Source organism: Culex quinquefasciatus, chromosome 2 (assembly GCF_015732765.1).
Source record: "Culex quinquefasciatus strain JHB chromosome 2, VPISU_Cqui_1.0_pri_paternal, whole genome shotgun sequence".
NCBI lineage: Eukaryota > Metazoa > Arthropoda > Insecta > Diptera > Culicidae > Culex > Culex quinquefasciatus.
In genome coordinates, this window is record NC_051862.1 from 165,327,036 (window position 1) to 165,391,956 (window position 64,921).

Below are 64,921 nucleotides of genomic sequence, written 5' to 3' on the forward strand. Positions count from 1 at the left end.
TCTATACAAATAACAATTACTTTTATTCATGCGTGTCAGTGTGTGCGTGCAGTCTATTTCCAAAAGCTCCACACTTCATTCACAACCCGAATGACTGAGTGCGGTGGCGTGCTTTTTCTAAAAGCGGTCCTGCGGCACGATCCACCCGGGCTATCGCGTGTCCCGTCCGCGTCCATTTTAGGAGCAAGTGCTCCAAATTAAATGTCCACAAACAATACCACCAATACAGCAACAGCAGCAGCAGGAGGCAGCCGCAGCAACCTCAGCAACAGTGGCATAACAATGGTAATAACAATAATAATAGCGCTTCAGTCAAGCTTTCAACAAGCGTCAAGCCGCGCCCGCACCACCACAAATTGTCTACTATAGGGCCATGATACTGTGACACACGGACATGCACGCACGCACACACGTGAAAACATGCACGCATACGCCGCGAGAAATGTGCCATGCACTTATTTTATAAAATAAGGTTATTTTATACTGAAATTTTCAATTTTTAAATAGAATGCATCGAAAATGACATAAAATCCACGATTTTTCAACATTAAATATTTTCATAAAAATGGCATAAACCTAAAAAAAAGTTTAAAATAACATGTCTTATGTTTAATTGACTTTTTTTATCTTTAATTTGATAGAAAAAAGTGTATTAAAAAACTTATTTATTTACGTTTCAAATATTGCTTGATGCATCTGTCTCAATATTCAACAAAATGAATGTGTATCATCATTGTGTGACTTTTACAAATGATTCACAGCTATTTATGCTCTATGTTTTTTAATAATATCTGGCAACATTTTTAACTTTTTTTTTATATTCGAACATTCATCGTTTTATGTAATCTTATGCTAAAAAGAATGCTGTTATCATAATCAATCAATAATTCACCAACGATTCAAATTAAATGCAACTACCTTATAAAAATGTATTTTCTAATACTCAATTCAATACTATTGACACCGTAGTGGTGAAATAATGTCACAAGGTCATTTACTATATAATACAACAATCCCTTCCCCAACGATTCCCCTACACACCACACACCATTATAATCTATAAATAACTCGAACCGGTTGGTACGGTATGTCCCCGGCTTCTTCTTCTTAATGTTAATGCAACGCAGTAGGCCAGGCCGCTTTAATGAGTGTAATACACTTCGGAGGTTCTCGAAAGTATTTGCAATGATTAATAATGACAAGAAGGAACTTGAGGCGTAATCTAACCATAAGTTTTTCCCGGAAGCTTTCTTCGGACTGGCTGCGCTTGTGTTCGATTAGATTAGATTAGATTAGATCAATTCAATACTATTGACACATTTGACAGCAAAATGCGAATATTCAAAACACAATTTGTTTACTTAAATTCCTAGTAGAGTTTTGAAGTTCCTCTCTGGTATGTTTTTAAATTTTATATCGAAATTCACGATGAAACTATTACATCAAATAATTTACTAAAAACACAAGCTGAAATTGCTATGAAAAGTGGTTATAAAGTGAAAGTGCTTAAAACTAGAGCAAAGGAAATTTTACAAATGTTGATTCAAAATCTAACATTTCATGTACATTGAATAATACACATACGTTGCCTATAAGTGTACATTAGGGTGACAAGAAAAAATGAAATTTTGGAAAATCGTAAGAGATATCCCCTGGTTTGATTCTTTAGGTAAAAATAAGCAATTGTGTCAATTTTGACCCAAATCGGTTAAGAGCTAAGGGTCGCTATTTATCGTTGAAGTTTGTATGGAAAAAATAAAAAAAAATATGAGGAAAAGCCAAAATTTCAAAATTCCTCAAAAAGTGGCGTCTAATGTGTGGGACCATTGTCAAGTTTGAGAATCTCATGTAAATTTTTTTGACAAATAACTTTGTCCAAGACCGCAAAACCTTCCGAGTTAACTCTGACGAGTTATCAACGATTTAAAGAAGATGTTTTTGTATGAAAAATTTTCACCAACTTCAACGATAAAAAGCGACACTTTACCCTTAACCGATTACGCTTATCATTTTCAAACTTACATTTTTTATGGTTTGGTTGAGCGTTTTAGCAGAATGCATTACTATGAATACAAAGGGACAAGTTCAATCAAATCAAACCATCCACATTAACGACCCCCGAGTCTTTTGTGGTCTCTATTGCAAGTTTCTGCTCGAACCTAGGAGTCCGAAGGCTTGAATGGGGAGAGCACCCAAACCTCTTTCTACTCCAAGGAACTTTCCACCCCAGTGTTTGAACTGACGACCTTTGGATTGCGAGTCCAACCGCCGCCAGCGATTCCACCGGAGTAGGCTTGGTTTGGTGTGTTGTTTGTACTTATGGCATGGAGACGACTCCTACACCTGGAATGACTTAACGGCCTAACAACAACCGAGGCCGGGACCGACATTTTACTTCCTCATCCGATGGAAGGTTGCAGCAGATGGGAATCGAACCCAGAATCATCCGCTTACAAAGCGGACAGCGTAACCATTCGGCCACGCACTGCCACAAAGGGACAAGTTGTTCCTTTTTATTCCGCTATATATAAGGGCCAAACATTCAATATTGCGTCCTTTTCAAATGTTAGTCTTGATTTAAACAAATTAAAAATATTGTTTTCGAAAAGATCGGAAAATTTCACAAATGTTTCATATTTTAACATTAAAAATCGGACCATTAATTGCTGAGACATCGACATTAGAAAATGGTGGGTTGTTTGGGTGAGACTTGGCGGAAAACATCAATTTTCATCTTTTAAATTTTTGCATGGCAATATCTCAGCAACGTTACCTAAGAATGGATGTAACTTGAAAACGGTGCACTTCATTAAAATTTCACTAAAGTTCTTAATTGCAAATTTGATATTTTATCGAAAAAAATAAATTGAAAATTGTTTGCGATCCATATTTCTTTTTTTTTTGTAAAAATCAGTATGGATTCCAAAAATCATAACTCGGTCAATGATTTTTTGCACATTCTGAAAATTTCTAAAAAGTTGACATCAACCCTAAAACATATCAGAAAATAAAAAAAAATCACCCAAAAAATTCACCTTGTATCATTTTTTTTTTTTTTTCAGTGTAGTTATTATCCCTACCTACAACATTGCCGAAGATACAAAATCAATAAAAAATTCTTCATAAGATAAGATCAGAGTTCCCAAATGAACCGGTTAGGCTAGGTTCACCAATATTCGATCTTTTCAAATTAAAAAAAAAAAAAAACACTGTTACGGTGTAACACTGTTACGGTGTACCACTGTTACGGTGTAACACTGTTACGGTGTAACACTGTTACGATGTAACACTGTTACGGTGTAACACTGTTACGCAGTAGTAGATTTAGGGTTGAACAGTATCATGGTGTAACAGAGCTCGCCGTTTAGCCTAGAGGTGGGCAAAAAAAGAGCGAGCCACTCAAAGAGCCGGTTCACTAAAAAGAGCGAATGAACCATTGCTCACAAAAAAAAGAACCGCGGTTCTTTTTTAAACTACGGTCTTTTGAAAGAACCGTTCCAAGATAGAATGATTTTTAAACTTGTTATGAATATAATTTATTGAATTTCGAACAAATTGCATCACAAAATTTGTTTTAAGAATTGAAAATGCAATGCTCAATTGAAAAATAGTTGCTTATAAAAAAAATCCCAAAATATCAAAGTTAAAGTTTTCAAACTTATTTTCAGTTTCCTACTTTTCTTTGAAATTCCAAAAGTAAATGATTTTCTAAACAAAACGAAAAAGCTTTTCTTTATATAACTGATCGTACATTAAAGTATTATCCGAATACAAATTTGGGCATTTTACCTTGTAAAATATTACCATTGCATAGCATAGCTTGTAAAATATTACCAAAAATCTACTAAATAGCTGAAAGATTATGGAAAAAAAATAATTCTCTTGCCTGATTTAACTTCAGTGTTTATAAACTTCATCGATTAAATCACAATTTAGAAAAGAGTTCTTAAAATCACACAATTCTTAAAAAAAACCTTTTTATCAAAATTTTGAAAAAGAGCGAAAGAGCCGTTCAAAAGAGTGGCTCTTTTTAGTGAGCGAACGAAAATGAGCGGCTCCTAAAAAAGAACGGTTTTGCCCACCTCTAGTTTAGCCTAACATTCTTTGATCAGGTTCAAGCCTGGTTCAAGCCAATGGTTCATTTTGGCTAGCCTCGCCTGGTTTGAACCAAATGAACCATGGCTCACGGCGCACGTTGAGCCTGAGCCGACGATGCTTGCCGACGTGTGGAGTGAACCTGAACCAGAAAAATGAACCTAGCCTAGCCGATGGCTTAGGCTAGTGGGAACACTGGATAAGATTTTTGAATTTCATTTATCATTTTTGTTTGGACAGCTGCCAAATTTGTATGGAAAATTATATGGGAGCAATTCTCTACCATAAATTGCGAGGGCCTTCCTTATAACCAAAGAAGCTATTTTGTGTAATTGGTTTACCCATACAAGTCTCCATACAATTTTGGCTGCTGTCCATACAAAAATGGTACGTAAATATTCAAACAGCTGTAACTTTTGAGTGAACTTTCTGATCAATTTGGTGTCTTCGGTAAAGTTGTATGTATGTATTGTGGAGGACTATTGAAAAAAAATACGTACTCGGAAAAAAAATTGCCAATTTTTCAATGTATTTTTTGTCACAAAAACTCAATTTCCCAAAATATGTAATTTTTAATTTACAGATTTTTTAATATGTTTTAGGAGACAAAAATCCGCAACTTTTGAGCCATAGAGAAGTTTGGTCAAAAAATCTGCCACCGAGTTATGATTTTTTGAAAAATAGTGATTTTTGGAAAAAACGAAATCTTTTGCAAAAAAATGGCCTAATTTTTTATGTACAGATTTTTCTATATAGGGTCCAATTTTCAAGATAGATCCACCGAAAGTTTGATTTCAGTGAAATATTGGCAGTATTTCAATGTTTAAAAAGAGTGAGTGACCATTTCAAAAAATATTTTTTTAAAGTTCAGAAAACTAGCTATAAAATTGTCTAAGAGGTAATGAAGATTGGACCTCTGGTTGCTGAGATACAGCGGCCTAAACAAAAAGAAACAGGAAAATTGAAGTTTTCTATGTCTCACCCAAACAATCCTTCATTTTGTAATGTCGATATCTCAGCAACTAATGGTCTGATTTTCAATGTTAAAATATGAAACATTCGTGAAATTTTCCGATCTTTTCGAAAACAATATTTCCAAAAAAATTAATTTAGACTAATATTTCAAAAGGGCGTAATATTGATTGTTTGGCACTTTAAAATGTTAGTCTTGATTCGAAAAAAAATAAAATTAGAGAAATTAACTTAGACCTCTGCAATTAAAAGTGGGTATTTTTTTATTGTTGTTATATCAATATTTTTTTCCTGTGACTTTTGATAACTTGCAACTTTTTAGGTATTTTTAGCTTTTCATCGGTACAAGACAGAGAAAATTAAATGTACGAAAGAGTAATTTTAAAGAAACGTGAAACCTAATGTTCCTAGTCATTTTTGTTTTTGAATAATAATACAAATATATTTGTTTTTTTTTTTTCGGGATAAAACCCATCAACTTCAGGTTTAGAAGCAGCAACCATACAACTCTGCAGCGTCTATCCAAACGCATAAACGGTCACTCGTATACAACAGGCGTCACGACAGGATATCGCGTTGCTGGTTCATGAGCTTAATTCATAGTGCCGTATCAGAATACATTTGTTAAAGGAAGATGAGTGCTATCTTGATGTGAGTATTTTCATTTCAAATCGAGTTCTACCAAATTAAATATCACTTTTTTAGAAATTTCTCCCATGAACTAAAATAGAACTCACCAAGCATAGTACAACAATCGCAAAGGGGCTGTTGCTGCTACTGCTACAATCAGTGTTCAATGAGTGACCGTGGCCATGCAGCAGTGCTCAAAGCATGAAAATAAAGTATAACACGCTCTTATGCATAAATTACAATTTAAACATCGAGAATGTATTATTAATATCCACCGGAGCATTTATGAATTGCGTATGCTTGCACAATTATATGAAAATTGAATTTTATGCCACTTTCCCGACACGCCATTTTCGGCTGCAGCCTGGAAAACGTCAGTCGAATTCCGGCTTTCATTTCATTTCGTTTCGTTTCACCGCCAGTTGAATTGAGCGGATAAGTGAGTGCAATCGCCGGAATTGAGAACTCGGCCAATTAATCAGTCGAGTAAATTTCATTAAACAGCTCAATTCACACACACACACACGAAATGGAGCCCACCGAGAAGGCCGTCGTCGTTGCCCGGAAGCGCCCTGCCGAGAGAAAGACCAACAAGTTTGTGCTGTTGCTGCGTCCGGTCGAAACGTTCATGAAAAATTTCCTAGCCCACGGTGCCCTGCACGGGATCACGTACCTGGGAATGTCCCTGCTGCACGGGATCGAGAAGCTGATGTGGCTGGCACTGATCATGATCGCGGTTTACTTTTGCGGACTGTTGAGCCTGGAGTCGTGGGAGCGGTTCCAAACCAAGAGTACCGTGGTGACGATCGAGAAGGATCACTACTACTGGAACATTTCGATGCCCAGCTTGACGATCTGTCCGATGAACCGGATTGATGAGAAGCTGTTTCATCAGTTTTGTGAGTAAGTATAAAAACGTAGTGGTGAGAAATTCACCAAAGTAACTACTTCTACGGACATTTATTTGAGTTAATTTTATAAACTCAAAAAACTGTATGGGTAATTCTCTACCAACTCACACGAAATCGAGAAAGGTTGCCCCGACCCCTCTTCGATTTGCGTGAAACTTTGTCCTAAGGGGTAACTTTTGTCCCTGATCACGAATCCGAGGTCCGTTTTTTGATATCTCGTGACGGAGGGGCGGTTCGACCCCTTCAATTTTTGAACATGCGAAAAAAGAGGTGTTTTTTCAATAACTTGCAGCTTGAAACGGTGATGAGATAGAAATTTGGTGTCAAAGAGACTTTTATGTAAAATTAGACGCCCGATTTGATGGCGTCCTCAGATTTCCGAAAAAAACGTATTTTTCATCGAAAAAAAAACATGAAAAAGGTTTTAAAAATTCTCCTATTGTCCGTTACTCGACTGTAAATTTTTTTGGAACATATCATTTTAAGAGAAATTTAATGTACTTTTCGAATCAAAATTTTTCATTTTAAAATTTCGTGTTTTTCTTAACTTTGCAGGGATATTTTTTAGAGTGTAACAATGTTGTACAAAGCTGTAAAGCAGACAATAACAAAAATTTTGATATAAAAGCATAAGGGGTTTGCTTACAAACATCACGAGTCATCGCGATTTTACAAAAAAAATTGTAAAAAATACTTTTTGTGTTTCTCTTTGTTTCGTCGTCCGTGTCTGTCGCTGGTGACGATGAACGGCCATGATTGACGACAACCAACTTTTTCAAAACTTTTTTTTCGTAAAATCGCGATAACTCGTGATGTTCATAAGCAAGCCCCTTATGTACAGACATCAAATTTTGTTATTGTCTACTCTACAACTTTGTAGAACATTATTACACTCTAAAAAATAAATCTGCAAAGTTAGAAAAAACACGACATTTTAAAATGAAAATTTTTGTTATAAATGAAAAAATGACCCTTCTGGGTCAATGTAGATTCGAGAAGTACATTAAATTTCCCTTAAAATGGCATGTATCAAAAAAAAAATTACAGTCGAGTAACGGAAAATGGGAGGATTTTTAAAACTTTTTTTAGTGTTTTTCGATAAAAAAAAAATACGTTTTTTCAGAATTCTGAGTACGCCATCAAATCGGGCGTCTAATTTTACATAAAAGTCCCTTTGACACGAAATTTCTATCTCATCACCGTTTCAGGCTGCAAATTATTGAAAACACCTCTTTTTTCGCATGTTCAAGAATGGAAGGAGACGTACCGCCCCTCCGTCACGTGATATCAAAAAACGGACTTCAGATTCGTGATCAGGGACAAAGGTTACCCCTTAGGACAAAGTTTCACGCAAATCTAAGAAATGTCGGGGCAACTGCTGTGTGAGTTGACGGAGAATTACCCGTATATTATTGAATGTTCAAAAATTAAAGGAGAACCTCGTCACGAGATATCAAAAAATGGAAATGGTAGATATTGACCCAATACATTAATAACAAAAATTATAAAAAGCATATTATGCAAATCATGCTGCAAAAAAATATACAGCAATTTCCTACGAAAACAGCATGTATTTTAGTATTTTTTTGTTTGGCCATTAGGGTGACCTACGCCGTGTTAGGGTGGTCCGAAAAATTGCAATTTTCGTCGAATTTCGCAAAAACCACTTTTTTCAAAAAATCATATCTCCGCGCCATTTTATCCGATTTTAGCTGTCTTAGACGCAAAAGAAAGGTGATTAGTTTGGCTATTTAGAAAAAAATAGTAAGAAGTTTCAAAAATCTAGCTTGACATTTGAAAAGGTCGTATGAAAACTTAGAATACTGTTTTGAAGGTCTCGGGACCAAAGAGCCTATATCTGAAAATATATTGATCGGGTTCCTCGAAAAATTTCACATAACATATCAAAAAATGGTGCAATGGAAGAGCCTCGTGGATCTCGTGGCGCAGGGGTAGCGGCTTCGGCTGCCGATCCCGATGATGCTATGAGACGCGGGTTTGATTCCCGCCTTATCCACTGAGCTTCTATCGGATGGTGAAGTAAAACGTCGGTCCCGGTTTCTCCTGTCTCGTCAGAGGCGCTGGAGCAGAAATCCCACGTTAGAGGAAGGCCATGCCCCGGGGGGCGTAGTGCCAATAGTTTCGTTTCGTATCAAAAAATGGTGAAGTTATGTTTTCGATACTCTGAGATATGATTTTTTGAAAATAAAAACTGGGTTTTTTGACGCGCCACGCACAAAAATGGGAAAATGACGAAAACGGGAAAAAATCGTATAATTGCGTATTTCAATTACGAAAATATTGATACCCTAACATGTATAGGTCATCGCTGAAATTTTCAAGTTATCGCAGTTTTAGTGGAAAAAGTCGATTTTTCCCGTTTTCGTCATTTTCCCATTTTTGCGCGTGGCGCGTCAAAAAACCCAGTTTTTATTTTCAAAAAATCGTATCTCAGAGTATCAAAAAAATTACTTCACCTTTTTTTGATATATAATGTGAAATTTTCCGAGGAATCCGATAAAAATATTTTCAGATATAGGCTCTTTGGTCCCGAGACCTTCAAAACAGCATTTTAATTTTTCATATGACCTTTTCAAATGTTAAGTTAGATTGTTGAAACTTCTTACTATTTTTCCCAAATAGCCGAACTAATCTCCTTTCTTTTGCGCCTAAGACAGCTAAAGTCGGATAAAATGGCGCGGAGATATGATTTTTTGAAAAAAAAAATTTGCGAAAATCGACGAAAATTGCCATTTTTTGAACCACCCTAACACGGCGTAGGTCGCTCTAACGGCCAAACAAAAAATACGGGTCTAATTATTTCGGCCAAGAAACCCCCAGAAAAATTTTGAGCCCAATCGGAGAGCTTTTTTTTCGAATCATGCTGTTTTCGTGAGGAATTGCTGTATAAATAGGCAAAAAATCGGAAAAAGTTCAAGCAAGCAAACATACATTGAAATTTCTTACATTTAAAGTATTTGTTTGATTGATAACCATAAGCTTCTCCAACAAATAAACAAATATTGCTCAATTCAAATAACCTATAGGGCCTTTCTTAGGCAACATTAATTTATTAAAAAAGCTTTCTAAACGATATTGCACACGGGTGAAAAGCTTTCCAATTTATGAGCCCTTGTGTTGCATCCCAAAAGCTGCCTCATCCCAGTGAGCAGCTTTTCCCTCCTTATCTCAATTTTAATCATGACCCAGAACGCTCATCGTAAATTCTTTTTCATAAGTAAAAAGCTGCATTTGTTTGCTCCGGAAAATATTTCATACAACTCTGCACCAGTGCATTGCATCGCATTGTACTGCCAGCCCTCCTGGAAAAGTGCAATCAGGTTCCGTCTCCAAGAACACTGCAATTCATGTTGCACTTCACTTATTTATATGTATCCCTGCTCAGTGGAGTATATTGTAAAAAACAACAAAATCACTCCTTAAAAAGCTGCATCAAATTTCCAAATTGCCCCCCTTCTCTCTTTTCGAATGCTGTCGCATTACTGAAAGCTGCCATAAAACGATGACTGTGCTTTTGGACTCCTCAATCATGGAAATAGATGAAGATGTATCTCAATTGAAAATATAGAAAAGTGCACCCCGTTATGAAAAGCAGTTTTCTTTAGAACGATGCACTTTGCCAAATCTCAATAGGGGAGAATAATAATTTTTATGATCGGTAAAAAGCTGCACTCAGCGATATCGAGTCGTTCTGCACATAAAACATCAGATTTCATTTTATGAAGATTAAAAGGCATCCTGATTTCCGCTTCCTTCAAAAAATTCCCCAAGACACAAGCTCGAAAAAATGCAACCAGAGAAAAACTTCCCCTCTCTCGGAAAATGACCATAAACGAGAAGCCACACAGCACAAACGACGTAATGCAATAAAACAAAAGTTTATGACATTAATTTAACTGCTTTCTGATGCTTTCCGCATTTAATCCCACTCTTGTTTGGTCCGTATTCCCTTTCAGAAAGCTCAAATGTGTGTGGTTTGTTAGTGTAGGTTAGTGGTGTGCACTTTTTGGGGGACTTTCCGAAACTCAACCAAGGAGAGTAGCAGATTTGCTCCAAGATTTACGACATGGCCCGGCGAAAGTTATGAACACGACATTTAACAAAATGGGCGGAAAATCGAGCAATTCAACGCGTTTGTGGGGGGAAAAACAATTGAGGGAAAGTTTTCTTTTACTGTTGTTGTTTTGTTTTGTACATACTTTTTGATGCCTTGGAAAATTAACAAGCACAAAAGGGGAAAAGTTTCAAGGATTATTGTTTTTCTTGGAAGTGGCTGTTTGGACAGCAAAAAGCACTTTGAGAATCTAAACATTTTTGGAACAGAAATTGTTTCTAGAAAACAAATTACTTCATCAAAGTAGCTCATGGAAAAAATAACGTGTTCATTTGCCAGTCAAACTTCAACGCATCAAGATGTTTCTGATCGGCAAATTTTCACCATTTCTTTGTCTCTTCCTGGTTGGTGCCACCTTGGCCGAGCCTGATTCCCTGCCGGATCCCCCAGGAAATTTGCTCTGCATAATGTTCAATCAAGATTTTATCGAATGTAGCCCGTAAGTTGAACCCATCACCTCGATTGCAACATCTCGATAACCTCTATTTCTCTAGGCTATCAATCGAACGCATTAAACGACAAGACGCACCAACTCCTGACGCCACCGAGAAAGTTCCCGAAAACCCCACCGCTGAGAGTGTTCCCCTCCCACCCCCCGTTCAGCAGCTTCCGGCGTTGCCAGCCAACTTTCCGTACACCGGCATTTTTCCCGTGAAAGAAGCTCCGGTGCCAACGAAGCCTCGGAAGAATCCAACCGCTTGATTGACTTGTCTTCATGATAAATAAATAATAAAAAAACATTTAAAAAATCTATGTTCTTGAATCAGCTGGAAAAAACATTGTTAAAAAAAATAATTTTGTCGACTTTACTGTGCAAATTAAAAGCAAACCATGCGGCCAAGCCTAAATATTAAAAAAAAAAACAAAAGGGTATGTGTTTTTGGGGACCCCAAAATTCATGCTTTGTCTCGAATTGGGAATGCACAGAAATTTTGTTGGTCGGTGTTATCAAACTGACTAGCCCATACATCCGTATGTTAGATAAATGGTCAAATCTTGTCAAGTATTGTCATTTGATAGGAGAGGAATTCTTCACCAAAATTTATAATTTTTTATTTGGTTCAAACTTCATGTGGTTCTTCTCTAAGACCGAAGAAACCATTAAGGACTATTCAAAAAAAATCGAAAAGTTCAGAAATTCAAATAAAATTGCCAGACAGAGACCAGAGCCAGAGACATTCGAGATGGATGGATAAAATACAGCAAATAAAAGAAACTAAATTTAAAATTTGTCAAAAAATCCGTAAAGGTAGAAGACCTAGTTTACGCCCACCTACTGGATTTAATCTGTATTTAGCTAACTTGTACAAATTTTTGGTTGAATTTATTATGCAAGTATGCATATTCATTCAAGTCGAGCTCTAATTGAAACTTTACTATTGAATTTCTATTGTTGATCAAGTTTTTGTAAGCTTTTCAATAAAAGCCTTTTTACAGCCGCCATATTTTTTGTCAATTTCGACTACAGCGGGTAATAATGTTAATGAGGGAAAACAACTTATTTTGTACGAAATTAATGTAAATGAATAATCAATTGCTTCACTGCATTTCTGAATTTCATAAAAATCTAATCTAAAAATTCATAAAAATTTACCTGTTTTAAAGGTTTACCAAAGGTTATTTCAATAAAACCGAAAACCATAAATTTTCATTGAATTCTCGTCAAATTTCTTAGATTCCCACTATAAAGTGGGCGATTTCTGGGTCCTCTACCCTACCTATTTTTTCTGAATAGTCTTCATCAATACCTACAACTTTGTCGACACACAAGTTGTCAATTGTTTCCGGGTCTTTTGGGTACAGTCATCCCACATATTCGGAACACCCACAAATTCGGAACACTTTTGTGATAATTTGTCAATAGCATGCCAAATGCAGCTTTTCTCTCGACCCAACTATTTTTAGTACCTTTATTTGGACATTTTCTTGCAATTTCACTAGTAAAAATAGTACTTTTTGAACAAAAAACTTCACTTCAACACTATTTTATCCATAGCAGCAAAACACTGCCTCCAAATTGCCTGTTCCATGATTGTGGGATGTTATTGTGCCTCTCACAATTGTGGAACACCTGAATTTAACTGATATTTTCACAAAAAAGTTATCATACCATGGATAAAACATCACTAAGCTTGAGTTTCACTGGTTGCATAGTGTGAAGTCATTATTTTGTTACAAATGTGTACTCCTGGAGAGATCCAAAGTTTGTTTACATTCGTAAGAAAAAAGTGTTCCAAATTTGTGGATTTCAAGGGTCAAACTTTTTCTTCAAAAACTTGATTTAAAAGTAAAAATTTGCAGTTGTTCGATATAGCATTCGAAAGATCGCATGAAAAGCTTTCAAATAAAGGTAAAAGCGAATCATTAAGTTCAATTACCGATTTGCTATGATTTTTTGAACATTGGCCGATCTGTAAACTGTTCCGAATATGAGGGATGACTGTAATCCATTTTCAGAAAAGAGTGAGAAAGCGCCAACCACACAGGTGGATTAAGCTAGTTTTAAGAAGTAATATACATATTTTTCCTAAAACAAAATCCGTCAACATTACTACTTACCAAGCCTTTGTTTTACAATATGTATGACTTCTTCCCCGGCTTCCCCGTGTGCTTGTTATTATAAAATAAAATTTTTGGGTTTGGAATTTGACACACTTCAATGAAATAAAAAAAGTTGAATTGAGATTCTTAAAAGTCCAAATCTACCTGAATAAAAAAAAAATGTGTGCCTTTGACAAAAATAATACATTTTTATTATAAGAAATTCAATTTGTCTCGCAAAATTGGTGGATCAACTGGAAAAACAATGTAAGATATTTGTTAAATATTCTAAATTTTTCAGCAAAAACTACATCCATGACTCTGAAGAAAAAGAGGAACTGTTTGCGTTCATCGAATCGCTAGCAAATTCAACCTACATGAACTTTGGCAACATCAAGGGATCACAAAACGTAGATGTAAGCTTCCATTGTTTGATGTAATTAATACACGTGTTCATCAACTAGCCCCCTATCATCCCTTCTTCGCTCCAACCACAGCGCATTCTCTCGATGCTACGGATTCAACCGAAGGACTACATGTCCCTAATCGCAAACCTGACGGAGGACCTGACGCGTCGGGATGACCAGGAGCTGCGAGTGCGCAGCCAAAACAACCTCGAGTACATCCGGACGATGCAAACGCTGACCGAGTACGGCATCTGCTACACCACCAACAACCTGATTGCACCGAACCTAACGACCAGGTAATTTGTACACTGTTGCCTTCCCGTAAATTCCTCGCCAATCCTTGTTGGTCCATCTTTGCACCTCATAAAACTATAAAGACGCGTTGAACGATATCGTTAGCTGCTCTGTTGAAATTCCAAAACCCTTAACAATTTACATTGGAAATTTATTTTGAAATATATTTTGTATTTCAATTATTTTCTTAACATGATTCAGAATCAAAAGTTATCAGCCAAAATACTGATGAGCATAAAAACACAATTTGGATTAATTTTAAAAAAAACAGTTGAGGGTTCCACTCGTTACAGTTTGTTCGAGGAGAGGATAAAATTAATTGCTTGCCACTAAAGCTTAGCTTCCCGACGTAAATTCACATAGAGCGAGCGTAACGTAAACTTTTACACTTTATGAAGTGTAAACCGAGAGAAGGATAATTAAAATTTGAAGAAGGGATGGATGCATCATTGTCTCGTCGTCTCGAATTCTTCCACCCCATCCCTGATGGACAATCGAGAAGATGCTGAAGCCGTTCAGCAAAATCCTTTCAACCATCATCAGCATCAACAAAACACCACCACGGCACCAGTACTGCAGCCAAATAGCAGGGTTTCAGTGAGTCTATTACTACAAAGAGAGATAGAGTTGTTGGTTGGGAAAACGACGCAAAGTACTTAATCTGGGCTGACTAATAGCTTGGCTGATGTTTCTTGCTGTTTTGGAATTAGTGGTGCTATCATCGTGTCTGCGCCGTCTGATAAGGTGGTACCACAAACCAGCTGACAGCGAAAATCCGATGAAATTGTTTACCTCAAAGTCGGTGGCTTTTGGGACAGAAAGAATCGGGGATAGTTGACGACCAGCTTTTTATTAGCTTTAGAAACTACAAAAACCATCCCTCAAAAAATAACATTTGAGCTACTCTCTACGATATCGGCCGATTTCAACCATTTTTATTTTTTGTATTTTTTGATTTGACTTAAACTTTGTGGGGGCCTTCCCTATGACCAAATAAGCTATTTTGCGTCATTGGTTCACCCATATGGGTAATTCTCCGCCAACTCACACAGCAGTTGCCCCGACCCCTCTTCGATTTGCGTGAAACTTTGTCCTAAGGGGTAACTTTTGTCCCTGATCACGAATCCGAGGTCCGTTTTTTGATATCTCGTGACGGAGGGGCGGTACGACCCCTTCCATTTTTGAACATGTGAAAAAAGAGGTGTTTTTCAATAATTTGCAGCCTGAAACGGCGATGAGATAGAAATTTGATGTCAAAGGGACTTTTGTGTAAAATTAGACGCCCGATTTGATGGCGTACTCAGAATTCCGAATAAACGTATTTTTCATCGAAAAAAACACTAAAAAAGTTTTTAAAATTCTCCCATTTTCCGTTACTCGACTGTAAAAATTTTTGGAACATGTCATTTTATGGGAAATTTAATGTACTTTTCGAATCTACATTGTCCCAGAAGGGTCATTTTTTCATTTAGAACAAAATTTTTCATTTTAAAATTTCGTGTTTTTTCTAACTTTGCAGGGATATTTTTTAAAGTGTAACAATGTTCTACAAAGTTGTAGAGAAGACAATTACAAAAATTATATATATAAACATAAGGGGTTTGCTTATAAACATCACGAGTTATCGCGATTTTAGGAAAAAAAAGTTTTGAAATAGTTGGTCGTCATCGATCATGGCCATTCATGGTCACCCGCGACAGACACGGACGACGAAACAAAGAGAAACGCAAAAAGTAACTTTTTCAAAACTTTTTTTCGTAAAATCACTATAACTCGTGATGTTTATAAGCAAACCCCTTATGTTTATAAATATAATTTTTGTAATTGTCTGCTCTACAACTTTGTAGAACATTGTTACACTCTAAAAAATAACCCTGCAAAGTTAGAAAAAACACGAAATTTTAAAATGAAAAATTTTGTTCTAAATGAAAAAATGACCCTTCTGGGACAATGTAGATTCGAAAAGTACATTAAATTTCCCATAAAATGACATGTTCCAAAAATTTTTACAGTCGAGTAACGGAAAATGGGAGAATTTTAAAAACTTTTTTAGTGTTTTTTTCGATGAAAAATACGTTTATTCGGAATTCTGAGTACGCCATCAAATCGGGCGTCTAATTTTAAATATCAAAAAACGGACCTCGGAATCGTGATCAGGAAAAAAGTTACCCCTTGGGACAAAGTTTCACGCAAATCGAAGAGGGGTCGGGGCAACTTTTCCCGATTTCGTGTGAGTTGGTAGAGAATTACCCATATAAGTCTCCATACAATTTTGGCTGCTGTCCATACAAAAATGGTATGTAAATATTCAAACAACTGTAACTGTAACTGAGTGAATTTTCTGATCAATTTGGTGTCTTCGGCAAAGTTGTAGGTATTGTTGAGGACTTTTGAGAAAAATAATGGGTACACGAAAAAAAAATTGCAGATTTTTTCATCAACTTTTTTTTCACTAAAATTCAATTTTCCCAAAATACGTATTTTTTGATTTTCGAGATTTTTTGATATGTTTTAGGGGACAAAAATCCGCAACTTTTGAGCCATAGAGAAACATGGTCAAAAAATCTGCCACCGAGTTATGAATTTTTGAAAAAATCGAAGTTTTATGCAAAAACAAGTTTGAAATTATTTTTTAATGCAAAATTGAATTTGCAATCGAAAAGTACTTTACAGATTTTTTGATAAAGGGCTCTGTTTTCAAGATATAGCCACTGAAAGTTTGATTTTAGCGAAATATTTGCAGTTTTTCAATTTTTAAAAATAGTGATCATAAGTGACCATTTCTAAAAATATTTTTTTTTCAAAAAGCTCAGAAAATTTGCTATAAAATTGTCTAAGAGACATTGAAAATTGGACCTCGGGTTGCTGAGATAGAGCCGCTTTAAGAAAATGAAACACGAAAATTTTAGTTTTCTTAATCTCACCAAATAACCCACCATTTTCTGATGTCGATATCTCAGCAACTAATGATCCGATTATCAATGTTAATACATGAAAAATTCGTGAAATTTTCCGATCTTTTCGAAAAAGATATTTTGAAAATTTTGAAAACAAGACTTACATTTTAAAAGGGCCAAACATTGAATATTACGCCCATTTAAAATGCTAGTCTTGATTTAAAAAAAGTATTTTTTTCGAAAAGACCGAAAAATTTCACGAATTTTTCATGCATTAACATTGATAATCGGACCATTAGTTGCTGAGATATCGTCATTAGAAAATGGTGGGTTGTTTTGGTGAGATTGAGAAAACTTCAAAATCGCTATTTTTTCAAAAAATCATAACTCGGCGGCAGATTTTTTGACCATGTTTCTCTATGGCTCAAAAGTTGCGGATTTTTGTCCCCTAAAACATACCAAAAAATTTCGAAAATCAAAAATTACGTATTTTGGGAAATTGAGTTTTAGTGAAAAAAAAGTTGATTAAAAACTCTGCATTTTTTTTTTTTCGTTTACCAATTTTTTTCTCAAAAGTCCTCAACAATACCTACAACTTTGCCGAAGACACCAAATTGATCAGAAAATTCACTCAATAGTTACAGCTGTTTGAATATTTACATACCATTTTTGTATGAACGCAGCCAAAATTGTATGGAGACTTGTATGGGTGAACCAATGACGCAAAATAGCTTATTTGGTCATAGGGAAGGCCCCCACAAAGGTTGAGCCAAATCAAAAAATACAAATAAAATCTATTTCCGGTTTTGGTAGAGAATTGCTTATTTCTCATTCAAAATCATACTGAAAATATACTTGGTGGAATGCTCGAGTTTTCGTCCAATTGAGCTCACATTTGAGATTTAGGCTCAGTACATCCATGCAAATTTGAACCACTCTACTGAACATATGAAATCAAAATCAAAGTCAGTTTTACTTATTTGAACAGTCATCGAGATAAACAAAACCTTCCAATTTGGGCCTTCAGCAAACGATATCTAAAAAATGACAATTTTCCACCATAGTTTTTCCGCACAAAATCTGGCATCATTTCAATGTCAATGTCAGTTATACAGTTTTTGCGCAAACAAAACGTGACTTTCCGAACGTCAGCTGTGTTACCGGTCGCTGATCCAGGTCAAAAGCGGGCAAAATTTATGAATCATCCACGATCAACGCGATAAGCCATATTTGCTCTCTACTTCTCTCGTGGATGGCATGCATGGAACGCAAAGCTAGCAGGTCGTGTTTGCTTTGCCAAACAAATCGAGGCTTTTTTTCTGATTTTGAGAGCTACTGCACTTGCATACCAAATGCAGTGTTTAATTTGTTGATTCGATTACAGATTAATTTTTATCTCAGAGAACAATCGAACGCATTTTCGTGACATTGACTTCCACGGAAATATGCAGCAAGATTGATGACAGTTAAATAAAATTTATGTGCAAACTCTTGAGAAACTTTGAGAAGAGCTGAAAGTCTTTTGAAAAGAGAGTTTCATTATATCCGAGTTTTAATACGGTCCAAAAATTATGTGTCGTGAGATAAGCTGGAATTTCATTTCATGTTTTGCATAAAAATCAATAAAGTTTTGTTTACGCATCAAATTTGCATAGTCATAAGCGTATCGTTTAGTTATGCGCCATCACACATTATAATTAAATTAGCTGTAATCTTCCACCCCCACCCACAACGTTCAAGAGCCAAGGCGCGGCAAACATTGTATCCGCTGTGGTGCCATCAAATTAATTATGCAACCACTTTACCTTTAATTTTCAATCAATTGCTGGTCAACCCCCACCACCACGACGATGACGACGTCCGTGGCCAACCAAAACAAACGCCGCATCGACATTGATTGTTGTGCAACCATTATCATCAACCATCGACGTCCGGTCAATCCACGTGACCACCTCCCCCCTTCGAAACCACGTTGGAAAATGGAAACACCCGAAAAATAATGGCCACCCACATCACGTGGCCACCACCAGTCAGCTGCTCAGAGGACATCCCCCGGAGGAGGACTATTTCTATCGGAACCACAAACTACACGATGTGCGCTTCGGGAACCTGTTCGACGGGGACGTCACCTACAGCTTCATCGGATTCGATACGCCCATTTCGGTAATTAATTACCTCCCATACACCCAATGGTGATGCTATCGGCTAAAATGGCACCGGAGATTGGGCAGAAATTCAGCAAAAAAAATCGGATGTTGCACCCAAAAATGTCACTGGGTGGTGTGGAACCTCTGCATGTAACACTGCACAGATGCACTAACAAGGTTTTGCACGCACCATTAAGCACGTGATAGAGCACACGGCTCTTAATGAACTACTAAAATGAAAATTACAGGCTTTATCTTCAATAGTTTGGAGCAAAACTGATCACAATTCTAATTTTTATATTTGTAGTTACCTTTGATAAGGTCCAAAAGTCAAAGTAGTTATGTCACAGACATAACCGGAATGGCGTAGACTACGTAAAGTTTTATGATGTGGACATAGAGTTTTCCATATCTTAATTTTGAAGAATTAGCTAGATACTTGAAATACATTTACGGAATAAGATCGTAAATGGGAGATGGACCCCCCATCAAGACAGAACTTACACACTCCAGTCAACTCAATCGGACCGCAACTGCCATGTAACCATACTTTGAATGTGTTGGTAAATCTTTGACAAGAAAGCCTTATTTAATCAATGGAAACATCGAATGGAGGAGAGAAGAACGAAAACGATTTTTTCGCGAACCGAACGAAAGTTTGGTAGCATAATGTGGGGGATAGAGAGGGGTTGGGGGGGAGCAGCCTCAGAAAGCTGTGCAATCCGTCACCCCCGAAGACAACACTAGCTCCTGAAAGGCATTTCACCGAACATCACGGGTGGGACGAGAGACGGGGAGTGAGGCAACTCTGAAGAGTTGGGAAGTCTTCACCCCCTTCCTGATTGTTTCACAACCACGGCTTGACCCACGAAAGGCAACTGTTCGGCGAGACGGCAGCAGGCGCGTGCCTCATTTTGTTGCTGTGAGGCAACTCCGAAGAGTTGGGAATTCCACACCCCCTACCACGAAAGATCCAAACGGTCCGGCCATCGAGTGGCAACTGGCTGACGGTGACGACGAGAAGGCGATGCGCGCTTCTTTTGCAGTTCTTGTCCCTCTCTCTCCTGCTGCTGCTGCTCTGGGCTGAACTTTCCTGCTGCTGCTGCCGGTCCGACGTCTGAGACGTGAATGATGGTCTGAAATCTGGCGGAGTTTCTTATATATGTTTTCGGCCCGCTACTTCCCCTCCTTTTTCGCGACCGGTACCGGTCGCGCTGCTTGTGTGATTTTCCCCTCAAAATAGGTACTTGACCTTCCCGTCCGTGAGTGGGAAGCGCTCATTTTGCTTGCAAAATCTCTGCATTTTGAAAACATTTTAAAACATTGAGTTGTTACAATAGTAAAACTATTTTGCCAACATTGAAAATTTAATAGCAAATTGCTGAATAATTTTCGAATCGAATGGAACCAAAATCGTGCCGATTCGATTTGAGGGAAGGAAGATATAAGCGATTGACGGATGACGCAATATTCCAGGGCCTTCGGCCCGGGTTTTTTGGAATGGCACCCCAGTACCTTCGACAAAGACGTAAGTCTACGTCAAAAACAGGTTTGAGTGATCTCCCCATTCAAGCCTTTGGACTCCTAGGTTCAAGCAGAAACTTGCAATTGAGACCACAAAAGACCTGGGGGTCGTTAAAGTAAATGGTTTGATTTGATTTTTTTTTGCAACATGGGTGTCAAACGAAGCGAAATTTGGTATGCTTTTTCACTATTCTAGTATTTTTGGAATTAAATGCTCTCATTTTCATAATTTGCAACATAAGTACCAAACGATTTGAAATTTTGAATGAATTTTCACTGATTTTGAGTTTTGATATACAAAAATTATCACAGAATACTGTATTTTTTTGAAACTACTCATTTTATTTTTATTTGCAACATGGGTATCGAACGAAGCAAAATTTGGAATGGTTTTTCACTTTTATTAGAATTTTTTAATGTAAAATTCTAAAATTTTCACAAAATACTGTTTTTGTTCGAAAATACTCAAATTTTCATAGTTTGCAAAATATGGGTACAGTGAAACCTCTTATTACGCGGTGCGTTACGTTTTTCTAATTTGTCAACTTCTCTGGAACGACGCAACATTTTTGCAATGTTTTAAAAGCAATTTGTAGATTTTCTTCAGATCTACAAAACGCTTTTTGAAGTTTGCAAACATATTGTATGGTTTAAGAGAAATCAACGAAATAAAAAGCGTTACGCGGTGGCGAGAGGTTTCACTGTATAAAAAAAGGTATCTGGTGTAAATTTTAGTATTATTTTAAATTATGAAAATTTGAGTACTTTAAAAAATACGATATTTTGTGAAAATTTAAGTATTTTATTCAAAAAAAAACTCTACAACAATAAAAATGCATATCAATTTTCGCTTCGTTTGATACCCATGTTGCAAATTATAAAAAATCAGTATTTTCGGAAACATAGGTATTTTGTGAAAATTTTAGTATTTCACTCAAAAATCTCTAAAATAGGGAAACTGCATAACACTTTTCGCTTCGAATGATACCCATGTTGCAAATCATGAAAATTTTAGTATTTTCGAAAAATACGGTATTTTGTGAAAATTTTGGTATTTTCGGAAAGATACGGTATTTTGTGAAAAAAGAGCATTTAATTCCAAAAATAATAGAATAGTAAAAAGCATACCAAATTTCACTTCGGTTGATACCCATATTGCAAATTCTGTAAATTTGGCTACTTTCAGCTTATGTAAATTTGAGTACTTTCAAAAAGAACAAATATTTTCTGTTTTTTTTTTAGTATTTACGCTTTGAAACTTACTGCATTATCAAAAATTATATTCTAAGCGAATGCATTAAAAAGTTAGCATGACGTCCGTTATCGACGATAATATTATCCTCGTTAGAAACATTGAAATAAAGATAACGATAGAAAATAGATTAGACGAGTAATATTATCGACGATAATTCTATCGATTAACAACCTTGGCATCAACGAAACGTTTTTGCGAAAATTTACCTTAAGAAATTTGGAATTTCACAAAATTCTAAATGTTTAAAAGAACTTTTAAACCCATGCCTAACATCAATTATCAACGCAGCAAACTGTTTTCAAAATATTTTCAGTTGAAAATTTTAATGGAAGCATAAGTCTGTTATATTTTTGAAAAAAGAAACATATTTTTTGCCCCCTGATTTTTTTCAGCTTTTCGAAAATATTTTTTCACAGAGATGCTTTTCCTTTAGAATGTATTTGATTTTTTTCTAAAAACCCACTAATTTTTAAAATGTAATACTCTTGACCAGAGATTTCGCCATACTAAACGGTAGCGCAAAAGGTGCCCTTTCAAATATATCAAAAAATTTCGAAAAGTTAAAAGAAGGTATTTTGGGAATTCATGCGTAACTTGTATTAACGAACTAATGCCGCAAAATAGACTCTATGATCATAGGAAAAGCCCCTACTTTTTGAAAAAAAAACTGAAAATGTTTACATATCTACGTATTTTTGAAAAAGTACTCAAAATTTCATTTTTTTGCAATATTGGTATCAAATGCCAGAGATTTTTTTCATACATTTAAAATGTAATAACAACATTTTTTGAAAATACTCAACATTTTCATAAAACTACGTATTTTTGAAAAAAAAAACTAAAATTTTCAGTTTTTTTGCAATATGGGTATCAAATGATCGGGACTTTTTCATACATTTGGAATGGGATAACATTTTTTTTTGAAAATACTCAAAAAAATTCACAAAACTACGTATTTTTGAAAAAAATGCTTAAAGTTTCAGTTTTTCACAATAAGGGTATCGGATATTTTCATGTATTTTTGAAAAAAAAAACACTCAAAACTTCAGTTGGGTAACAAATGATCGGAATTTTCCAAACATTTCAAGTGTAATAAACTTTGAAACATTGAAATTTGGAGTATTTTTTAGAAAATACGCAGTTATTCAAAAGAAATGAGTTTATTAAAAAAAAAGTTATATGTTATATATTGTAAGAACTGAAACTTTGAGCATTTTTTCGAAAATACGTAGTTTTGTGGAAAAGTTGAGTATTTTCAAAAAAAAATGTGTTACAACTTTTGAATTATAAGAAATAATCCCGATCGATTGATATCAATATTATAAAAACTGAAACTTAGAGTGTTTTTTTTTCAAAAATGTGTAGTTTTGTGAAAATTTTGAGTATTTTCAAAAAAATGATACTTTATTTGAAATGTATAAAAAAACCCCATTCATTTTATACCCATATTGAAAAAAACTGAAACTTTGTATTTTTTTCGAAAATATGAGTTTTTGTGAAATTATTTAGTATTTTCAAAAAATATTTTTATTAAATTCGAAATGTATAATGATGATAATTTGATACCCATTGTGAAAAATTTAATTTTGAGTATTTTTTCAATAATACGTATTTTTGTGAAAAATGTGAGTATTTTCAAAAATGTGTATTGAAGCTTTTGAAATGTATGAAAAATAGCAATCATTTGATACCCATATTGTAAAAAAAACTAAAATTTTTAGTATTTTTTTTTAAATACGTAGTTTTGTGAAAATTTTCAGAATTTTCAAAAAAAAAATGTTTGACATTCGAAATGTATGACAAAAATTCGATCATTTGATACCCATATTGCAATAACAACAATTTTGAGTATTTTTTCGAGAATCATTGCATTTTCAAAATACAGGAAAAATACGTATTTTTGTGAAAGTTTTCATGTAATTATAAGTGCAATCGATAGCTTGTATGATTTTTTATACCGGGGTAGTGCAAAACCGGGGCATGACTGTATGCATAATTATTTCTTCTTTCTTTACCTAATTCTACATTTTTCCAATTCTAACCTAATTGGAGTATCGCACACGACGAAGTACACTTCCCTTTGGACAGCTATGCATAAAAGTTTTCTCACAAAACGGTTGAGTGGCCCCAAAACAAACCAAAGCACCGCGTTGTCCACTGTAGCTACCTAGTCCGGAACTCCTGCACGGCTTCAACATGACTAACCCGACCTCCACACTATTAGAACAGTGCCACAACACTCATCATTTGTCCCCAACTTTGTCTTTTCCCGTTTCTCCCCCCACAATGCCACGACCAATCGGTGCCAATACGAACAGGTGTTCTATCACAGCCCGTACGAGATGATGAACATCGCGCGGTACCAGCCGTACTCGAAGGAAGCGTACGAATTTGAAGCATATTCGATCGAAATTGTCACGGGCGCGGACTTCCAGGAGTGAGTATGCAATCTACAATACTGTACATCTACTGCTGCTTCAGAGTTTGACGACTGTACGACGGAAGGGTGTCCTCCAAGCGCAAAATGCCGCTAATTGGAGTGGCAATTCTGCTTGTTCAGAGTGTCGTATCGCAATTTATACTAGTGTTTTGAGCTTTCATCGAACTCTATCATTGCGGAAGGATGCTCGATTTCTGCAATTGACGATTGAATGCGTTTAATATTGAAAACAATGAAAACGATTCGAATTCAGCTCTTAGATTAAACAAAAAAAATACAAAATATTGAATGCCAAACAGATGCACAATTTTCCCAACAAAAAAACACAAACACTTTTTAAGCACATTAACTTAAGCATACTTTCGTCAGTCGCAATGCTTCCCAAATCTGCAAATATTTACGAAAACTCAACGCTGCATCTCACCACCCCGGCGGCTCAGAATCTACACCACGCGAAAAGCTCTTCAAGTGAAGCCCACTCACTCCCTCGTCCGTCGTCGAGCGCACGGATTTTGTTTATTTCTCGCACATAAACTTTTGTGGTCATATTAAATTAAACCGCTCGTAACTTCAGTCTTGCATTACAAGCACTCTCCCAGCAGTCCCACGTCGGTTGGTTTGTTGGTGGCGGCATGCGCTGTTCTATGAAGCTGACTTTTTCCCACCCCCAGAGTTGAGCAGTGGAGCATCGGGCTGAGGGTGGATTAAGCTGCACTTGGGCTTCATAGGGACTTTCATAAGTTAAGCTCAAAAATTTTGATGTGGGGTAAGAAGAGCAGCATGGTTGAGGTTTTAAAAATAGTTTTAAATTTATAAATGCCTATAAATTTCCCTGCAATACTTCTACATAAATTGATTCTAATGTTTTTTTTAACTGCAATAGGTTGCGTTTATTTTAGAGGTGCACACAAAAAAATATTATTGTAATGACAAGTTACTTACTTTTGATCTAAAAAGTTGCTAAAATTAGCTTGCGGGAAAGTTTTTTCTTGTTTTAAAAATGAAAACTTTTGCTGGTACAGTTTTTGAAAATCTCTTTGCTAATGATTTAAAAGTCTTAATCTCAACTTTTAATACGACTACACTCAACCCCCAGTGGTTGGTCACTTTTCGTTTGACACTTTTTTAGTTTTATCCCGTTGGTTGGTCAAAGTCAAACTAAAAAGGGACGAACTGTCACTTTTTACACGGCGCTCACGGACACTATCAAAACAAACGTTTGATAGTGTGTGTGAACTCTGTGTAAAAGGGGTGTCAAACAAAAAAGCGGCCTCGTTCGTTTGACAACAGTTCGTGTCAAACCATCGGGGTTTGAGTGTAAAATCATGCCAAATTAGTCAAAATTGTCCCACGATTTAATTTTCAAGTATTTAAGGATAAAAAACGGCAGGTTAAAGAGTGGCTGTATCCCAAAAATTTTAAAGGTAATTTGGCAATCTTCTTTTGGAGATCTATTGCAATTTTCTTAAATTTAGCCAACCTCTTTGGCCAAATGGTTACGGGTTTCGCCTCATAAGCGGAAAGTCACGGGTTCTGCTCAGGGTGGCAGCCTTAGTTTTAAGTTCAGAGGTAGCAGCAACCGCACGAGTATAAAACGGTTGCTCCACGTGCTCTGATGGATTTTAATGAACACTATTTTAAATGCCAATAGTTTGAAAATTTACCCAATCTCATCCCTTAGAGGGAGGGGTGACATTGGATCAAATGAAACTAAAATGATGCTCAAATACAACGATATGGTAAAAACAAGTCATCCAACAGTGTTTCTTGTTCGAGGGAATCGTATTGACATGCTACAATATTTGAAGTAGAGATTTTCAAACTTTTGGTAGTTTTCGAGCAAATATTAGACAAAAATATTAGAAAAATGATTTCCAAGAGGTCCTTTTTGGCCAAAAATGTACCTCAACTTTAGACAGCAGCCAAAATAACAGGATTTGTTCTAGGAACGAGATTTTTCCAGTGAAGTCATCTGATGTCCCCTCACAACCCTTTTAACAGAATTTAGCTTCATTGAAAAGAACCTGAGAAATGGTAAAATCCGTAAGAAATGGTAAAATCCGTAAAAAATCACTTTGATCCAATTCCCCCCAGACCCAATGTCACATAGTATAGTATTTAAATCAGCGGTTCTCAACCTGGGGTACATGTACCCCTGGGGGTACCACGAGCGGTCTCAAGGGGTACCGGAAGACAAACCCCGTAATGGCGGACATTTGAATGATATCCCGGACAAAATATTTGAGAGAAGCAAAAACCAACAGATTAGAAACAAAAAAATAACGCAACATTTTTTTTTTGTAGATTATTCAATTTACATCGTTTTTGCTAATCGAAAAAAAGCAAAGCAATCCACTTTAACGACCCCCGGGTCTATTGTGGTCTCTGTTGCAAGTTTCTGCTCATTTCTAGGCGTCCGAAGGTTATGTGTGGTGAGTCACTCAAAACCTCTTTTACGCTAATGGACCGACGTTTTACTTCCCCATCCGATAGAAGGCAAATTTCGTCTCGAAAAATGCCACCGGGTCTTTCTGGGATTGAATCCAGGCCATACTGGGGTGAGAGGCTACCACGCTAACCACTGCGCCACCGGACCCGGCGCTAATCGATTATCATTAAATTTGAAAAACAACTATTTTGCATTATAGAGCATTCTACGTGCGTATGTATTGCGTGTACGTACACGAAAATAAAGTGAGGTTAAATTTTGTCAGCCAGCAAAACCGAATGGTGCGCTAGTGTGCGTACGCGAAACGTCATAAAGCTCTATTGATTGATACATACATACAAAATGGGGGCTGTCCATACACAAGTGCTTTAAATATTTTCGAAAATCTGTACATTGAGATGGCATGTTCTGATCACAAATCTTTGGCAAAGTTTATGATATGGTTTTCCCAGAAACATTTTTTTTTCGAATTGTTGGCCAAATTTTAAAAAATCGACAAAACACATAGCAAATATTTAAATGAGAAAAATCGCTTGCATTCGATAAGAAATTTTATTAATTTAAATAAAGTGTACCTTTTTTTAGATTATTGTTCTTTTTTTCTTTAAATTTTTGTCTCATATCTGGAAAAGAAAGAAAGAAACTATAGTTATATTATAGGTATACCATCTCTTAGAAAAATTCAATAGGTTGGTAAAAGATTCTAAAGTTTCATTATTTAACATTATTTTTTCGACCTGTAGGACCGGCCCGTGGCTTAATGGCTACGGCTACCGCCTCATAAGCGGAAGGTTCCGGGTTCGATTCCCGACCGGTCTCCTTGAAATTATTTGACTATAATTGAATATGAACAAAAAACGCATGGAATCAGGTGGGATTCGAACTCACACCTTTGGATTGGTAATCAGATGCTCTAGCCACTCGGCCACCGAGGGGTTAACACCCCTTGAGTGAATTAATCCGTAGTGGTGAAATAATGTCACAAGGTCATTTACTAAATAATACAACAATCCCTCTCCCAACGATTCCCCTACACTTACCACACACCATATTCTATAAATAACTCGAAGTGGTTGGTACGGTATGCCCCCATTTCTTCTTCTTCCCCTGATGATTCCATGAAATGTGGGTTCCGTTCATAGAATCTGTCTCTTGCGGTTAATGCAACGCAGCAGGCCGGGCCGCTTTAGTGAGTGTAATACATTTCGGGGGTTCTCGAAAGTACTGCAATCATTAATAATGACAAGAAAGAACTCATGGCGTAATCTAACCATAAGTTCTTCCCGGATGCTTTCTTCGGACTGGCTGTGCTTGTGTTCGATTAGATTAGATTAGATAAAAAATGTTTAAAAAAAATGTTCATGCAAAATATAGCAATATTATAAAAAAAAATCATTTATCTACAAAAAAATTTTTTTTTTCGAAAAACGATCAAATTATTAGTAAAATATTATTATTACAGCTAAAAATTAAAGAAACGTATCAAATACAATCTAATCTGAATTGTAAGCAAAATAACATGCTATTACACTCAAACCCCGATGGTTTGACACCAACTGTTGTCAAACGAACGGGGTCACGTTTTAGTTTGACACCCCTTTTACACGGAGTTCACACACACTACCAAACGTTTGTTTTGATAGTGTGCGTGAGCGCCGTGTAAAAAGTGACAGTTCGTCACTTTTTAGTTTGACTTTGACCAACCAACGGGGTACAAACTAAAAAAGTGTCAAACGAAAAAGTGACCAACCACCGGGGGTTGAGTGTATATGGTTTGTTCCTCTTGCCCCAACGGGTTGTTCGTCTTGCCCCACTAGTTGAGTAAAACGTACTGAAAATCAATAATTTTATAATCTATTTTTTATCGTGAAAAACTGGATTTTTTAGAAACTTGTTCTATCAAAGTCTTAGTCAAGACCTGGGACAAGATGACTATCAAAAAATTCGACAGATTTTTTTAACGTTTTTAATGGATTTTAACGAGCATTTCCTTAGCTTGCCCCACTTTCCCCTACATGGGCATTGTTTATCCTACCCAGTACTTGTTTTAAAACAATTCTAATCTATTAACAATATTTTTCGATTTTTTTTTAATATTTAATAACATATTTTTTCATTTTAAGTGTTTTTCAATAACCCAATGCGGTTTCAAAAACACCCAGGAAGCAAAAAAAAAATTGGTCCAGGAAAATTCCAGATTTAGTTTAAATTCTATCAATGTCTCCCGAGTTAGAGTTACAGAACATTTAAACAGATTTTTTTTCTCCAAAATTTATGTTTCTCATACAAAAAACGATATTTGGAATTTAAAAAAAACTCTATAAGCGCAAAAATTCATGTTTAAAAACTAAGGGGTACCAGCAGCTTAAGCAAAAAGAAAAGGGGTACCTAGCCAAGAAAAGGTTGAGAAACGCTGATTTAAATGGTTAATTAGATTAAATAAGAGATGATAAATCAGAAAACTTTGCTTCATGATTTAAAAAATGTAACCTCTTGCAAATATATGCAAGATATGCAAAATATGCAAAAATATTGACCCAAAATTGACACAGTTACTTATTTTTGCCTGATTTTCAAAATAATTAAAATTGTGAAAAGCATTTTGAAGAATAATAGAGGTCACCATCAGAAAAGTCCTTCTACATCTTCTCTTCACAATTTCTAACTTCATAATAGAAAAAGATGTTTTCTCAAGATATTGAAAAATAAAACTAGAATCTTTTGTCGAAGGCACTTAATCGAATACAGATTATCGGACCTTATTTTGAAACCATGTTTTAATGGAAAGCTGAAAAAGTTTGTAAATTACTGAGACTAAAGAAACAAATCATGCAAGATTTCTTATTTGAACACACATATGAAAAAACCGAAAAAACAGACCCCAATCATATTTTAACAATTCTGGATTTTTTTGTTTTTTTTTTTTTTTTTTTTTTTTGAAAAGGTCCAATCTGGTGTTTTTTTTTTTTTTTTTGAAAAGGACCAATAAACCAAATTTACAGTTTTTGCTTTTTGGGTATTTTTTAATACCCCTGACTCAAGGCGGTTCTAAAAACACCCAAAATTTGGTTTATTGGACCTTTTAAAAAAAAACTCCAGCAATAAACATTTTTTTCAATTTCCGTTTTATTGCATTTCTTGGATCCACTTTAAGCGTAGATTGTGCCATAAAAATGAAAATTTTCTCAAATGTCACCTTAAAGTAGTTACCCAAACTTTGAGTACAAGACCAGTGTTAGTTTGGGTTCGATTGTTGTTGGGTCCATTGCTCGAGTAAAAAACCGATAAGCTTTTGTTTTGATTTGTGTTTTCGGTCCTTTTCTTAATCTGTGCTTTTATTTAACTGTATTCGATGAACAACTAAGAAGAATGGCGGACGATTTTTCAGGCTTTCAATTATTGCTGGGTAAATATATTCGTATTTAATTAAGGATAGATCTAAACATTTTTACAAATAGATGCTGCTAATCTCATCCTTGGTGATGAAAAAAACGAGGACGAGTCGTACCGAGATTCCTCTTTCATACGGAGCAAACCCTTGGAGCATTCAACTCCCAATCCGGCGGTCCGGCGGGGACTGCAGGACGTTACAAACGCTAACTGGTCAACCATCCTCAACCATTTTGATGGTAAAATATATAGAGAAACCTATTATTTTCTTTGTTAACATAAAATTTATTTCAGAATCATATTATAAAGTAGCGAGCGCTAGCAGTGAAGCCGCCGTCAATTATTGTTTGGGATAAGCTAGAAAAAACTGTTAGTTCTTAAATCGTATCGTACATTAGAGTGATGTTCTGCCCATAATTGAAAATTCGGCTATTATGCCAAATCAAGTAATCCGAGAAAAACGCGTTTTAGTGTTTGTCACAAAATCTCCGTCAAGGCAATTTCCCATAAGAGTGGCATATTAGCCGTTTGGTTTTTCGCATCGGCAGCCAATTCTAAACACTATTTCAGTAAAATTCAAATTCCAGAAGATGCGTTGGAACATCCTCTACCACCTGGTGCTAATATCTCGTTTTTGCCAAAAGTGGATATTAGCCGTTTTTTCAATGGTGGGCAGTGTTGGTGAGTCTAAAATGATCCGAAAAATATTTTACATATAAGCACAACTCAATAATTTTTTTTTTCATATTTTATATTATATTTTATTCAATTAAAGTTGAAATCCCGAAAATGAATTTACAATTGCGAAAAATTAAGCCGAGTTTCATACTTGAAGAGGCTATTTTAAACAACTCGTGCCAAGATACAGGTTTTCTAACATCCATTTTGTACGAGCACCCGCAAAAATTAAAAAAAAATTAATACATGGAAAACTAATAATGCATATGTAATTGTTTTTTTGTTAATCAACAAAGCTTCAGCCAAAAAAAATTACAGGGAAAAATCGATTTTCGAATTCCTTACATTATCTTCCAAAAGTGTTGAAGTCCCATTTCACCCCAGTAGGGCACATAAAGCTCTGTTTGTATAATTTATGCTGCCCCTGGTCTCATAAATGTCCCATAGTTTTTAAGTTAATGATGCAGTTCGGTTCAAAATCGTGTGCTCTTTCAGAAAAGCCTGCATCATCCAGTACTTTGTTCTACAAATCTCAGCTTGCTGTTTTTGCATATGGGACCTTAATGCGAACATGGGCAGTATGGGTATGTCTACTGCTAGGATTGCTCTCGTACCCTTTGACTCCAAAGTCAGCGCCCTAGAGGGCCAAAAGGCACCCGCCGTACGTTCTCTGAGCTGCCTTCAATCCATCATCAGCTGCCGCCAACCGACGTTGACTGACTGCACGCTGAAAAGCGCCATTTTCGCGCGCGCTCCACGGTTTTGGTGGTACAGGGCAAACGCTCAACCGCACTCACTGGCAGCAAATGTTGTGGGAGGCGAAAAAAAAACTGTGGAGAAAGTGTGCAATTAGCGCGTTCATTGTGTACCGTACTCCTTAGAATTGAGCAGACGACTCAGGGCCGTAGCCAGGATTTTTGTTCGGGGGGGGCTTGGGTTCAAAAATTCAAAAGATATGGAAATCAGCAAATCAGAAATACCACTCGTTTAAATTCACGTGGTTAACGGTATAATTATTGAGACGAATTAAAAAACTGTAAAAGAATGTATGCAAAAAAGATTTTAAAGAGTTCCATCTTATGATAAAAAATATTAAATTGAAGAAACTGCCTCATCCAAAATCTATTTTTTTCATATAGCATGTTAATATAAAAGGACTTGAAAAGAAAATGATTTTCTTACGTTTACTTGGATTGTTGAAATGTAATCGAATTTCATAAAAAACTGTCCGCTAGCAAAATGACGTTCATTTAAAATATTCCCTGAATCAATTTTTTATAACAAAAAATGCCCGATAAAAATGTTAGTTTATCAAGCTTATGTAATTTTGTTTTTCAACAAATCTGGATGAAAAACTGATGAACAAATTGGAAAATGTTTACTATCTAATTCAAAACCTTCTAGATTTTTATGTTTAGCTGTGTGTATCTTTTGATGGCTAATTTCTACTATAGTTTTATAAATTAAAACTATGAATTGAAAAAAATGTAACACGATTTTTAAACAAATTAAAACTCAGAGCATAACTTTTCTTGAAATTATCTTTAAAAACCATTAACACTATTTTATTTAAATTGTTTTAAGGCTATTGAGGCTATTGCTTATTTTTTGATGCTAATGCAACCTTTCCCAACTAAAACAGATGATTAATTACTATTTGTATTGAATTAGGTTTTTTTATTGAATTTTAATGTGTAAAGAGATATTAAGAAATGTTAAAAATTATAAACGCCACAATATTTACTGAAAAAATATTTAAAATGTATTTATTTAGGCAAGCTAAAATCAAAGTTAGATTTTTCCCGATTAAATCAAAGATAAAAAACGATTAACGTTTAACGTTTGAGTTTCCGGTAAAACACCATTTTCAAACTCATGACTTTGAGAAATTGGTCCAGAATTTTGATCATTAACAAAATTTTGCAAATTGTTAAAAAATATAAATCAGATCCTTATTTAGTATTTTTTATAGCATTTCAATCCCAATAATATATAGTTGAGTGCTATCAAAATTGTATCTTCGAATAATTATACTTCATTTTTTCCTTTAATATGACTGAACAAACAGTTCAATTTCAAATTGAAAAAATCCAGCAAAGAGTATCACAAAATGCTTCTGAACATTATTATAGGTATTCTAGAGTCAAAATATGTAATAATATATGAATGCATAAAAAACATTTAATTTTCAAAAAAAAACGTCTTTTCCGACTTTAAGACCAAACATTCTAAATTTACACTAATCGTTATAGAACACTATTTCATTAAAAACGCTAGAATAAACACTATCCAATGTATTGAAAATAGTTTACAAACAATTTATCAAGTTTCTCAAATGAAAATTTGTTTTTAACCATGAACAACCGTTAAAGATTTATCTATTCGTTCCTGAGACACAGCATGTTAAAATTTAAAATTGTGCGGTGAAAAATATAAATTTTTCACACAAATTTGCTTATTACTTTTATTGCTATCCGAACTGTATTTTAATCTGAAATGAGCTATGATAGAAGATATGATTATACTTGAAAATAGTAAAAAAAATATGAATGTTTTACTAAACTGTTGGTAAATTTGGCTGTGTTGGTTCTAGGAACGGCTAATGCTCTCTTATTTTTTTTAGCAAAATAAAAAAATCTATATTTTCATTTCTGTGATTAAACTAATAAAAATGATGTAAAATTATATTGGTTTGTATATTTAAGCAATATCGTGACTCAGGAAACGAAATTTTACAAATTTTAGGATTTAGATTTTTTTTTACGAAATCTGGTTCAATGAACAGTCAAGGAAACTTTACATAAGAATGTTTAAAACAATGAGATTTTTCCTGTAAATCTAATCTACGTCTGGCATTTTGCTACTAGAACCATATTAAACATTCAAAAGAAAATAAAAAAAACAGTTTTGCCCTATCATGCTAGTACGGAGCTCGGAAGGAACGTAACATTCCATATAAAAAACGCTCAAGCAACGGAAGGGACACGAAAATATTTTTGTCATGCGGTAAGCAGCTGAAAGGGAACAGAATTAAAAAGTGGTTCGTTTCTTTGCGCGCTACTTTTTTTGCAATATTTTTTGATGAAAAAAACTCAAATAATTTGAGTTTGTTTATTGGAATGCGACTGTAAATTAGAAACGTTTGAAAAAAATTGTATTTGATAAAAAAAATCAAAAATCTATAAATGCAATTGCAAAAACGCAGAGTCGAACATTTAAAGGATAGAGTTTGTTTTTTGCTGAGAGTGAAGTTAAAAGGGAAAGGAATTAGGGAAAGCTATTACAATAATCATTAATTTTTTGTTTAAAGACTCAACCAATTATTAATTTTAGAATTCAATAATAAAAATATAAGTCCATTTCAAATATTTAGGATTTTAAAATTTCGAAAATTGGGTAATTCTAAAACCAAAAGCAATAAAAAACTCAAAATTTAAAAAATAAAAATTTGAAAATTTAAAGGATTCAAAAACAAAAAATTGAGCATTTCAAAATTCAGTAATTTAAGAATTTTTAAATTCAAATATTCCAAAATACAAAGTAAAAACACTTTGAAATAAAGAAAATGAAATATAAATTATTAAAATTATGAATTTTTAAATTTTATATTAGGACGTTGTTGCCTCGACCAAGGTCGAGGGGGCGGAAAAAGCAAATAAAAAATATATTGTGTATTAAAATGCATTTTGTACCAGTTGTTTTGCATCCTCAGTTTTCAAAACATCCGGGTAGTGACGAATACTTTTTTTTGTACTGTACATCGCAATTTTAGAAAAAATAAAAGTAGGGTGAGGAGGACCCTGCTTCAGTTTTCGCCCACCTACTGGATTTAATCTGTATTTAGCTAACTTTTACCATTGTTTGGTTTAATTTATTATTCAGGTTTACATATTCATTCATTTCTAGCTCTAATTGAAACATTTCTAGTGAATTTCCATTGTTTATTAAGTTTTTATAAGCATTTCAAAAAAAGCCTTATTGCAGCCGCCATATTTTTGAAAATTTCGACTACAGCGGGTAATAATGTTAATGAGGGAAAACAACTCATTTTGTCCGAAAATAATGTATCTGAATAATTCATTGCTTCACTGCGAGTCTGAATTTCATGAAAATATAGTGATTTACCTTTTTTTAAAGTATAGCAAAGGTTATTTCTATAAAATAAAGTGGGCGATTTCTGGGGTCATGAAAAAAAACATGAGATCCAATTTTGTCTGCCTGTGTGGATCAATCGGACCGCGCACTGGACTCACAATCCAGAGGTCGCCGGTTCGAATCCCGGGGCGGACGCAAAAAATTCTAAGTGTAAATATAAGTATTCGGTGCCCTCTCCCCGTGCCCATACTTTCACACTTAGGAGACCCGGGAGGCGGAGTCTTGTCGCAAAAAGAACGATACACGCCTGTGGATCCGTTGACGAAACCGCAAGGTTTAAGAGGGACACATTATAAGGTGTTACGTCGATTCCGTTCCGTTTTTTTCCAATTTTCGCCCAGGGCGAAATCTAGTATTGTGTTTTCAGATTATACCTAGAACAAGTTTTCGTTTACCATAAAAGCTTATAGTATCTATTCGCAGCGATATATGCTAGAAAATATATTTGGATCATTCCAGATTATTTTTAAAGGTTAATTAATCATTTTATTTTATTTCATTAATTAGGGTGTTTTGGTAAAAACATCAGTTAAAAAATTAACCTAAACTCAGATATGGGACACCTAGTTCAAACGTGGTAAGAGTTTACTGGTACATAGGAGAACAATTTGAGCAAAGGAGGAAAAAGTTTTTGCACAATATCCTTCAAAATACCTCATGTGCTTTAATATTTTCATTTAAGAGGTACTCGAAGTTTTCTATTGAGTCAATTCGGGAGCGAATGACCCTTAGGGTTAAAGTTCCCCTAATAAAATCAACAACAACATGGAGCTAACTGTAACTGTGTGCCCTTATCTTGAGTGAATAGGGACACATAAGTTCTATCGGGAATTTTGATTTAGTCATATTTTTTTTAACGAGTGAGAAAATGTTTTGGTTTTAATTAGAATAAACAGAAAACCTCAAAATAAGTAGGATATCTGTAAAAAAAAACTCCTAGGGTTTTTTGAACCTCAATTTATATTACGACAAAATTGTGCACATCAATGAAATTGAGCGTCAGGAACATGTTGTGTATCAATAGGAGACCATATTTGCTTAACTTTGTGCCATAATTTCAATGGATTTCTTGATTTTTGTCGTGGGCGAAAACTGGTTCCAAGGGTGGGCGATAATTGGATTTAGGGAGGCGAAAATAGGCACAGCAGAGCACTTTATTAAAACGCAAAATTTCAACAAAAATGAACTTGTAAATGATAAAAACCTTTTGGAAACTTAAAATCAAATAGTGTATCAACGTTCTACAACAAATAGAACCGAAACCCATAAATTGTCTATAAATTCTTGTAAAATTTCTAAGATTTCCATTATAAAGTGGGCGATTTTTGGGTTCTCTACCCTATTTCCAAACGAGGCAAAACATGCCGTATTATTGACGCAAGAAAATGCACTTCAATTTATTTTCTACATACAGTATGTAAAAAAAGTATTTACACCCCTCGGGCACTATGCACATTTTGTGATGAAACATGTAAACAATTTAATGTTGACATAAACCTAGTACAAAGTTCTGTTCAGAAACTCATGCTGAACATTTTGCTGCAAAAAGCTCATGAAAAGATGTTTTCTATAAAAAGTTATATAACAAATACTAATACAAAAATAAATAAGGTGCAAAAAAAGTTTGTACACCTTTCGAAAAATTAACATAAATAAAGTTATTTGTTGACAAATCACCATAAATCCAGTCTCCCAACTCCAAATAGGCATCCTTGACTGATTAAAAATATAATTTGGATTGAATATAAAGTTTACTAATTACTTAGTATAAAAGTTTACATACCTCTTGAAATTCTATATAAAACTTATCTAAACTTAATTTTGCAAACTTTAAATTTAACTAAATGTCAATATATTACCATAGAATTGATAAATAAACATTCTGGAGTGGGTATAACACCGTTCTGGGGGTCTTTGTATCGCTAGAATAGATTTTTCGTTGGAATTTCGTACCAACCCGGAATTACGTCGTCGGAAAATCCGCCGGCATCCGAACCGGTCCACAATTCTTAAGTCAACCTATGTGGCATCTAAAAGGACATAAAATTTCCGATCTTTTGATACCCAGACATCTAGGTTTTCTATAAAACCCACGTTTTTAAACACCTAGGCAAAAACGTTGTTATGGTTTCGTTTGAGCAATCTGCCAAAAATGTATGGAATTTCGTAATTTTTGTTCTCGTGGATCAAACTTACTTTTTGCCCAGGTATTTAAAAACGTGGGTTTTATAGAAAACCTAGATGTATGGGTATCAAAAGATCGGAAATGTTATGCCCTTTCCGATGCCACATAGGTTAACTTGTGAATTGTGGACCGGTTCGATGCCGGCGGATTTTCCGACGACGTAATTCCGGGTTGGTACGAAATTCCAACGAAAATCTATTCTAGCGATACAAAGACCCCAGAACGGTGTTATACCCACTCCAGAATGTTTATTTATCAATTCTATGGTAATATATTGACATTTAGTTAAATTTAAAGTTTGCAAAATTAAGTTTAGATAAGTTTTATATAGAATTTCAAGAGTTATGTAAACTTTTATACTAAGTAATTAGTAAACTTTATATTCAATCCAAATTATATTTTTAATCAGTCAAGGATGCCTATTTGGAGTTGGGAGACTGGATTTATGGTGATTTGTCAACAAATAACTTTATTTATGTTAATTTTTCGAAAGGTGTACAAACTTTTTTTGCACCTTATTTATTTTTGTATTAGTATTTGTTATATAACTTTTTATAGAAAACATCGTTTCATGAGCTTTTTGCAGCAAAATGTTCGGCATGAGTTTCTGAACAAAACGTAGTACTAGGTTTATGTCAACATTAAATTGTTTACATGTTTAATCACAAAATGTGCATAGTGCCCGAGGGGTGTAAATACTTTTTTTACATACTGTAATGGTGTGAAGTTATTTGAAACAAATATTTGATTTGTCCTTCGATTTTTCGGACGAGTTGCAGGGGAAGCAGAAATATGAAATTTTTAAAAATGTATATTTAGATTTTTTTATTATTTTAAAATTAAGACTCTGAAATTCTAAATCTAAAGATGCCAGAAATTAAAAAATTCAAAAAATCAATAGTTTGAAAACAGAAAAGTATAAAAATAAAATATTAATCAGAAATTAAATAATTTGAAAATTCAAAAATCACTCAAAACACGCTCCAAATATAAACTCCATAATAAATTCCCGGGACCCGTGGTGTAGGGGCAAGCGTGGTTGCCTCACACCCAGTCGGCCTGGGTTCGATCCCAGAAGGTCCCGGTGGCAAATTTTGAGACGAGATTTGTCTGATCACGCCTTCCGTCGGACAGGGAAGTAAATGTTGGCCCCAGTCTAACCTAGAGGTTAGGTCGATAGCTCAGTCTAGGTGTATGAGTCGTCTCCTTGGATCCTGTCTCGGTGGAGTCGCTGGTAGGCAGTTGGACTAACAATCCAAAGGTTCGAATTTCGGGGTGGATGGAAGCTAAGGTGTAAATAGAGGTTTGCAATTACCTCAACAATCAAATCTTCGGACACCTAGTGTCTAGTAGGAATCTCGCATTCGAGAACGCCAAGGCAAGTATAGCGAATAATTAAGATTTAGAATAAGTTCAAGAATTTAAAAAAATTAATCAATAAATATTCAAAAATTCTGGATAAAATATTTTGGGAATTTTTAGTCAATTAAGAATTACAGGATGTCTGCCTTTGAAGGCTTCACTTAGTAGAAGTATTTTAGAAATTTTGAATAAAAATTGGACGGAAGCACGGTGGAAACTAAAAAATGTGACCAAAAGAACGCTTTTTGGACGAGTTGTTGCAGAAAAACTTTATCAAGAAAAAAATACACAGGCATCTCTCGAGAATTTTTCTCCAAGGCCTCAGCTATATTACTCACCAAAATTTAAAAAAAAAAAACTTAAAAATAGAAAAATGAGATGGTATTTCTGATTATAGTCCAAATTTACCAAACAGTTCTTCATATCAAAAAATGCTTAAGATTTTCATTACAAAATCTGAATATTTTTGCAAAATAAGGTATATTTTGAAAAATGTAGAAATCTAAGCTTTTGGAAATATACTGAAGGTCCCCAAAAGAAGTCTCGATAATCTAATATTTCGATTATCGGTATTAGATAATCACATCATGAAAAAAAATTACTTGATGTTAAAATCAAATTCGGCTTCTGCAACCTCATTTCAGTCAAATTCAATATTTCATCACCGCCATTATGACCGCTTTCTTAAAATCACTTTAGAAAAGTTTAGATGCATTTTTTCTGTCTGATGCCGTACTGATGCTCGAAAATAAAAATAACACACTTTTGTTCGTGATTAAATTATATTCGAAGTCGAATTTTTGCAAGGTCTGTGGGCAATCGAGGGTGGGCTGAACTTTATTTGACCTAGGCGCTCTTTTAGACACTTGTCCTTCTTTCTTCTTTGAAAGATAGCCAAACGTCTCAGTGTAGGATAAATTTAACTCCAAAGTAAATTGCAAACGTAAACGAGGCGAATAAAATGTCACTGAATGAAACGATGTTCAAATATGCAGCTCAATTGTTAAATATTGGATCTATATTCCACAAAGTGTTTGTCCGACAATGGACGCAAAAATTACATAGTTCGATCAATGTATTCTAGATTCTCTATCTAACAATCTACTTTTGGGAGAATGAAAGAGAACTCACAATCATCGATTTGAGATTTTTTTTTCGATAGTCCATAATAAAAAAAAATATGGGAAAAATTTCGGGGGGGGCTGCAGCCCGGTAGCCCCCCCCCCTGGCTACGGGCCTGAGACGACTAGACGACGAGGAATCGCGAAAAATGAAAACTCACAGAGCATAATTCAACCCTTTTCAAGGGCTCAAGTGGGTGAGTGTGTTTGCGAAAAGAAAACGTTGAGTTCGTAAAGGATTGCTCGCTGCTGCACTTGCGATGGAAGGATGGAAAAGCTAAGGCGAAGAATAAAAGCCAACAAGATTTTATTCATAATTCAGTCAGCCGGAGCACGCCCAACCCACCGTCACACATAATTTCTCTGGATGTAATAAGCTGCATGCCGTCTGTCGTGAATATCATTTTCATGTAATGAAGTTAGGGATGAGTTTTGGGCGAATAAAAAAGATGCTTTGAATGAATTGGGACGTCAAGAACGTGCATTGAGGGTGGGATTTTTTCGACACACGATGATGCAATTCATAAAGAAAGGTTAACGAGCGATAAATTAAAATTTCTCATTATATTAGAGTCCTTTACAATTGCATGAACTTCTCAATCTTGGTGATTGATAAGCAGTAATGGAATAATTTCAATATTTGAATTTGCACTTAAATTTAATGTCGACTTAGACATCTGTAGGAAGTCCAATTATTAAAGAGCATGATAAAAATTCAGAATTTATTGACACTATCAAATAGTGACCTGTTTTAACCCATCTGCCACTGCCACAGATTTTGTTCATTGTCAGAAAATATGTTGAATGTAATTGGAAAAAATGTTTAAACCAATTTAATGATTAATTTTAAATGTTTAAATAACATTAAAATCATTTTTTTCATCATTACAAAAAAACTGTTGGTTAGGCAACTTTCCGATAGCTTTGTAGTATTGTAGTCTACGGTTTTAAATGTCGGTTAAATTAACCTTTTTTCACAAAAAAAAAAAACAATTTTACATAAAAATAACTGTAGTCAAAAAGTATTTTTTGGATGAGATTTATATTGTTCAAATCTTATAACTCGGCGGCTATAGGTTAGGTCGTTTATTTCTATGGCTCATAATTTTTTTATCAAATTATCAAAACACAAAAAATACGAATTTTAGAAAATCAATTGAAAACAACATTATAAAAAAATACTTACAACTTTGCCAAAGACACTAAATCCAAAATTGTATGAAGACTTGTATGGGTGAACCAATGACACAAAATAACTTTTTCAATCATTGAAAAGGTTCCACAAAGTTTTAGCCAAATATAAAAACTTTTGGCGAACAGTAAATTGATTCCACTCTGACAGTTCAAAATTGAGGCCGTTTTGCGAAACACTATTCAGCACCCAGGTAAAACGGAAAAAATCGTTTTGCACGTTTATAGTGCAAATACTCATGAATAAATTCCTCCGTGGTTCTTAAATACATGAACACAATTCACGATTACGGAAATTGTTTTTTTTTTGTAGAGCAGGTCTGTAAAGCCATTTCATCCGACCGTTTAAGGCTGTTTATTAGATATTGAATAAATAAGTTCGGTGTCCAAATAAAAATAAAATAGCCCCCCCCCCCCTCCCTTCTCGTGGACAATTTCCATACAAAGAAAATCTTTTTTGTATGGAGCGTGGACAATCTCCAATAAATAAATGAACAAGCAATTATGTACTTTTTAAAAAAGATCAGTGATATTGTTTCGCTTGAAAAAAGGTTAAAAAAGCAAATTTATCAAACTTAATCTGAAGATTTTTATAATTTTTAAACATAAAAAAAAAACCTAAATGAGTCAAGAAATCAGGGAGCAACACTATATTTTATCATGGACTTCAAAATTCAAAGAATAACGAATTGAAAACTATTCAATATATATTTCTCTACACTGTTTAAATCTTTTTGTTTTTGAAATAACTTTAAAATATATTATACAATATTTGAGTAACGGTGCACAACAATTCAAAACTGTGTTTTTTTTTTTTTTTTTTTTTTTTTTTTGTAAAGAAGATTTGCATCCAAATTTCGCTTCAAATTTTTTTTTTTGCATTTTTGTGTTAAGAAAATCAAGCAATAAGAAACCTGCAACGACTAATTCAATTTGAATATTTTGAAAAGTTAATGACATCAGGCTATTTAATTTAATTTTAAACAAATCAAAAGAAAAAGAAATCAACACAATTTTTTGAAAGTTATTTTGTATTTCTTTCGTTGAATAATTTTTTTTTTGTTTTTTTTTTTTTTTTTGGAGGATGATTTAGCCGCACATCATTGATGTCGAAACCTCTAAACTGGGCCCTCGTCCTGTCACGTCCATCATTAGTCCTGTCGTACATTACAACTAGAACCAGATCTGCCAATGAATTAGTACACTTCGACCAAATAAACACTGACGCTGTATGGATCTGTCTCTAGAATAAATGCACAGTTGTGTGTTATTCATAAATCCAAAATGTTCAATTATTTATATAAGTTCAAATATTCATTTGCGGATAACTACCTAACTTGAATTGAATACAAGATTTAAAGTAACCTATCCGAAAGCTACTCTTATCTCAAATCTCCGTCATTCTAATTAATAGCCTAAAAATCTAGATCGTTTCTTATAAAACCTGTCTGCCTTTTTTTAACAAAAACAAAATAGATTAACAGTTCATATTTTACAAGTCGTTAATTGAAAAAGAGGCGACCATTTGATCGTCAGAATTCCAGTAGATCCTCGATTCGCAACAATGATCGATACAATCATAATCTGACAACCGTTAGTTCAACAGATCAACGAATTTAATCCGATATCATTTCACTCTTGATTGATCGAGACTTTATAGAAATTTTGACAAATCAGAATGATAGAATTACTAATTTCACTATTCCTAATTTTGTGCCTAAATAACTAAAGTATAAAAAGTTGATATTAAAATCTTAAATTCTACAAAAACTAAATTTTATAAAACCCGCATCCTAACCTGACACCCACATTAAATCAAACTTAGTATAGACTTTTTGAAATTTAGAAATTTTCTGACGAATTATGTGTCTTCATCTATGTTACAATTGAAAAAAAAACCTTCTTTCCGGAAGACGTTGCATAAAAATAATTTCAAAAATTGTTCTAACAATTCATTCCAGTGACACCTCAGTCTCGCAACGTGCCTGTCGCTTCAGCTTCGAGTCCAACCTGACCCATTACGGAATCTACACCAAAGGAATCTGCCTCCAGGAATGTCGACTCAAGATGGCCTACCAGCACTGCGGCTGCATTCCACACTTCTACCCCAACAACAGTATAAGTATCACCTGTCGAGACAACAAATTCGACTCTTGTCCTGATCATCTACCTGAATAAATAATGTCCTTTGCTTGTCTGCTAACTTTTACTCCCCTCTTTTCCTCCTTCAGTACCCCACCCGAAGCCGGTCTGCGATTACAAAACGCTGCGGGCATGCTTTCCCAAGCACGAGGAGCTTTTCCTGGAGTTTCGCGAGAACGCCAAGTCGGTCAACTGCTACTGTGAGCAAAACTGCGTCGACTCCAAGGTGGTTATCGAGAAGATGCAGGTGCGTTGCTCCTCCTGTCTTGAAGTCTGAATTCGCATTTAACCTGACACCGCAATTAGTTTCGATAAAGATTTATTATTTTGGCCAAAGTCAGCCGAAGCGGCCACGTGGAATTGCCAAATTGTGGACGACGACGACTCGCTAACAAGCTTCATTACTGTTGTTTTTTCATCGTGGCGTTTTATTTTTCATGTCGGCATTTTGTTTCCGACTGATGTTTTGAGCCACAGTTTCGCCGGAACTGATTGATGGTCCCAGTTTGAGCCTGACGAATCGTTTGTAAGGTGATGCTTTTGTTATTGAACGATATTTTTGGGCAATTTGTTCCAATTTTATTTTGCAGAACGGTGGTTCGGAACATTTCTTCTTTTTTTTTTTTTTTTGTTCGATGCCACTATCCACTGCGACCAGGAATTAGATCTATTGCGGACTTGCAATTCTATTTATAGAATCACAAAGGCTTCTTCTGTTATTAGGCAGATGGGACACGCACACACGCTATTGTTGAGCGAGTGTGTCGAGCGATCCACTGCCGTAACTTCGCCGCCGAAGAGGTTTGAATGTTTTTCAATCCTCTTTGCTCTGCCTTTTCCACTCTGTACTGTCCAAATGTATCGCTAGAACCGAAGTGCACATTTTACGTTTACTTATACCCAGCTAGCCCTTAAATTCTGGTTTCTGAAAAACTCGTCCCTTCAAAGCACTTTTTGCGATCGGGCCGTGGAGCTCTGCAGGGCAATTATACAGAGAACAGTTGGTCCTTATACATGTGAAGAGTACAGGGGAAAGGATGTGCCGAGCCATGTGGGTTTGAAACCACGACCTTCCGCTCATAAAGCGAAACTTGTAACCATTAGACCACAGGAGCTCGGCCTTCGGAACATGATGTGGGCAAACTGAATCCGAAAAACAAATTAAGGTAAATTTGTAACTTTTTTTGTAATGTTTTATTTAAATAAACGGAGATTAAAATTTCCTTAGATTATGTTCCGCGTAAATATACTAAAAATACATTACCTCACAGTATACTTAACACCATTAAAATTTGATTAAGCCATTCCTTCACTTATCACGCCTGAAGCAAGGAAAGGCTGTCAAAAAACCTGTATCGCACGTGTCACGAAAAAAAAGAGCTACACTCTCAAAGCCCCCCGTGAAAGAAGAATTATGTGAAATTGATAACAATGCCATTTATCGTCAAGTGCGTGAAAGGGGAGTAGAGAAGAGAATAAGGGCGGGGCCGGAAAACACGTCCTCAATCAAACGACCATCAAGAAACGATATCTCGCAACACATGAAATCGTCTCGGAGATGTGCTGTAGTTAAACAAGCACACAATAACAGCAAAAAAATGGCACCAGAAAAAAAAGCGAGCAACCATTACTGAACGACAACCGGCCAGAGGAAGAAAAGAAGCTTTTGGTTCCATTGACAGGGATTCGATTGCCTTCCCGGTGATTGAACTTACTTTTCATTTCCACACAATTTGCTGCCCAATTTGGTTTTGATGATTGGAAATGAGCTGTATATGGTTTTATTTATTTGGAGATTTCTTAATTATCAACGTGTCTTGCGAATATTTAAAAAAAAGACCAGAAGAGCAAATATTAACACCCCAAGCTCGAAAAAAATTGGGAATTTGAATGGAAATTCTCCCGTTTTCTAGAGCTTGGGAGTTTAGGTGTTAATCATAATCTATCAGTGATCCTCAGCCAGCTGAACATCACGGGCCGCATGTAGAAAATAAATTTTAAAAAATACTAAATTTTGACAAACAACTAATTGTATGCCCACTTAAAAAAAATCACTAATTATCTAGGTTTTTAAGCAAAGATGGCGTTCGAATGGTGAACGTCCCAAATGTCAAAATCGCGCAGTTGCACCAACATTAGAAAATAAAATGTGGCTGTCAAACATGGAACACTTTTTTTTGTAATGTTGGTACCACTGCGTGATTTTGACATTTCGGGAGTTCATCATTCGAACGCTATTTTCGCTTAAAAATCTGGATACTTCCAGAATCAATTCAAAACATATTCAACATTCTACATCAATCCCTCCTCAAAATATTTCATGTTCAAAAATTTAATTGTCATTCAATTGGACTTTTTTTTACTTAAAAACATATGTAACATATTAACAGAGCGGATTCGCTAATTCGAATGGAACTGCATTCAAATGAGCGAATCCAAATACGCTCATTGTAACGGCTGACAGCTGTCAAAAGCTTGAAACCACGTTTTCGGAAATTGTCGAACAATGGGGTTGAAACGTCAACATCAGTTTAACAACTGGTTTTGACGGTTCAGTGCTTTTGCCTTCCTCACTGAGGTAAGGCTATAATCCTGCTCTAAAAATGAACTTCGTATAAAAACGTCGTAGACCCAACTTCATGTATACATATCGACTCAGAATCGAAAACTGAACAAATGTCTGTGTGTATGTGTGTGTGTATGTGTGTGTGTATGTATGTATGTGACCAACAAACTAGCTCATGTTTCTCGGCACTGGCTGAACCGATTTGACCCGAACTTGTTGCATTCGACTTGGTTTAGGGTCCCATAGATCGAGTTTTATACAGATTGAAGTTTCGATAAGTAGTTCAAAAGTTATGTATAAAAATGTGTTTTCAAATATATTTGGATCTCACTTAACTGTATGTAAACTATGTCCGGGTCCATCATCCAACCCATCGTTCGTTAGGTTATCAAAAGAAATTTCCAACGAGTCCAAAACATTGAAGATCTGGCAACCCTGTCTCGAGATATGGCCACTTAAGTGATATTTATGTACTTTTTTGAAGCCGGATCTCACTTAAATGTATGTAAACTATGTCCGGGTCCATCATCCAACCCATCGTTGGTTAGATTATCAAAAGACCTTTCCAACGAGTCTAACACATTGAAGATCTGGCAACCCTGTCTCGAGATATGGCCCCTTAAGTGATATTGATGTACTTTTTTGAAGCCGGATCTCACTTAAATGTATGTAAACTATGTCCGGATCCACCATCCGACCTATTGTTGGTTAACTTATCAAAAGAACTTTCCAATGAGTCCAAAACATTGAAAATCTGGCAGCCCTGTCTCGAGATATGGCCACTTAAGTGATATTGATGTACTTTTTTGAAGCCGGATCTCACTTAAATGTATGTAAACTATGTCCGGGTCCATCATCCGACCCATTGTTGGTTAGGTTACCAAAAGACCTTTCCAACGAGTGCAAAACATCGAAGATCTGGCAACCCTGTCTCGAGACATGGCCACTTAAGTGATATCGATGTACTTTTTGGAAGCCGGATATAAAAAATAGATGAAACTTGTGTACAGCCATTGTTGTGAGGAAGGTTCCAACCACATAGGTGGATTAAGTTAGTTTTTAATTCGAATACGTTCGAAAAAGCGGACATTCGAAGTGGCGAAATTTGGAGTAACAAATCCGCTTTGTATTTATTTATTTTTTTCGGCGAACTTTCTATGAAACTTCAAATATTTTGCTTCTTTTTTTAATGATTTTTTTTATGAAATTCAAAATGACTCCGCCAACTCAGTTTCCCGACCCCTCTTCGATTTGCGTGAAACTGTGAAACTTTGTGCTAGAAATCTGGTGTCCAACGGACTTTTATGTAAAATTAGATGCCCGATTTGATGGCGAACCCAGAATTCTGATAAATGCGTATTTTCAATGACCCTTCTAGATTAATATAGATTCAAAAAGAACATTAAATTTTCCTTAAAATGTTCCAAAAATTTGTACATTTGAGTAACGGAAAAGCAGAGTTTTTAAAACATTTTTAGTGTTTTTTTGATGAAAAAACGTTTTTCTGGAATTTTGAGTACAGTCATCCCACATATTCGGAACGGTTTCCAGATCGGCCAATGTTCAAAAAATCATAGCAAATCGATAATTGAACTTAATGATTCGCTTTTACCTTCATTTGAAAGCTTTTCTTGCGATCTTTCGAATACTGTATCGAACATCTAGGAATTTTAACTTTTATATGAAGTTTTTGAAGAATTACTTTGACCCTTGAAATCCACAAATTCGGAACACTTTTTTCTTACGAATGTAAACAAACTTTGGATCTCTCCAGGAGTACATATTTATTACCAAATAATGACTTCACACACTGAAACCAATGAAACTTAAGCTTAGTGATGTTTTATACATTGTTTGGTAACTTTTTTTGTGAAAATATCAGTTAAATTCAGGTGTTCCACAATTGGGGGAGGCACAATAACATCCCACAATTATGAAACAGGCCATTTGGAGGCAGTCTTTTGCTGCTCTGGGCAAAATAGTCTTGGAATGAAGTTTTTTGTTCAAAAAGTACCACTTATACTAGTGAAATAGCAAAATAATGTCCAAATAAAGGTTCTCAAAATAGTAAGGTCGACAGAAAAGCTACTTTTGGCATGCTATTGACAAATTATCATAAAAGTGTTCCGCATTTGTGGGTGTTCCGAATATGTGGGATGACTGTACGCCATCTAATCGGGCGTCTAAATTTATACATATAAAAGTCCCTATGACACCAAATTACTATCTCATCACTGTTTCAAGCTGCAAAAACTGTAGGGGTCGTACCGCCCCACCGTCACAAAATATCAAAAAACGGATTCGTGATCAGCAAAACAAAGGGAACCCGTTAAAAAAATGCAGCTACAAAATTGGCCCAGATTTGGTTTATTGATTTCAACTGTTTTTTTTACGGTTTTTCAGGAATATTGGAGGTTGTCCACAGAATCCATTTCTTCCGTTATTTTAATAAATTCCGCAACATAAGATCCTCTTGAGATCCTCTGTAATTACTCTTAGCCTTAATAAAAATTTAATTACAAATGCCAACTCGGTCCTAAAAAATATTTTATGAAGAAAAAAATCTGCAAGTTTATTACAGTTTCTGTTCGGTAACTGGGCTGAGAACGTAGCCCAGTCACCGAATGCTGCTCGCTAACTGGGCTGAACGAAAAAAACGAGGGGAACACCGATGCATAATATTTTTCTGATGAAATATAAAAGTAAAAGTTAATCAAATTTATTTACGATGTTTACTTTTCATATTTCTTTAATTGTGACTTGAAATGAAATAAAAGTTTGTTAAAAGTTTTTATTATTTATTGAACATGCTTTTTCATCCATTAACCCCTGGGTCATTTCGGTTTGTTTTGGTTTTTTGACGTTTGTCTGCTTTTTAACTGGGCTACGGCCCAGTTATCGAGCGCCCAGTTAAAAAGCAGCCCAGTTAAACAACGCCCAGTTACCGAACAACTACTGTACTTCTTAAATTCTAAAAATATTGCAGAAAAAGTGTATGTCATGTTTTTATGCTTATTATTATAAATAACATTTTTGACATAAGGAAATATAAAATCGAGGTTTCATAAAAAAAATATCTCAAATTATATTCATTGATTATGAATTTTTGGTAGCAATCAAATTTTTCATTCAATTATTATTATTTTATTTCACTACACTGAAAACCCAACCATGGTAGTTGCTACCATATTGTAGGGTTAAATTGAGAACACGCACCGACGTATTTTTGCTAAAAACATTCCGTGCTTGGATTGACTGATTAACGCAGTCAGTTTTACTATGTCGAGAGCGGTATGGTAATTTTAACCCTCGATTATGGAGAGAATGATAATGATTTCGTATTTGTTACCATGCAATTTTGTGGAAGCATGGTACATTTTACCATATTTGCGTTTACTTTCCCCAAAAGCCACAGTTAATTTAATAAGCAGCATTTTTAGCAAATTTTCTTAAAACTACCATGGTCGGGCTTTCAGTGTAGTGTCGATGTAACAAAAAAGAATGTTGTCATGTTTTTTTTGAATCAAGTTGTTTTTTTAATATATCCCGTCAAAGGTAGCACACTAATTTTGTAGCATTCTCCATTATTTTTTCTAAAATTATAGATCCTAACCGGCACTCGCAAGCTACTGGGCAGCAACGGAGGTCTCGTTATAATGAAACGCTATCCGTTGATTCGTTTCAACCGACAAGTGCTCTTCACATTCACCGATCTATTGGGTAAGACCTCGTTTGGCTGGGATGATTGACGGTATCCTCATCGAAAATCTAGAGCACCAACTTACTAGAACTATTTCTGTTTTATCAATCATAACGATGAACCATTCGCTGCCATTGTTTGTCACGTGTGCAGTTTTCTATGTTTCCCATTAAACAAAATGTTTTCATACAATGTGTATCACAATAGTCTGTTTTTATCTCTTATACTAATCTGGAAAACAGCTCAACTGAGGAGACGCAGGGTATCGCGCAATCTGCTGACACCATGCGTCTCCACCATTAAAAAAGCAACAGACAACTCTGCCACATGTCACATATAGCATTATGACTTCCTTTGTTGACTCGAACAATGCACAACCCACCCACGATGATGCGATGTCATTTTTGCACCCTCATTACGCGTGTGTTCGTTATTACTTGCGAAACTCAAAACCGTGACAGCAACTAATGGTCGTTTTCCATTTTCCCCATCCTTTTTAGATAGTTGTAGGGGAAAACTGCCCACTTGTACAGATTATGCCTTTAGTATCACTTATCATTTAAGAATACCGGTACACACCAACCAGAGCTTTTGCACCCAGATTTTTGTTACAAACATTTTAGTATCTTCAAAACTACGGGTACTATCAAATTAGTTTTCGATTCATCCCCTAAAATACTTTCCACAAAGTAATTTACAATAAAGTTTGAATAATTTTACAATCCCGTTGATGCAGGATTGGGTCCGTAAGTTTGACAATTTTGGAATAAGAAGACAACAACTTCCTTCGGTGCTGTGCACCCTTAACAAATTATTTTTGGAAACCGAAACGATAAGAAATTGGTGGTTTTCCCCTACTCTCCAACCTTGAACTTGAATGGCGGCCCTCACCGGAGTTTAGCTTTCTTCCGTTTTCCGTTTTTCTTTGCAGTTTCCATCGGTGGAACGGCCGGCTTCTTTCTGGGCTTCAGCGTCCTCGGGGCGGTGGAAATTATCTACTTCTTCACCCTGCGGCTGATCTGGTACATCCTTGGTCGGCGCTAGTTGGAGCCAAGGAGGATGGTAATACTGGAACGGTCAAACCTGAAAACCCAAGCTGCGTGTCCTGAGAGTCGGCAAGGATTCAATGAGGATTTATAAATATTAAGGAAAGGGTGTTTAAACTTGAATAGTTTCTCAAAAATGACAATGTAAATCATAATTGATGTTTAAGTTTGATATAAACAAATTTTAATTTGTTTAAATTCCAATGTCTTAGTTTTTTAAGATTTCTATTTTAAAAAAAAAACATTCAAATCTAGCTGATCTAATCGAAGAGGCAAAACATAAAAATCGAAACTAAAAACCAAAATTCAACAAATAAATGATTTTTTTTTTGGAAAATGCATTACCAAATTTGGAAGAAGAAAAGACACTCTTTATTTATTGTCTCTTATTATTGAACCAGTCTTAGAAATCGCTCAAACGAATCAATCAGTTAAAAAATGATTGCAAATACGCCAGCGTAGTCAAATGATCGTTGGTGTTCTTCTCGATCGATACCTCAATGTCATTGTTCTCCTTCAGCGCGATCTTCGTACGAGCCACATCCAGTCCCGCGTACGTCACCTCCTGTTGTCCTTCGTCGATCAACCTTTGAGCCTTCAAATGTTCATCGAGAACGATTAGCTCGTAGCTTCCCCGGTTGTCCTTCCGGGCTGTTCTTCCCCGGATCTGCGTTTCCTCCTTCACGTCCAGCGAGAAGAAGCTCTGGATCACGTGCACGCCGCCACTTTGCTCCACCGCAACGCTCGACTTGTAGTCCACTCCACGGCCCATGCCTCGCGTGGCCAGCGTCGCCGTTTTGGCGACACCCGCTTCCCCGATCAGGTGTTCATGCTTGCCTTCGTCCGTATTCTCGGTGAGGACCTGCAGACGGTCAAACTGGCCGCAGTACTGCGCGCGAAACTCCTCAAGCAGTGTATCACTGTGGAAGAAGATTATCACGGCGCGATTCGCTCCAACAGCAGCTTGAGCTTGGGTGAAGATTTTGCCCATCCAAAGTGGCTTGGTGGCCAGGTGGGTGAAGTTCTCTGCGGGGTTGAATTGGAGATTTGAGCACCCGAAGAACGACGGCATGATCGAGGATCGATTGATGTTGTACAGTCGCTCGATGGCCGCCTTCTCGTACTGGTTCAGCGAAGTCAACGTTCCCGTAACTCCCAGGATGAGCGGGTAGGCCTTCGGCAGCATGGCGTAGGACAGGGAGCCACAAGCTAAGTTGAAATAGCCATAGTTGTGATTGTTGTTTGCGATGCGCTGGAGATGATCTTTCTTCAACCGGATATAGTTGAATACTGACTTATACCCTACTATTAAATCTGCCTCGAATCGTTCTCCTTTCCTGTACAAAATCACGCCGTGTTCATTGAGCTTGTAATTGATGTGTTGTGATGCGTCAGTAGACACCGAAATGGCATGTTCGACCATATCCTTTAGATGGGCCCAAAACAAACTTTTGTTGGTGAACTGCTTTCGTACGTAGCTTCCTCCTACGTACACCAACAACTCGTAGCGCGTTCTCTTGTTAAAAAATTGGTCAAACTTAGCCAAGGCTTGGAATAGTGGCGACGAAATATATTGCTGGATCCGCTCCGTCACTTGCTGAACATCGAGAACATTATCGTGATGAACAATACGCCAGATCTGCTCTTGAATGTTGTCCAGTCCATGTACGAAGGAGGTAGCTGCTGGCCAATATTGACTGCCATAATACTCCTTGGTGAAAAACACGTCCACTTCATCCATGAGAAGGACCGAGTTGTCCTGTACTTGCGCTTTTGGTTTAGTTGGGCGGGAATTACTTGGTTCCGAAGTGATGAGGTTTTTCACAAGTGATCGCAAGCCCATCGGCTTACCATCAACTTCCGGTGCGATGATCTTGTTGGCCATATCATCGAAGGTTCCGTATTGAATGGCATCTTTAACACCAAACACCGTGAACAGCTCGGCAAAATCGCTGGCATCTCTCTGAACTAGATGTTTATTGTAACACACAAGCTGAACTTGGTGGCCCGTCAGCGCCAAGACCACCGCGATCAGGGCCAGGACCAGCGACTTTCCTTGACCAGTGAGAACCTGCGCCAGGTGCTTGGACACGCCTTTCTCTCCGCTATCCGCTCCGAACAGCCTCAGCACGCACAAAATCTGGATGCAGTGCGGTTTGAAGTACTTTCCAGTGCTGGAGACATCCGCAGACACCATGGTGGACCACACGGCGGCCACACCGGCGAGGATCTTTGGCAGCTCGACGCTCTTGTACTCAGCGGTCCACTCTTTGAACAGAACCGGCTGGGCAGTCTCCCGCACCATGCATGCCACCGCGTGTGCTTTCGCATCCTCAAACACAGGTTCCGTCATGTACTTTTCGAACTGATCACTGTACTGCTGGTAGATCTTCTGGAGACGTTCTGCGTTGTACCGGTCCTCGTCATTCTGCTCGCCGAACATCTTCAGCGCCTCAACGATGCTCATTTCGTTATGCTTCCGGGTGTAGCTAAAGGACTGCTTGATGAGGTCGACCCGTTTGATGAAATCGTTCAACGATTGGCTGTGATCAGCAACATTGGCAAACGGTTTGATTCTCTCCTCTTCAAACAGTTCAAATGAGACGTACTCGGACTGTTCGCGCAGGTAGATCAGTGAACTGCGGATGGACGAAATCAGAACGCTACTGGAAATCATCTGGTCCGACGCGGTCAGGCATTCGTTCGATGTCCAGCTCGTGCGTTCCAACTGACTTTGGATGCAGCCAAGCAACTTGGTGATGACTTCGAGGACGTAGTGCTTGGGGCAGGTTGTCCCGTCCAGTAAGACGGTGAATATCTGTTGGAATTTCTGCGACTCAACGACGGAATACGTTTGGTTGTCCGTACCGCTCCATTTGTTGTCCACCGGTTCGATGAATTTCAATGCAACTGCAGCTTTCATTGGCCCTTCCGGAAGTGATTTGACGAACCAAACGAACGACACGTCGTCCAGATCGACAATCAAATCGTTCAACGATCGGAACAGTTTGATCACGTGTTCGGCGCCGGCGTTCTTCCGCAAGGCAACGCCCACAATCGCCAGCAGTGTCTTCTTTATCTGTTCCATCCCCGCGAGTCCATTTTTCGACGGAATGTTCTCGATGATGTTGCAACGATTCTTCCAGTAGCTGCTGAAGACGTCCATCAGATCGCGGAAGAACTGCGTCGAGTCCGCTCCCAGCATCGTTCGGTTGATCACGGTCAGTTGGGACTGCAGAATTTGCTTGTCCTCTTCCGATTGTGCCCTGTCCGAGTTGAAGAACGGAGAGGTCTGCACGATAAATCGCCCAATGCTGTGCGTGATTACTCGAATTATCTCCATTTGCTCGAACGTGGCCTTGCTGAGCAGCTGAACAAAGTTCTGCAAGATCTGCTCGAAAATGTCCAGAGCGTGGTCGTCGTCCGGCAGAACGTGGTGTAGAACGTCGTCGAGCTGGCAGTACCAAACGTAGAACTCGTCCGCGATACCCAGCGGGTTTTGCTGAGATCCTCGGGAAATCCGCCGGAATGGTCGCATCCAGCTGTCCAGCACTGATTCCGTGCCTTTGTCGCTCAAAAGCCGGCGTGCCGAGTAGCCGAATGGTTTCGTATTGTCTGATGCCGGGTCGAAATGTTGCAGCAACCGGAAGACGAACAAGTACTCTCGATCGATGCACTTGGTCAGGCTTGTGTCCTTTCTCCAACGAATAGCGTTCTTCATCGCATGCCAGCCGTTGTGGTCACTCAACAGCAACTCTTCCGGATTGTGGTCGGTTTTGCCGACGATCTCCAAGATCAACTCCTCCAGACTCCGGCACAGCGAAAAATAAATCGGATTGACGGCCGTAACGGTCGTGTCGTTGGGTCTTATCGATTTAACGTAATTGCTCCATCGCCTTGCGAGATCGTCCAACGGTTTCTGGAAGATCTCTCTGTTGAGCACCTGGTCCAGATCAGCGAAAACTTTCACATCTTTGTCGTTGATCCGAAACAATGTCCAGTGCGGCACGCCCGTCAGCTGATCGTGCACATACTGTGGGGCCGTGTCCAGAAGGCATTTGGCGTGCTTCTGCACGACTTCAGCGCAAAACAGTTGCAGGACGCGGGTGAGTTCGTGGGGATTGTCCACGAACTCGTTGTTCACGAACAAACGGTTCCTTTTCTCGGTGGCCAACTCGAACTCGAGAAGGTTTTCCGCGTGTTCTTTTAGAAGCTCGGATACGGTTCGGGTGCGCAGTTGTTGACACAACTTGATGAAGTTCAGATTGGTGGTTTTCTGGACGATCGCAATGATATGGACAGCGTCCGCAGCACTTGCGCGCTTCTCGGCCGTTTGACTGCGTATTTCGTTGATCAAACGAAGGAGTCTGGCTCGACGGCGATTCCGCTCGGCCGAGACTTCATCGAGGAGGATGTGGACGATGCTAAGTTGCCTGAATAATGAAACGTTTCAAATATCAACACAAAGCACCAATATAAAAATCAGGGAACAAACTTGTGCAGCATAGCTTTTGCCTGCCGGAAACTCTTGTTTCTGCTGAGCTGGGCCACATCCAGGGCCTCGACCCGGGCCACGAAACTGTCGTCAACCAGCAACAAACGGCCCAAATCGTGAAGGACAATCTTAAAACCGCCGTGGACGATCCGAGCCGAGCAACCAAGGTTGCATACGTTCCACGTGATCGGCGGTTCCAGCCTGATGAACTCCTCGCCGGGACCAGCAATGTGATGGGCCGAGTTCGGACCCGGTTCCGGTGCGTCGTCGCGGTACACAATCGGCCCAGGCTTAACATCCTCTTCGTCCGAATCAGCAACCATTAGCCGACCCGTCCGGCCTCTGGAGCGCCGTCGCGGTGGCAGAGCAACGACCGAGTCTTGAAAGAAAACATCAATTGAATATTTCTCGAAATGATCAAACTCTAATCCAATAGTTACCATCACTGTCCTCGTCCAACTCCGGCGATGCTCGCTCCACCTTCAGCTCCACGGTTACTTTTTGGACATGCGGTTCAACGACGCCGGACGTACCCAGTGCTTCCGTCGTAACGACGCGCTGGCTGTGCTCGCCCTCGTCCTCGCGTTCACCAAACCCAAAGGGTTCTTCCTCGCTCAGATCCTCGTAATCGAACGCGTCGAATCCCAAAAAGTCCTCGTTGCAGACTGCTGCAGACGGGGGTTCGTTGTTTTCCGGTGGCGCCGTGTCCGAAATTTTCAACCGTTTCGGCGGTTGCGGTGGCATTTTGCGGGGGTGGTCTAACAAAACCAATGGTTAGTGTTGGGATTCCAACAAAGTGCGATTACCAATCATATTTACCGATAGAATTAAGTAAGCGTTTAAATAATCTCACAAAACAGGACAAAATTTAATTGCTTCACAGAACATCAACGACACATGGCTTTCTGATATACAGCCTTGTCAACGACACACGTCCGATCGGGATAGTTTTTGGCGCGCTTTTAATTTTTGAGCGACGCCGCAATCCCTGCACGGAAAACCGGCATTAGTCTTTAAAGACTTATTTTTAGCCTTTTCTGAAGTTCGGTCAGTATCGAGAAATTAAAAGTGCAACATGGAGTTAAATTTTCTGTCAAATAACTGTGAAGTTTTCCATGACACTTGCAAAAGTTTCACTCCATGTTACCTGCTCACATCTCTCTTTTTAATAGAGTTATCTAAGCCCGAGCTCACGCACACCAGCACCCCATTTGTTTTGCTGGCGGGTACAAAATTTAACCTCAATCTTTTTCGTGTACGTACACGTAATACATGCGCACGTAGATAACTCTATTTCTCGATAACACTTGCGAAAGTTTCACTCCATGTTACCGGCTCACATCTCTCTTTTTTAATCGAGAAATTAAAAAGAGAGATGTGAGCCGGTAACATGGAGTGAAACTTTCGCAGCTTTCATGGTAAACTTCACAGCAGCTTGACAAAAAGTTTAACTCCATGTTGCACTTTTAATTTCTCGATTTCTCGATTGTCAGAAAAAGGCCTAAAAATTAGTCTTAATTGGGTACTAAAGCCCTATGTCAATTTTTATGTACAACGTTAAAAAACACGATTAAAAACCATTTCTGATCACTTTTTTTCATTTTAATGCAAAATTTTTTTTTGACAAGACAACATTTTTTCGATGGATTAACTATGGTTCCCTTGGAACGAGCTGTCAAGTAGAAGCTTTTCTGTCAAGAAGGACCGCGAGATTAATTTTTCAAAATTGATTTAAAAATCCATTTTAAACTCTTTGTGGTCGTACAAAGGGTCATTGTACTCAGAAAAATAAGTTTTATTGCTGTAAACAATAATATCAGCAATCTAAGCTTCATTTTAGGACCCAATTCGGGCCTAAATTTTAGGTTTTTTTTAGAACTTAGTGCAAAATGTAGTGTGAAAAATGTAGTGCCAGATCTGATTGGTGTGAGGCCCAACGTTGCCAGATTATTTTATGGGAGATCTGTATTTTCTTAAAAATAAATTTGTATTTTATCTGTATCATGCTAGGTATCATGTCAAAATCGAAGCCAACGAGAAATTAAAAATGAGAGTGTGTGCAACATGGAGTTAAACTTTCTGTGCAGTTGCTGTGAAGCTTTCCATGGCACTTCGAAAAGTTTAACTTCATGTTGCACGCACACACTCTCACTTTGAATTTCTCGATAGAGTTATCTAAGCCCGAGCTCACGCACACTAGCACCCCATTTGTTTTGCTGGCGGGTACAAAATTTAACCTCAATCTTTTTCGTGTACTTACAAGCAATACATGCGCACGTAGATAACTCTATCGAGAAATTAAAAGTGCAACATGGAGTTAAACTTTCTGCCAAGCTGCTGTGAAGTTTTCTATGAGAGCTGCAAAAGTTTCACTCCATGTTACCGGCTCACATCTCTCTTTATAATTTCTCGATAGAAGAAATTTTCATATTTTTAAAGGCAGATTTTAGCTTTTTAATTATATTAAAACATAATTTTATTACTAGTCCGGGTACTTAGCCGAATGGTTAAGCGATCTGCCTTTCAAGCAGACGATCAGTTAGGGTATAGGTTAAGAGGAAAAGGACAAAGAATACAAAAAAAATATTTCTGAATTGGGTCCTAAAATGAAGCTTAGATTGCTGATCAAGGGGTAGGACACAGAGTAACTGAGTCACTCAATTTTACAAAATTACTCAATGTGGCTCAAAGTTACTCAATCTTCCTCATAATTCCTTTTTTTCACCGAGTTGCGGAATTTGTGAATAAGCATTCTGTCAATCAAGCGTGTTTACAAATACATTAGAAATATTTTCACGCCACGACGCTGCCATCAGTCAACGAAACCCGGAATCAACAGTTTCCGGTCGTCGGTTTCCGCCTGTTACGGATTGTGCCGTGCTGATCTTCGCCGCCGCTACCGGTGAATTCGAGACTGTTCGAGGCTATGGATGGCATCCTGACACCGACCGGTCCCACCGAAAAGCCCCTGCATCTGCCCCTGGAGGACGTAAACAAAATCGGTTGAACAAAAACGGAAACCGGTGTCGTCTTCGTCTTCTCCTCGGCCAACCTGACCGCTGATGTTAAGTCCGTCGAAATGCACCAGGAAGCCTTGCCGGAGGCCGTGCCCGTCAAGGAAACTGCGTAGTGGATTCGTCGCCGATGACTCAGAGAACTTACCGCCCAGGTCATCGTGATTTATCACCCCGGTCAGATCTCCAACGGATACACCCTAGTGTAGATTGCCACATCAAGAATCAAGGAGAAGGTCTTTCGTCGTTCCGGGAAGTCCACAGAGGATCATCCATAGTTCATCAAGTCTGGTGATGGCGCTATTTTCTTCCTGGTCCCACCTAAGCCTCTGTGCGTGGTAGCCAAAAAGGCCACCACAAAACATTCGGTACTAGCGACCACGAGGACAGATCCCTTGAGTTAACCAAAAGTCGATTTCCGGTTATGCCCAGCGGGTTCTTGCGACAATTCAGCTATTGTCAAAGAAGTCACTTGCTTTCCCCACGACACGAAAAAGCAAAAAAAAAAGCCGACGCGATAAAAAAAACAACAGCTGTTAAAAAAGTGGACGTCGAGATGGGCTGTGGCCCGAATCGCTCGATAAATCCTGGCACCGTGTGGCTGGCGGATCGGGACATGCCCTTTTTTCGCACCCATGAAACTCTCAGTTGCACTAGTGCTGGAGGCCGCCACCGTCTGCTACGCTAGTTCCGAGGGCAAGCTGAAGATCGGCGTGAAAAAGAGGGTGGAAAACAGCACTGTCCGGACGAAAAAGGGCGACCTGGTGCATATGCACTACACGGGTACGTTGGAGGACGAAACCAAGTTCAACAGTAGCACCCCGCGGGGGCAGCCGCTTTCGTTTACGCTAGGGATGGGTCAGGTTATTAAAGGTTGGGGTCTGCTGACCATGTGCGAGGGTGAGAAACGGATACTGGTTATTCCGCCGGAGCTGGGTTATGGGGAGCGTGGTGCTGGGGACAAGATTCCTCCGAACTCGGTGCTGATCTTCGAGGTGGAGCTGAGTTGTGGAGAGAGTAATACGTCAAGCCATTGCCGCAAAATCCAGTGAAGTGCAAGCACACCGAAACCGTAGTCACCAAGATCGAAAAGAAAATCTCTAAGAAGAGTCGTTGTATTATCCGGTTGCATTCCGTCTAGGGGAAGAAATCATCGTGGGACTGGAGGGGGTCATCTGAAGCAATCGCTCCGATCTTTTTTAATTTTGCCAGAGACTAATTAAACGATTGATGCGTTTTTCATGGTGTGTTTGTATTTATTTATTTATTTAGCTTCTAAATCTTTCCTAAATCCTTGGCAGAGCGACAACACTAATCTTAGCGGTACCCTTCTGCTCCTTGGCCTAGATGGCCTTCTTGTTACCCATGGAAGCGGCGACTTTCTTGGTAAATTCCTTCTTGAGGACAGCAGCTCCAGTGTCACCGGCGGCTTCTTTTTCAGCACCTTGCGTTTCTACTCGCCCGGCAGCGTGATTAGGGCGCCGATTCCGCGGACCTGCTTTTCGTTGGTCAGCTTCACCTGGAACTTTCCGACCGACGCCGTCGACGCCTTGGCGACGTTGGCAGCAGTCACCAGCTCTCTGGCTGAAACGTCATCCTGTCCGGGAAAGCCCATTCGCGGAGTTTGGATCGTTTTCGCGCGAGCAATGTTCATCATCCGGACGATTTCGTTCTTGGCACCCTTTTTGGAAACGGTCTTCTTCGGGGCATGCTTCTTGGCGGTGGCATTAGCAGCCTATTTTTGAATAAAGCCGACGTCGGAACCGTTTTGCCAGCAGCGGCAGTCGTTCTTTTTTTGGCCGGTTCGGTATTTGGAGCAGTGGCCGGAGCCTTCTTGCCTCTCTCAGCAGCTTTCTTGGCAGCCGGACACTTCTCAGCTGACTTCCTCTCGGTGGCGGCCGGTTTCTTCTCATCAGCTCTTCTTCTCACCCGTGCCGAAAGCAGCAGCTGACTACTTTTCCTTATATTCGGCCGGTTGCCGCGCGGACTTTTCAAATAAGGATTGGATGGATCTCTTCCAGTATTTCGAGTCCAAATTCTTGCGTCATGTTCAGGGTCGTTCCGCTGGAGGTGCAATACTGCTGGTCCCGATGGCCCAACTAGCTGGAATGTATTTAATCTTTTTCTGCTCACATTCTTTCGTGTTCGTTTTATTTTTGTACTTGTTTGGCCGTATTCGCCGCTGCCATCTGAAAAAAATCAACTTTATTCAACACAGTTCTATGAAGGTGGCATTTCTCTTGAAACAACTTACCTTATGTCACGGAATCGTCGCTAAGAACCAGGAGTTTATTCGTCGATTTTTTTGTGTCGTGGAAAAATTTACACTTCCGCTGTTTTTGTGTTTTGCAAGTTGTCAGTGTCAGAAATGTTGAAATGTCAATGTCAAAATTTGTTACGTCGTTTGTGAAAATCATAGTGAAGATTGAGAAATTCTGAAAAACGTGCGTGGCTCAATGTTACTCAATTCTATTCATTTTTTCTCAAAATCACTCACTGTCCTACCCCTTGTTGCTGATATTATTGTTTACAGCGTTAAAGCTTATTTATCTGAGTACAATGACCCTTTGTACGAGCACAAAGAGTTTAAAATGGATTTTTAAATCAATTTTGAAAAATTAACCTCGTGGTCCTTCTTGACAGAAAAGCTCCTACTTGACAGCTCGTTCCAAGGGGACCATAGTTGATCCATCGTAAAAATGTTGTCTTGTCAAAAAAAAAATTTGCATTAAAATGAAAAAAAGTGATCAGAAAAGGTTTTTTATCGTGTTTTTTACCGTTGTACATAAAAATTTACATAGGGCTTTAGTACCCAATTGTTGAAATCTTTAAATATAATCATTTAAAAAAAAATCTGTACATACAGATTTTTGGAATTTTCGGGATTGAAAAATCTGTCAAATGCAGATTTATCTGTATCGAGAAATTAAAAGTGCAACATGGAGTTAAACTTTCTGTCAAGCTCGATACGCGGAATTAAAAAGAGAGATGTGAGCCGGTAACATGGAGTGAAACTTTCGCAAGTGTTATCGAGAAATTAAAAAGAGAGATGTGAGCCGGTAACATGGAGTTAAACTTTCGCAACTATCATGGTAAACTTCACAGAAGCTTGACAGAAAGTTTAACTCCATGTTGCACTTTTAATTTCTCGATGGAAAACTTCACAGCAGCTTGACAGAAAGTTTAACTCCATGTTGCACTTTTAATTTCTCGATCGAGAAATTAAAAAGAGAGATGTGAGCCGGTAACATGGAGTGAAATTTTCGCAGCTGTCATGGAAAACTTCACAGCAGCTTGACAGAAAGTTTAACTCCATGTTGCACTTTTAATTTCTCGATCGAGAAATTAAAAAGAGAGATGTGAGCCGGTAACATGGAGTGAAATTTTCGCAGCTGTCATGGAAAACTTCACAGCAGCTTGACAGAAAGTTTAACTCCATGTTGCACTTTTAATGTCTCGATAGAAAAAAAGGCGATTCGTCACCTCGACTATTGTAGGATACATGTCAGTTTTCAGCTATCCAGGTTTTTAAGCGAAGATGGCGTTCGAATGGTAAACGCCCGAAATGTCAAAATCGCGCAGTAGCACCAACATTAGAAAAAAAAATGTGGCTGTCATGTCATGGCACACTTTTTCCGTAATGTTGGTACCACTGCGTGATTTTGACATTTCGGGCGTTTAACATTCGAACGCCATCTTCGCTTAAAAACCTCGATATCCGGCTGAAACAACACGATTACGAAGCTAAGGTGGGTTTCCATCCAAACTATGGCTACCTGGTCATTGATTGCGGTTCACTGTCCTACGCCATGCTGCCGAAGGCCTACCCGCTCATCCTGGGAGTCACCGTAACGCTAACGGCGTTGAACCAGTACGAGAAAGCGGCCATCGATCGTCTGTACAACATCAACCGATCCTCGATCATGCCGTCCTTTTTCGGGTGCTCAAATCTCGCATTCAACCCCGAAGAAAACATCACCCACCTGGCCACCAAACCACTTTGGATGAGTAAAATCTTCACCCAAGCCCACGCCGCAGTCGGAACGAATCGTGCCGCGATCATCTTCTTCTACGACGACACGCTGCTTGAGGAACTCCGTGCGCAGTACTGCGGCCAGTTCGATCGTCTGCAGGTCCTCACCGAGAACACGGACGAAGACAAGCATGAACACCTGATCGGGGAAGCAGGTGTCACCAAAACGGTGACGCTGGCCACGCGAGGAATGGGCCGTGGTGTGGACTACAAGTCGAGCGTTGCGGTGGAGAAGAACGGCGGCGTGCACGTGATCCAGAGCTTCTTCTCGCTGGACGTGAAGGAGGAAACGCAGATCCGCCCGGAAGGACAACAGGGGAAGCTACGAGCTGATCGTTCTCGATGCGGATTTGGAAGCCAATCATTTGGTAGATGAGGAAGAGACGGTTACGTACGCGGCGTTGGACGCTGCCAGAGCAAAATTGTCCTTGCAGAAGAACAAGGACATTGCCGAGTCGATCGAGAAAAATGAAGTCAATCATTTGAGCACGATGGAATATCTGGCGTCGTTCTTTAAGTGAATGTAGGGAAGCTTTAGTTGAACAGTAATACAAAAAGTTGAAATACAATCTCTGTTAATTCAAACCCATTAAAGCTTGTTAAATCTCATAATCTGTTTTATGTTACTCGATGAACGGCATGTAGGGAGTGTAGTAGAATAATCCCAAATGTTTACGTTTTGGTTTTGTGCCCTAATGAAATGTTTGGCTCGATTTGTATGCCCGCATCTGGGCCGCCGGGGCCGCCGCCTATTTCGTCGGTCGTTGAGCCGACGGTCGTTTCCAACGACCGAGTCCAGCTAGGCACTGATCGTACAATATCCAGAAATTAAAAAGAGAGATGTGAGCCGGTAAAATGGAGTGAAACTTTCCCAGCTGCCAGCAGCCCCAGTCACGACGTTCTATCAGGATTCTAGCAGATTTCTTACAGATCTGGAAATTCTTACAGCATTCTAGCAGAAATGTTCCACCGTTGTAGCAGGATGCTAGTAGAACCAGCTCTGCTAGAAAATTTCGTGACTGGGGCTTCACAGCAGCTTGACAGAAACTTTTACTCCATGTTGCACTTTTAATTTCTCGATAGAGTTATCTACGTGTGCATGTATTGCGTGTACGTACACGAAAAAGATTGAGGTTAAATTTTGTACCAGCCAGCAAAACAAATGACGCGCTAGTGTGCGTGAGATCGTGCTTATGGTACGTTCGTTTGAACAGCCAGTGCGGCACTGAGTGCCACACTCGTCGGTGCCAGTTTTGGTTCAAACGAACATTCTTTTTCAGTGTGCGTGGAACTCGCATGAAACTGAAAAAATATCGAGTGCGGCACTAGAGTTTCAGTTCCAAGATTGCGGTGAAACTCGTGCGGAACTAGCGCAAGTTTCTTCAAACAAACACTTTGACAGCTCTGAGTGCGGCACTCAGTGCGGAATTAGCCCTCAAACGAACGTACCATTAGATAACTCTATCACAGACAACAGACGTTTTGGCTCGATTCTTACCTTGTGTAAATCATTGCAACGGTTTTTTAGTTGTGGCAATCCGTTTGTGGCGCTGCAGTCGCTTTGCTCTGACACATTGCTCGCTGTCAAAATATCGCTTTCCGCGTACTGTCATTTTCGTTTCGCCATAAAATTTGTTAGTTTTCAACGTTTGTTTGTTGTTCGTTTGTTCTGGATGAAAAATTGATTTCGACCGATTTCAGAAAAATCTCTCGCGCTTGCAGCTGCTCGAGAAATGTGAGGCAACCAAAATGGCCAACCTGGTTCCTGGACCGATTTTAGCACCGACGGTTGGAGGATCGCTTGAACTGGATATCCGGTGGGGGAAACTGACGTGCCGGGGGGAACATTCGAGATGACGACGAGGGCTCGCCGGAAGTGTCGGCACTAGAAAATGGTGTGGGTTTCGAGGGCGTTGAAGGGGTTGGTGTCTTGGAGGTGAGGGGTGAGATGATCGTGGTAGCTGGTTTGACGGTTCCGGAAATACTCTTCGGAATGCGGTCGTTCGGGGCCAAAACGTTTACGAGGTTGGCCGCGATAGTATCTCTTGCTGACGGCGCCGATGACTTTCACACTTTGTCGTTTCATAACGTGCTGTTTCTCCATCTTCGACAGTTCCGGATTGTTTCATTTCTGGTCCGGAACCATATTTTCTCCTCTAAGAAACGCTTGCCCATACTCCCGATTTCCACCGGGTCTCCTTCTCCTTCTCCTTTCATACACTTAGGAGCCCAGGGCGGCGAAGTCCTTGCAGATAAAAAGGAAGACACTAGTGGTTGGTACTAGCAATGGTGGCCGACAGCTATAAAGTCAACTTCGTTTCGTTCCTTCTCCTTTTCGCTCTCTTCTTTTAGTTTTGTTTATAAACATAACCAGCAAGAATTTGACAGCCTCAAGCGCGGCCTTGGGTGCTGTGTTTAAAAAAGCATCAGGCTAGACTCTTTTTTATTATCGATAATTAAATGGAAAAAAATACATCCATATGCTCGTAAATCGCGTTGATTAATTATTTAAGTAGATTTACTATAGCATAAAAACATAATATTTACCTATTTACACGAGTATTTACATGTTTTTTCGAAAAATTGAAATAATATATTGTTTATATATTTCTGGGTGATGCATTTTCAAACACACCTTCTCAGAAAACTATCATGGCTGCTTTAGAGAGTGGCAGTAGGCTAACAGATGGCGCTAGTAGATTAGCAGGATGCGGCAGCCATGTTTTTACACAAGATTTTTAAATTATTTTGTTCTAGCCGCTACGTCTGTTGTCTGTGACTCTATCGAGAAATTAAAAGCGCAACATGGAGTTAAACTTTCTGTAAAGCTGCTGTGAAGCTTTCCATGACAGCTGCGAAAATTTCACTCCATGTTACCGGCTCACATCTCTCTTTTTAATTTCTCGATACCTTTTGCTCCGAAATGTTAGGGAGCATTCTTTTATTACGTAACTCAGAGAATGAGGTTGCTACACTCAAAATCAGAACTTTTATATTATATATTCTTCGTACATAAACCACGTATTATGTACCGACCTGTTTTTTTTTTCTTAGCCTCAGGGCTCATCGGGCACGTTTGGGCAAATTTAGGGCACAGACTACACTCAAACCCCGATGGTTTGACACCAACTGTTGTCAAACGAACG

At 37.7% G+C, this 64,921-nt stretch overlaps 4 protein-coding genes across 6 annotated transcripts; 3 read left to right on the forward strand and 1 right to left on the reverse strand.

Annotated features, from left to right (window-relative positions):
* Nucleotides 1-6,062: 6,062 nt before the first annotated feature.
* Nucleotides 6,063-50,338, forward strand: LOC6038082. 3 transcript variants are annotated; one of them, XM_038257560.1, is made up of 10 exons: nucleotides 6,063-6,136; nucleotides 6,202-6,600; nucleotides 13,586-13,700; nucleotides 13,782-13,987; nucleotides 18,913-19,045; nucleotides 24,127-24,245; nucleotides 42,741-42,895; nucleotides 43,011-43,168; nucleotides 49,093-49,207; nucleotides 50,089-50,338. In XM_038257560.1, exons 2-10 carry the CDS (start codon nucleotides 6,227-6,229, stop codon nucleotides 50,229-50,231), a joined length of 1,518 nt encoding a protein of 505 aa, XP_038113488.1. In that variant the 5' UTR covers nucleotides 6,063-6,136; nucleotides 6,202-6,226; the 3' UTR covers nucleotides 50,232-50,338. The 3 variants fall into 3 exon arrangements, with proteins under 3 accessions (XP_038113488.1, XP_038113487.1, XP_038113489.1); XM_038257559.1 differs by having other exon boundaries at nucleotides 6,102-6,600; XM_038257561.1 differs by having other exon boundaries at nucleotides 6,102-6,600; nucleotides 50,119-50,338.
* Nucleotides 50,339-50,625: 287 nt separating this feature from the next.
* Nucleotides 50,626-55,472, reverse strand: LOC6054123. The gene is made up of 3 exons (XM_001870054.2): nucleotides 55,169-55,472; nucleotides 54,729-55,107; nucleotides 50,626-54,666 (listed from the first exon to the last, which is right to left on the reverse strand). Exons 1-3 carry the CDS (start codon nucleotides 55,470-55,472, stop codon nucleotides 50,661-50,663), a joined length of 4,689 nt encoding a protein of 1,562 aa, XP_001870089.2. The 3' UTR covers nucleotides 50,626-50,660.
* Nucleotides 55,473-57,509: 2,037 nt separating this feature from the next.
* On the forward strand, nucleotides 57,510-58,966 carry LOC6041878 (peptidyl-prolyl cis-trans isomerase FKBP2). The gene has a single exon (XM_038255043.1). The coding sequence runs from the start codon at nucleotides 58,378-58,380 to the stop codon at nucleotides 58,792-58,794; it is 417 nt and encodes a 138-aa protein (XP_038110971.1). The 5' UTR covers nucleotides 57,510-58,377; the 3' UTR covers nucleotides 58,795-58,966.
* Nucleotides 58,967-61,551: 2,585 nt separating this feature from the next.
* Nucleotides 61,552-62,151, forward strand: LOC119766388. The gene has a single exon (XM_038250899.1). It carries the CDS (start codon nucleotides 61,552-61,554, stop codon nucleotides 62,149-62,151), a length of 600 nt encoding a protein of 199 aa, XP_038106827.1.
* The last annotated feature ends 2,770 nt before the right edge of the window (nucleotides 62,152-64,921 follow it).

Excerpts from the sequence above, each read along its gene's own strand:
- LOC6038082 (XM_038257560.1), top strand. The coding sequence starts at position 6,227 with ATGGAGCCCACCGAGAAGGCCGTCGTCGTTGCCCGGAAGCGCCCTGCC. Across the intron at positions 13,988-18,912 it reads GCACCGAACCTAACGACCAG|TCAGCTGCTCAGAGGACATC; the intron begins GTAATTTGTACA and ends GGCCACCACCAG. Across the intron at positions 49,208-50,088 it reads CACATTCACCGATCTATTGG|CTTTCTTCCGTTTTCCGTTT; the intron begins GTAAGACCTCGT and ends ACCGGAGTTTAG.
- LOC6054123 (XM_001870054.2), bottom strand. The coding sequence starts at position 55,472 with ATGCCACCGCAACCGCCGAAACGGTTGAAAATTTCGGACACGGCGCCA. Across the intron at positions 55,108-55,168 it reads GTTGGACGAGGACAGTGATG|ACTCGGTCGTTGCTCTGCCA; the intron begins GTAACTATTGGA and ends TTTTCTTTCAAG. Across the intron at positions 54,667-54,728 it reads GCAAAAGCTATGCTGCACAA|GCAACTTAGCATCGTCCACA; the intron begins GTTTGTTCCCTG and ends TTCATTATTCAG.
- LOC6041878 (XM_038255043.1), top strand. The coding sequence starts at position 58,378 with ATGAAACTCTCAGTTGCACTAGTGCTGGAGGCCGCCACCGTCTGCTAC.
- LOC119766388 (XM_038250899.1), top strand. The coding sequence starts at position 61,552 with ATGCTGCCGAAGGCCTACCCGCTCATCCTGGGAGTCACCGTAACGCTA.